This window comes from Barbus barbus, assembly GCF_936440315.1.
Source record: "Barbus barbus genome assembly, chromosome: 22".
In the NCBI taxonomy this organism is placed as follows: domain Eukaryota; kingdom Metazoa; phylum Chordata; class Actinopteri; order Cypriniformes; family Cyprinidae; genus Barbus; species Barbus barbus.
The window spans coordinates 29,434,868-29,506,956 of record NC_136750.1 but is presented as its reverse complement, the minus strand read 5'-3'; the positions used below and the strand labels follow the sequence as shown (position 1 = coordinate 29,506,956).

General features: G+C 38.1%; 4 protein-coding genes across 5 annotated transcripts in view; 2 read left to right on the top strand and 2 right to left on the bottom strand.

Annotated features, from left to right (window-relative positions):
* The window catches only part of LOC306888712 (protogenin A-like), a gene marked incomplete at both ends in the record, with an annotated part of 43,617 nt that extends 16,449 nt beyond the window's left edge, over positions 1–27,168 (bottom strand). Inside the window, 10 exons of the mRNA XM_079447123.1 lie at positions 566–754; positions 2,521–2,826; positions 3,572–3,736; positions 5,852–6,099; positions 7,746–7,905; positions 8,951–9,247; positions 9,351–9,484; positions 12,205–12,349; positions 25,602–25,901; positions 27,102–27,168. Coding sequence (XP_079303249.1) covers positions 566–754; positions 2,521–2,826; positions 3,572–3,736; positions 5,852–6,099; positions 7,746–7,905; positions 8,951–9,247; positions 9,351–9,484; positions 12,205–12,349; positions 25,602–25,901; positions 27,102–27,168 — 2,011 coding nt within the window. The remainder of the gene's footprint in view (positions 1–565; positions 755–2,520; positions 2,827–3,571; positions 3,737–5,851; positions 6,100–7,745; positions 7,906–8,950; positions 9,248–9,350; positions 9,485–12,204; positions 12,350–25,601; positions 25,902–27,101) is intronic.
* Positions 27,169–31,221: 4,053 nt separating this feature from the next.
* LOC306888626 (E3 ubiquitin-protein ligase NEDD4-like) lies at positions 31,222–66,117 on the bottom strand. 2 transcript variants are annotated; one of them, XM_079447061.1, is made up of 29 exons: positions 65,860–66,117; positions 65,018–65,091; positions 61,528–61,606; positions 61,404–61,442; positions 58,448–58,501; positions 45,616–45,666; positions 45,104–45,165; positions 44,728–44,830; positions 42,744–42,907; positions 41,112–41,232; positions 40,871–41,023; positions 39,982–40,053; positions 39,537–39,656; positions 38,995–39,204; positions 38,770–38,844; positions 38,571–38,625; positions 38,075–38,133; positions 37,672–37,737; positions 36,650–36,879; positions 35,632–35,753; positions 35,394–35,464; positions 34,426–34,521; positions 34,255–34,328; positions 34,065–34,125; positions 33,930–33,989; positions 33,758–33,865; positions 32,602–32,698; positions 32,410–32,482; positions 31,222–32,322 (listed from the first exon to the last, which is right to left on the bottom strand). In XM_079447061.1, exons 1-29 carry the CDS (start codon positions 65,908–65,910, stop codon positions 32,220–32,222), a joined length of 2,703 nt encoding a protein of 900 aa, XP_079303187.1. In that variant the 5' UTR covers positions 65,911–66,117; the 3' UTR covers positions 31,222–32,219. The 2 variants fall into 2 exon arrangements, with proteins under 2 accessions (XP_079303187.1, XP_079303186.1); XM_079447060.1 differs by lacking the exons at positions 58,448–58,501; positions 61,404–61,442; positions 61,528–61,606; positions 65,018–65,091; positions 65,860–66,117 and adding an exon at positions 52,300–54,062.
* Positions 66,118–66,839: 722 nt separating this feature from the next.
* Positions 66,840–69,580, top strand: LOC306888282 (short-chain dehydrogenase/reductase family 42E member 1). The gene is made up of 3 exons (XM_079446480.1): positions 66,840–66,879; positions 67,115–67,207; positions 68,178–69,580. Exons 1-3 carry the CDS (start codon positions 66,842–66,844, stop codon positions 69,274–69,276), a joined length of 1,230 nt encoding a protein of 409 aa, XP_079302606.1. The 5' UTR covers positions 66,840–66,841; the 3' UTR covers positions 69,277–69,580.
* A 1,666-nt stretch (positions 69,581–71,246) lies between these two features.
* wtip (WT1 interacting protein) overlaps positions 71,247–72,089 on the top strand; it is a 35,889-nt gene continuing 35,046 nt past the window's right edge. The window contains exon 1 of the mRNA XM_079446230.1: positions 71,247–72,089. This exon is cut by the window's right edge and continues 508 nt beyond it. Within this exon, the coding sequence (XP_079302356.1) occupies positions 71,340–72,089 (750 nt within the window). The 5' untranslated portion in view covers positions 71,247–71,339.

Below are 72,089 nucleotides of genomic sequence, written 5' to 3'. Positions count from 1 at the left end.
ATAATCAATTGCATGAATGTGCCAAAGCAATCACAGCTTGTTCAAAAGAATGAGAAACTGCTTTTATGATGTGCACAAGTGACTCGATGATGTGGAGGTTGAACAAGTAGTTTTGAGAATTTCATTTCTGATCTGAGAAATGCACCAAAGCAACTGAGAAAAACTGTAATAGTGAGAATTTGTTCCTATAATAAAGTGCTACCAAACCTTCACATTTTTAAACTTTTTCCACATCTTTCTAAGAAACCTGAATTGAAATTGTACAAATGTCTTTGAATTTCAGTTCATTTTTTTCTACTTTCTTATATTTAAATTCAAATTGCAATTCTGCATCCTCAAGTCAAATGAAATTCAGAAACTGATTTATTAAATTCTGAACGGTGCACAATTCTGCTCTATTCAGTGTTGAACACTGGACTGAAAGTTGCATGTACAGTGTTTAGACAAGCTAACGTCCCTCTCTAACCGATCAAGACTCCCAAACTGCCACAACAAAAAAAAAACAGGAAAATTAAAAATCTGTGCACAGCTGCTGGATTTCATAAGGTGTTTTGAAATCACTCACCTAGGCCTCCAATGGTGTGCTGGCGGTGGTGAGGGGGAATCTGGGTCGGCAGTCCTTCTGGTTCACTCTCTTCATGGTAGGAAAGTTTGTAGCCCTGCAGTCCAGTGGCGCTGCCCGCTGGGAGATGCCAACGCAAAACCACAGTCGTGCAGTTCAGAGACTCCAGTTGCAGCTCTGGTGCCAGGGGCACTGTGGGAAAACAATACACAGCCAATCAGAAATGCATCTTTGCATTATCAGCCAATCATAGATCTCATGCATGATCAAGTAAAGTTATGCTAAGAGGATGCATGTTGAGTTGAGAAAGTCATTAAAACCGCTTTCTCTTCTCAGACTACAAAACGCTGTAATTTCAGACTGCATGGTTTAAATCTGATGGGAAGAACAAAACATCACAAATTTCAAAGCACAGACCCCAGAAGCCCTGTAACCTCAGGAGAACAAATCTTCAAGATTTATCGGCCACAACTGCTGCTATGAATCTCCCTCATCCAGACGAGACGGGACCTCACAGGAACGCCACCGGGGTTAAATCAATCCCACATTAATTAAACACACTCCCGCAGAGTTTCCTGTGGTTCTGCTGTATCTTTGTAAGCGATAAATTTAACCACAGTAATCTAACAGAGTGGGTTCCTGTAGATCACAGGTGACAGAGTTTGATATGTGAGCTGAGGCTTACGGTGGGACTCTGAACAATGGAGGATCTGTAGAGGCCTGCGGCTCTTGCTTTATAACCCATGACTAAAACCTTTCCAATGTGGATGAGAAGAAGGGTCAGAGGTCATGCAGGAACAAATGCAATGCCTTAACAAGATTATCAGACCAGAGCAATGAGAAAGAGAGCAGGATTCACACTAATCTTTTCAAAGCATGTCTGTTGAAGGTTTTACAGTATTTACACACAGCAGAAGATTCACATGTAAACAGACCAAACAATCAACACTAACTTGGCTTACAACCTATAGTACATTACTGGATGGACGGACGGACAGACGGAACAATCACTAGAACGATCGATAGAATGATCGATAGATAGATAGACAAGACAGATTGATGGACAAACAGACAGACAGACGGATAGACAGATAGATAGAACGATAAATATAACTATAGATGGATAGACAGATACAGACAGACGGATAGACAGACGGATAGATACAACGATAGATAGAACGATAGATAGATACAATGATAGATAGATAGAACGATAGATAGAACGCTAGAACGCTAGATAGATAGAACGATAGATAGATAGAACGATAGATAGAACGCTAGAACGATAGATAGATAGAACAATAGATAGAATGCTAGAACGATAGATAGATAGAACGATAGATAGATAGAACGATAGATAGATAGAATGATAGATAGAATGCTAGATAGATAGAACGCTAGATAGAACGCTAGAACGACAGATAGATAGAACAATAGATAGAACGCTAGAACGATAGATAGATAGAACGATAGATAGATAGAACAATAGATAGAACGCTAGAACAGTAGATAGATAGAACGATAGATAAATAGATAGAACGATAGATAGAACGCTAGAACAATAGATAGATAGAACGATAGATAGAACGCTAGAACGATAGAACGATAGATAGAACGCTAGATAGATAGAACGATAGATAGAACGCTAGATAGAATGCTAGAACGATAGATAGAACACTAGAACGATAGATAGATAGAACGATAGATAGATAGAACAATAGATAGAACGCTAGAACACTAGATAGATAGAACGATAGATAGAACGCTAGAACAATAGATAGATAGAACGATAGATAGAACGCTAGAACGCTAGAACGATAGATAGAACGCTAGAACGCTAGATAGATAGAACGATAGATAGAACGCTAGATAGAATGCTAGAACGATAGATAGAACGCTAGATAGAATGCTAGAACGATAGATAGATAGAACGCTGGATGGATGGATGGATGTTCCACCTTTAGTGCTGGAAGCCTTCGGTGTCCTGTGGGATGTCCAGGCTGATGGCTCTCCCCATCCCACGCTGGTGGCTGCAGCGATGCGGAGCAGATACGTGGTGTCGGGCTGAAGCCCCTCCAGGAGGTGATGGGTTTTGTGTCCTGAGAGCTCCAGCTGTGTCACTGCCCCATCTGTGCTGGTCCTGTATGAGAGGCGGTACGCAGACACACGACCACGACTCAGTTTGTGAGACAGAGGCTGCCATGACACCTGGATATCAGAGGGACTGCGGCTGGTGAGGCTCAACTCAGGAGCACGCGAGGGAACTGAACAAGAGAGAGAGAGAGAGATGAGAAATAACATTTACTTCATGACATACAGTACTTACGAACATCACGGACCCATTAGAAAACCCACAAAGCAGCCATAACAGACCTCATTGGATTAAAAAATCCTACTCCAATCCATCAGTTAACATCTTGAGAAGACAAAAGCTGCGTTTTTAGTAAGAAACAAATCCATCGTTAAAGCATTTTAACTTCAAGCCATTGCTTCTGGCCAAAATCCATAATTCATAATAACACTTCCTCCATTGAAAAAGTGGTCTGGTCTGAATCAGGAGAGAAATCTGCACAGATCAAGCACCGTTTACAAGCCTAAACAGTCCAAAACAGCTCTAAACAAATGTGTGGCTGGATTTTGATGTGAGGGACAACAGGAGATGAACTTTTTCACTGGAGGAAGCGTTATTATGGATTATGGATTTGTATTTTAGCCAGAAGCAACTGTTTGAAGTTAAAAACATCTTAATGATGGATTTGTTTCTTTTGTCTTCTCCAGTTGTTAATTGATGGACTGGAGTGGTGTGGATTATTGTGATGTTTTTATCAGCTGTTTGGACTCTCATTCTGACGGCACCCATTCACTGCAGAGCATCCATTGATGAGCAAGTGATGCAATGCTACATTTCTCCAAATCTGTTCCCAGGAAGAAACTTTTAAATTTGAAATGAACTATTCCTTTAATAGATCACAAAAAGGCTTGTACGTCTGATCCTCATCCTCTACTCACCGTCCTCGAGTGTGCGCTGTATGACGTGGTCAGACATACGACTGGCACCCATGGGCATGTACGCTACGATGTAAAAGGTGTAGTTTCGCCCGGCCTCCAGGTCATCAATGATGTAGCGGGTGGTATCATTACCGATAACAATCTGGTACTCTTCGTTATTTAGACCTGTTGGGAAACGTCAAGACTTAATGTTTCACAATGCTGGAAACCACGGCTAATTCAGCTACATTCCCACGATTGCAATGCCAAGGTCATGGGTTCAATTCCTAGAGAAAGTATGAACTGATAAAATGCATATTTTGAATGCAATATAAGTCACTTTGAATAAAAGGATCTGCCAACTGCATAGGTGTTTTATGCATTAAATGCATACTAACAATGCACGGATACTAAATGAAAAAAATATTATGTAGAATTTACTTTGAAACCATTTTTACACAGAAATTGCTAGTATATTTCACACAATTAAAAAGAAATGCAATTACCATATTGAATTAAACAAGAAATGTTAAGACTAAAATGACTAAAATGGCATTTTCTTTAAAACTTACTCTAATAATCTTGTAATTTTTTTTTAACAGTACAGAGGAAAATTGTATCGTCCGAAATGCATGCTCCTTACCCTTCATAATCAAAATGCATGAAGTCTTAAACTACTAGTCTGTGTGGCTATTCAAAACCAGTGCCAGAATAAAAAGAAGCTTGTCAACTCAATCAACATGGCCATGCCTTCTTTTAATTAACCACATTATCAATGTAACTAAAGGCAAATTCCACCTGCTGGTTTTCCCACAAGTCCACTGCACCTGATAACACTTTAATTAGGCCACATTAAGATGCTCAAATAAAAGAATCACTCTACAGCATTGAGTCCCCAACTGAATTTCTGACCCAATAAACAAGATACTCAACAGTCAACAGAAAAGGCCTTGTTCCGGCGATGAATGGCCACGCTGAAGACTTTGACTCTGACGCAGAGACAAACCCCCCAAAGCCTCTTCAGAGTTAGATTAAGACACTCCAACACTCGGGATAATTAGCCCCCTTTTGCAGCCCTTTCAATCACTTCCGATGCTTTTTGCCCTTCAGAGTAGATGCAGTATGTATTCTTTCTCTACAGCTATTCTTCTCCAACTAAATGGCCAGGAATTCTGGAAGTCCAAGTGTAACTGGCAAAATCCCTAATAAAGATTTCACACTTGTCAGAACAGTTCCTGTTGGACGTCTCATTGTTTTCTCTTCCTTATCTTCTCACAAGCAGGCAGGTGTTTTATTTGGACGTCTTTCTCAGAAGCGGAAAGAATGCCACTGTTTTAAAATTGCGGTAACTAAACAAATTATTCTTGACATTTTTGTCCAGAAGTGGCTTTTTTTTGACAACAGAAACTGCTCAAAGAGTACTCAACTATCAACTAACTGTCATGGACAGAGCGAGAGCCTTTCCCACACAAAGTCATGAATATTTCTAAATTAAAGGAATAGTTCACCCAAGAATGACAATTTGCTGAAAATTTGCCATCCAAGATGTAGATGAGTTTGTTTCTTCATCAGATTTGCAGAAATGTAGCATTGCATCAGTGTCTCAGCAATGGATCCTCTGCAGTGAATGGGTGCCGTCAGAACGAGAGTCCAAACAGCTGATAAAAACATCACAATAATCCACAAGTAATCCACACCACTCCAGTCCATTAATTAAAGTCTTGATAAGACAAAAGTTGCATGTTTGTAAGAAATAAATCCATCATTAAGACGTTTTAACTTTAAATCTGTGCTTCTGGCTAAAATACAAGTCCGTATAGTCCATCTCCTGTTGTCTATCATATCAAAATTCATCCATATATTTGTTTAGAGTTGTTTTGGCTTGTAAACTGTGCAGATTTCTCTCCTGATTCAGACCAGACCACTTTTTCACTGGAGGAAGCATTATTATGAATACTGGACTCAATGGATAATGGAATAATGGAAGCAACGTTTTCAAGTTAAAATGTCTCAGTGATGGACTTGTTTCATACAAACACCGTTTTTGGCTTTTCAAGACATTAATTGATGGACTGGAGTGTTGTGGATGTTTTTATCAGCTGTTTGGACTCTCATTCTGACGGCACCCATTCACTGCAGAGGATCCACTAGTGAGCAAGTGATGCAATGCTACATTTCTCCAAATCTGATGAAGAAACAAACCCATCTACATCTTGCATTGCCTGAGGGTGAGTACATTTTTATTTTTTGGTGAACTATTCCTTTAATTGGGCTCTTTTGCATTGCATCTGAGATGCTCACCTTCTGCCTTCATGTAGTGCACAGAGTAGGCGATGACTTTGTCCGAGTTGTACATGGGTCTCTCCCAGGCCAGTAGGATGGCTGAGCTGGACACGGTGTCCGCGCGGACGTTTCTGGGGGCACTCGGCCGGTTGTCCGACATCACTACAATCAGACGAGCCATGGCCAGAACCGAACCCTGCTCATTCTCCGCCTGACACTGGTATATGCCGTCATCTTCCGGAATGATCTGGTTAATCACCAGTTTACTGTGAAAACAAACAACAAGAGTTTTTCATCATGAAAAAAAAAAACTTTGTTCACATCCTGTTTGCCTCAAGACACTGATATACTAACATATCTCACAAAATCTAGTAATATTGCATGTTCAAAAAGTATGAAATATGCAATTGTAAAGTATGAAAAAAAAACGATATTTGCATGAAGATGATGAATATTTTTGAACTGGTAATTTCTTTGCATTATTTTCATAAAACGTTCTCATCTAGTAATATATTTAAATATATATATATTTTAAAAATATTTTGATAAACATCGTTATATTATATTACTAAGAATTGAATAAGACCCACCATGGAGAATAACGAAAACTACTAAAAACAAAACTCAAACATCAGAAAGCATTATATTATATTATATTATATTATATTGTTTTATGTTATATGCGACCCTGCACCACAGTCAGTCATAAGGGTCAATTTTTCTTTTTTTTTTAGATTGAGATTTATACATGATATGAAAGCGGAATAAATAATCTTTCCATTGATGTATGGTTTGTTATGATAGGACAATATTTGGCTGAGATACAACTATTAGAAAATCTGGAATCTGAGGGAGCAAAAAAATCTAAATATTGAGAAAATCTCCTTTAAAGTTGTTCAAATGAAGTTCTTAGCAATGCACATTACTGATCAAAAATGAAGTTTTGATATATTTATGGTAGGAAATGTACAAAATATCTTCATGGAACATGATCTTTACTTAATGTCCTAATAATTTTGACCCATACAATGTATTGTTGGCTATTGCTACAAATATACCCCAGAGATTTATGACTGCTTTTGTGGTCCAGGGTCAGATTTTATATTATTTTATATTATTTTTTTATTAGAATATTATTATTAGGGGTGGTTACAATTTTAGCATTATCTTCACAAAAATTAAGGACATTTTACTACCTCATTATTATTAGTGAATTTGGGGGAAAATGTGACTCCTTTATTTAAAAATATATATATTATTTTTATATGATATAACTTTAAAAAATATGTTTTGTAACTTCAATATTTTGTTTTGTAACTTGAATATTTGTAGATGCAGGAACTGCAGAAATAAACCTAGACACACACATATATATAACATGCATGTTTAACGTGTGTATGTTGTGGTGGAAACAAGCACGTCAATAGCACTAGTCCCGCTCACAGCCCCCTCCCCTTTTGCCTTTAGGACCCCATAACAAACCCAGACAGGAAAACAAATTAGAGGAAAATCAAAGAGAAAATCAGCTCAAACACCATTAGCAGAGCACTGAATAATTAACCCTCTCTTGTTCCACAGAAGAACCAGCTGATGAATATTTCAGCAGGACAGAGTTTCCAGCAAACAAATGAGCCAATTCAAACCTAGAGCAATGTCAGCATAGAGATCAAAATATAAACTTTAACTCAAATTAAAGACAAACATAAATAAATGCAATGGGTTCTGGCTTTAGAGCAGCAGTGTCTACAGCTACAGCCTACAGCTTTAAAAGTGAAGAGCTTTAGATTAAGACGGCTGTTTTGAGGTGCAATAAACAATTGCATCTATAACGAAAAAATCTTCCAAGAGACACATTTATTGTTTTAGCCCATGCATGTTCTCGAATGCACTGATTCACTGATGTTTGATTTACCTGTTATACATCTTGACGCGTCCATTTGAGTGAACGGGTTCACCGTTCTTCAGCCATGTGATCTGAGGCGCTGGAAACCCCTCTGCCGCACATACGAAGCGGGCGGTGCCAGCCCTCGGTCGGGTCACGCTTTCCGGCAACTCCACGAGAGAGGGCGGCGCTGCATGAAAATAAACGCACAGATGCATTTATTAAATGCATGTATTTGTGCAATCTATAATGAATGTTTATATTTATTTATTTTATTTTTAGCAACAGCCAAAAATGCATTGTTTAGGTCAAAATTATTGATTTTTCATTTATGCCATAAATCATTAGGACATTAAGTAAATGTTCCATGAAGATATTTTGTAAATTTCCTACTGTAAATATATGAAAACTTAATTTTTGATTAGTAATATGCATTGCTAAGAACTTCATTTGAACAACTTTAAAGGTGATTTTCTCAATATTTAGATTTTTTTGCACCCTCAGATTCCAGATTTTCAAATAGTTGTATCTCAGCCAGATATTGTCCTATGTCAGCTTTCAGATGATGTATAAATCTCAATTTCTAAAAATGGACCCTTATGACTGGCTTTGTGGTCCAGGGTCACAATTAAGGAATAAATTGATTGGAACACAATATCTCGATATGGTATATACGGTAGTTATACATGTCTTGTATTAGCAATACTTCAAATTTTGAAAATACAACTTTGTACCAATCTCCATCACGTTTTCATTAATTTTACAAAACCATTTTTTTAAATAATAATAATAATAGCTTAAGGCTTGAATAGCTCTGCTCACACTAGAATATGGAAATAACTTTTACTGTATCATCTAATCACACTGCAAAAAAGTTTTGTCTTGTTTTCCAGAGCAAATGTCTGAAGATTCTTAAACATTTACATGCGATGTAAAAAGATTAGAAGTCTCTTATTCTGAAGAAATTCATCAGAATGAAGTTAGTTTATGATTAAAACCAGAACAAATATGTGCATCAATTTAATGCAAACAGGAAAGTACACAGACTTTTTTTGGTTTTAACTCACTTCATTTTGTTCAGATATAATTTTTTTCAGTGCATGCAACATTAAATGCCATGAATTTGAATTTAAGACTCCCTGCTCTGATTTAACAACTTTTTAAGGCCTTAAATTGTGGAAAGGTGAAATAAGACTTTTTAAGACCCGCAGAAACCCGGTGTTCACTTAGTTTACCTAGCACAGTTATATTAGCGGCTGCAATCGTGTAGTTTCTGGTTCCCGGCGTAGTTGCACGGCAAAAGTAGATCCCAGCGTGCTGGGGTTTCACGTCGGATATGAGCAGGTTTCCATTGCCAAGAACCTTTGTTTTGTGAACGTCAATGGATTTATGGTCGGCACGGCTCCATGAGATCAGCGGACGAGGATTTCCAGTGGCCATGCACTCTAGCAGAGCCGTGCTGTGAACCGCCACGGTCAGATTCTGCGGACCGGCGACGATACGAGGCCTTTGAGGAACTCTGGGAGATGGAGCTGTTGAGAAGTATGAAGAGAGCAAATGAAAATGACACGTATACATACTGTAGCATGCATAAATACTACTCTTGTGATCTAGACGTTTAGGTCTTTATGTAACCTGCGGTCACGGCCAGCTCGGCCTCGGAGCTCCTGCGGTGGCTGGCGATATTAGTCGCCACACAGCGGTAACTCCCAGCATCAGCCTGTTCCACTCCCTGAATCTGTAAAACGCCGCTGGGCAGCACTGTGATTCTGGATTGAGACATGCAAACATTTACAGAACGTGACAATATACACACTTATACAATATATATAACATGCAATATATAACAATATGCACTACAGTTCAAAAGTTTCAAGCCAGTTGCATCTTTTTTTTGAAAGAAGTTAATACTTTTATTCAGCAAGGATGTGTTAAATTGAGAAAAAGTGATGGTAAAGACTAAAATTGTGAGAAAATCATTGTTAGATTTCTATTTCAAATACATGCTGATCTTTTAACTTTTTATTCATCAAAAAATTCTGAAAAAAGTATCACGTTTAAAAAAAAAATTCAGCAGCACAACTGTTTTCAACATTAATAAAAAAAATCAGCATATCAGAATGATTTCTGAAGGATCACGTGACACTGAAGAACAGTGTTGGGGAAAGTTACTTTTAAAAGTAATGCATTACAGTATTGCGTTACTTAGTTACTTTTTATGGAAAGTAATGCATTATGTTACTTTCGCGTTACTTTTTAAATATGAGCAGGGCTTGATTGTTTGTTTTTCATATAAAAAGTTCTATTTATAGCAAATGTAAAAGCCCTTTCACACCAAAGAGTGTCATGAATAAACCTCCGGCTGAAGGGAAAGTAAATTCACGTCTGTACAGTAGAACTCAGGAGAAGAGGGTTAACACTCTTCAGCAATAAAACAAAACAATGAAGCACAATTATTAGTTTATCTAAAGTCATTTTTAGATAAATGGTTGAACTGGATCATCAAAGGTCAGCAGCATCGGTTAATAATAATGGGATTAGATACATGTGTTATTTAACATATTTAATTAATGCAGGTTCGCGTCATATTCTGAGTTTGCATTTCACTGTTTGAACCCATTTTGATGAATACTAAATCTGTTTATTTAATAATTTTTTTTGCGAGTGAGATGAATTAATGCACATTCACATTTAGTCTAGAACTACAGTAGCATCTTGTTCACACACCTCTATACTTCTGATTTCTCTCAACATGGGGACAGGAGAACTGTCAGTCAATAAATGGGAAAACACTTACTTTTTTGAAAAAGTTACTCAGATATTTTCTTGTAAAATAAAAAGTAATGCATTACTAGTTACTTGAAAAAAAGTAATCTGATTACGTAACTTGCGTTACTTGTAATGCGTTACTCCCAACACTGCTGAAGACTGGAGGAATGATGCTGAGAATTCAGCTTTGACCACAGCAATCAATTATATTTGAAAGTATATTAAAATAGCAAACCATTATTTTAAATTGTAATAATATTTCACAATATCATTATTATAATTATTTTTATAATATTATATTTTTAATCAAATAAATGCAGACTTATATATATATATATATATATATATATATATATATATATACACTCACCTAAAGGATTATTAGGAACACCTGTTCAATTTCTCATTAATGCAATTATCTAATCAACCAATCACATGGCAGTTGCTTCAATGCATTTAGGGGTGTGGTCCTGGTCAAGACAATCTCCTGAACTCCAACCTGAATGTCAGAATGGGAAAGAAAGGTGATTTAAGCAATTTTGAGCGTGGCATGGTTGTTGGTGCCAGACGGGCCGGTCTGAGTATTTCACAATCTGCTCAGTTACTGGGATTTTCACACACAACCATTTCTAGGGTTTACAAAGAATGGTGTGAAAAGGGAAAAACATCCAGTATGCGGCAGTCCTGTGGGCCAAAATGCCTTGTTGATGCTAGAGGTCAGAGGAGAATGGGCCGACTGATTCAAGCTGATAGAAGAGCAACTTTGACTGAAATAACCACTCGTTACAACCGAGGTATGCAGCAAAGCATTTGTGAAGCCACAACACGCACAACCTTGAGGCGGATGGGCTACAACAGCAGAAGACCCCACCGGGTACCACTCATCTCCACTACAAATAGGAAAAAGAGGCTACAATTTGCACGAGCTCACCAAAATTGGACGGTTGAAGACTGGAAAAATGTTGCCTGGTCTGATGAGTCTCGATTTCTGTTGAGACATTCAGATGGTAGAGTGAGAATTTGGTGTAAACAGAATGAGAACATGGATCCATCATGCCTTGTTACCACTGTGCAGGCTGGTGGTGGTGGTGTAATGGTGTGGGGGATGTTTTCTTGGCACACTTTAGGCCCCTTAGTGCCAATTGGGCATCGTTTAAATGCCACGGCCTACCTGAGCATTGTTTCTGACCATGTCCATCCCTTTATGACCACCATGTACCCATCCTCTGATGGCTACTTCCAGCAGGATAATGCACCATGTCACAAAGCTCGAATCATTTCAAATTGGTTTCTTGAACATGGCAATGAGTTCACTGTACTAAAATGGCCCCCACAGTCACCAGATCTCAACCCAATAGAGCATCTTTGGGATGTGGTGGAACGGGAGCTTCGTGCCCTGGATGTGCATCCCACAAATCTCCATCAACTGCAAGATGCTATCCTATCAATATGGGCCAACATTTCTAAAGAATGCTTTCAGCACCTTGTTGAATCAATGCCACGTAGAATTAAAGCAGTTCTGAAGGCGAAAGGGGGTCAAACACAGTATTAGTATGGTGTTCCTAATAATCCTTTAGGTGAGTGTATACCACTATTATTTTATAGAAGTAATCACACTAAACCTGTACATTACTAATGTATTTTATACTTAAACGTCTTAACAACTATAGTGTTGAAGGAGCAGTGATGCCACTCTCTCGAGTTGGTGGGCGGAGCTTACCTTTCAGTGGCCAGTGGTAAAGTGACTCTGTTAAACTCCCAGGTGATGATTGGTGGGGGCGTGGCTGTGATCTTACAGGTGAATCGTGCGACGGATCCCTCCATAACCGTGATTGACATTGGCTGCTGAGAGAAGGTGGATAAACCTGCAGAAAGACAACTAAATAGTTACCATCTACGAGAGTCAACATCTTCAGACTCCAAGAATATCAGTAGTGACTTATTGAGCTGCGAATGGATAATGTGTTGTTTTAATGGCAAATTTGGACATGCCATTGAGGTATGAGAGAGATAAAAACATTAGAATAAAACAGACAAAAGAAGAAGGAGCGAGGCTTGGTTGTAAGATGATCCAGCACATGTCAGCAGAGATGAACAAGTCAAACTGAACCAAAAGCTTTAGGTAAACACTAGCAGCAAACACCTCACGCTAGCATAACACACACCTTTTGGTAACACTTCTGTGTGTGTGTTACTCTCTAAACTAAACACAACCCTTCATGTGTTTCTCTCTAACGAAAAACATTTGTGTTCAATTAGAAAGTGTTCATGCCAAGAGATATTTAAGGGTAGGGTTGTTTATAAAAAATAAAAATAAAAATCACAAGTAATCACGATTATTGCTCATTGACTTTGGAATCATAATGCATTTACTACTTTTTAAATAAATAAACAAAAAATTAAAAAAAAAATTTATATTCCTTTAACAGTGGATTTTCTTTAACTTTAATTATAATTAAACTGAAAAAAAACTAAAAATTAAATGTAAAATAAAATAAATATTAAATATTAAATATAAATTAAATACAAAATATAACACCTAAAAATATAACAATGGCATTCTCATTTTGTTAGTTTTTATTAGTTTAATTAATTATGTTTTATTATTTCGTTTTTATTTAATTTTTGTTAAAGTTTTAGTAATATATATATATTTTTTTCTTATATGTCTATGTAGTTTTTAATATTTTTATTTCAGTTTTAGTTTTAGTTATTTTGATACATCAAATTAAACTAAATGAAAATAAAAAATATTTCCTTGGGAACCAGCTGAATTTTTATTTCAGTTATTTTAGTTTGAGTAACTTTTTTATTTTAATGGTTTTAGTTTTAGTTAACCATAATAATCTTGGCTGCATTCCTTTAAGAGACTCTTCTGGCTTTCTGAGTGATGATAATCAGTAAAAGCAAACACAGCTCCCCATAAACAGCCTGTTTTAGGATCGAAAGACATTAATGTTTGTTTAACGTGCCTCTTTAGTGAGGCCTTCACATCAGTGTCAGGCTTCTCAGGCTAACAGCCATAAAACCCCCCAAAACCATTCAGATCAGCCCCCTCAAACCCTGAAGAAGCCTCCGGTCAATAATTAGTTAACAGGAATCAATGGAAGCTCTGCTATACATACAGACCTCAAATCTCATGTTAGGATGGAGATAATAACAAAATCAGCCTCGGGCCTGAATGTTGCAGTAAGACACAAGAAAAATCAAATGTAATCACTGACAGGAAGTCATCATCACAGATTAAAAAGCTTCATACATAATTCTATCAGTAATAAAGCTCCTATTCTGTAAAAGCAGGTGAGTTGATTGATACTTCTAGAATGTCAATTAAACTACACTATGGACAAAGTTCTGGTGACCTTTGACCCAGAGAGGTGTTATTGGATGCAGTGTGTGCTTGTGTGTTAATACTGGTTAAATTCCAATTCCAATAACAAATAACTACAATCAGCACCTACAAATGCATATTGTTTTTTTATGCACTATAGTAAACCTTTAAAGCACTTTAAAGTAGGAGCAGTGTATGAACACCACAGTATATGTATATGATAATCATATCCAGTGCCATGATATCAACGCAGGTAACAAATTCCACATGCACACACGCAGAAAAAAATCTAGCATGTGAATGCATGAGACATGGGATAAAATACAATGCATACCTTGCAATTTTAGTAATTTGTATTAAAATGTCTGTAAATGCAATTATTGTGGCACACACTAGAAGTCTCTATGAATCACAAGCTGCATGTGGAGAATGATGTTTTAAAATGTATGTAAAGTACACCCTCTGGACAAAAGTATGACCCTCAGAGGGTCCTGACAGAGATTTGACTGACTGAGGAAGCACTTAAGATGTTTCCAAGCGCTGAACTCTGTTTTCTGAGCATCGAATCGGTTCTGAATGGATGATTCTCCAAAGCAGTGGCACGTTCATCTTGAGAAATTTGAGAATTGAGAACTTGAGAATTTCTCACTCTAAAAACTGGAGAACTAAACACCTAAAAACGATCATTTCCAAACCTGTATGAATGACTTTCTTCTGTAGAAGATATTTTGAAAATGGTTTCATTTGCAAAGCAAATCAGCAGGGTCAAAACAACATGGGGCCTATCATTACGTAACTAAAACTATTAAAAACTGTTTTGTTAATTGAAATAAAGCTGAAATTAAAAAAAATATATATATAGATATAATAACATGTTAGGTGAGGTGAGGTGCCTAACTAAATGACTAACGGGAAATAAATAAACACTAAAACTAAAATAAACCAATTTAACCTAAATAGCAATGCATGTATATATTTGTAAACATAAATTAAATAAATTTACAAAAGTTATCAAAATGACTAAAAATTAAATCAAAATTATCCATTGAATACTGAAAATATAAATTAAAAAGCTAATTCAAAACATTAATAAAAACTGTAATAGTATAGAGTGATAAATGCATGAATTATAAAAGAAAAAAGAAAAAAACACACTGAGGGAAATCTTCAAGGTATTTTCTTTTGTGTTGGGCAGAAGAAAAGTCATCCAGGTTTGGAAATGCTGATTTCTGGGTGAACTATCCCTTTAGTGTGCAAGTCAAAAGCCTTCAGTGTGCTGTGATTATTAGGAGATGTGATCTGCACTGCACTACAGCACGACATTTCATAAAATACATAAAATACTCTTTCATAAGAAATCTAGTTTCTAGTATTTTTGGGATAAAACAGCAGTTCTCTGAAAAAAGTCAGAACTGCAAGATATAAGCTCACAATTCTGAGGAAAAAAAGTCTGAATTATCAGATAAATGTTTCAATCGTCTTATTTATTATTTAATTATTTATTCTGTGCCAGAAATGGACTTTTATTAAAAATCTTTTAGTTTATTAAAACTACAGCTTGATGTAGTCTGTGTTTGGCTGTGCAGCTGCTAAGTCAGCACTATAAGAGGATCTGTAAGTCTGTCCCTTCCACTGACCTGACCTCTGACCTCAACAAATCCAGAGCGGGAGTATCCTTGCTCAGGCATCCCGGCCCACCAAACATGAACCAGAAACCAAGCCCTAGCACAACAGAGCAACTCTAGAAGTGGACACTTCCGTTTGGGAGCGATCTGTTTCAGTGAGTTCCTCAGGAGACGCTTTCAGAACAGCACAGGTCTGTGGATCGGCACAGACACCGGTCAGCGGGCAGGTCACAGAGGGGCAATGGTTACCACGGCAACATCAGGACCCTGATGTGCAACTTTAGAGCCTCCATCTCCATTCCAGTCCTAAAAACACTGTCAACTTTTCACTGAGAGAGAAACATTATTACAAGTCTTTCTGAATCAAACTTACGTGATAGATAGATTAGACATAAGATAGACAAGACAAGACAAGACAAGACAAGACAAGACAAGACAAGACAAGACAAGACAAGACAAGACAAGACAAGACAAGACAAGACAAGACAAGACAAGACAAGATAAGATAAGATAAGATAAGATAAGATAAGATAGATAGATAGATAGATAGATAGATAGATAGATAGATAGATAGATAGATAGATAGATAGATAGATAGATAGATAGATAGATAGATAGATAGATAGATAGACGTCATGCAATTTATATATTATTTTATGCAATTGTTTTATGTAGCTAGGATGAATGTAGAGAATAGGTATGAAAAAAACAATTACATGAATTCTGACTGTTCACATCTGATTTCTATGCAGTTTATTTCCACATATGAATGTGATATGGGCTGTTCTTGATTGTGACCCAAAAACCAGACCTGTGGCACACGTGATGGAGAAAACAGTCAGGTTTTGTCCATATTTATTTGCATCGTTTTTGTTCTGATTATATTCTTCTAAACACTACATTAACTGCCTTCAACAGACTGATATAAAAATAATACTTGTGCAGACAGGCATGAAACTTTCACCCTCTCTCTGTTTGTCTGTCTGTCTGTTTCAGTGTGATTGTCAGTGATGGTAAAGCAATACAAGTGTGTAAGTGTTTTCTGAAAGCGGATCATTACCAAGAGCCCTTAAAGATCTTTTAGTACAGGTAAGAGATGCCACCACCATACTGACATTTCAGCCTTCAACACACACACACACACACACACATACTAAAACTACAGTGTTTCTATCAGAGTAAAACATCACCTATCACTCACAAAGTAAAAACTGAAAGCTGTTCATTAAGCATCTCAGCTTGTTCTCTAGAGACCACTGAAGAGATTCTGACACACTCACATGCAACTTTGACAAGTTAAAATGTTGTATTATAGGATGCAGTTTATCCATCTTTAATGCAAAAGTAATCTGAGATGTTTTAAGGTTTTATAAGCAGATGCATTATGCACAAGCGCCGTGAACAAACACAGTCCCGCTGTGTCGTGACCTGACCTCACGTCTCGCTCACTTCTTCTTTAGAGAAATGACAGCAGAGGCAAAGAATGCTTCGTCTGTGAACAGAAGGGAAGAATGCAAAGCCCAAAAGCTGAGGATCAGTCAGGGTCCGTCCAGCAGGCGAGTTACAGCCCCGTACCTGCAGGACCCCCGCCAGCTAATCAGAACCCAGAATCGGCCCCTCACCGGCCAATCAGAGGCCAGGCTCAGGACCTCTCCCTGTGGCCTTTGGCCTCTCAGCCGTATGGGGGCAGGGAGGCCGGAGCATATCCCGAGACCCTTATCTTCCCCCTGAGCTCTGAAAACAGCACGGCTATTGTGTCTAATCTGATCCGCTGAAGAGAAACAGGTCAAACGGTCACCCCGAGAGCATTATCTGTGATCAAATAAATGTAGCGAAGCTCTCATGCTGCCTGCTTACACAGCATTTTTAGGGGCAATTATGATGCGACAGAAACATTAATGCATGCATTTTGGCAAATTCTCAAGCAGCATGCATGCAATCCTACAATATCCACTGATATCACCGTCCTCCTGAATTAAATCCAATACTTGTTTCTTACTAATTTTGGGTGCTGATTCCAAAAATAGTGGCTGTTTTGCTGATGCATGTTACACTTTCTCTGAAAATACGATGCATTTTGTAGCATTTTTGCTTTTACAACCATTTGTGTGGTGAAGAAGTCTTGTATTAACACTTAATCAGCAGAAACACTAATACAAACACATGACTCCTGTCTGAATCTGAGCCATATTACAACTATTTGTTTTTAAATATAACCATTTTTTTTATTATTTGAATGATTCAAAACGAATGCCTAATCTTATTTATGCCTATTCCTGATTTTTTTCCATTCCTTTGCAGACTTGAAGTTAAATGATATATTTTGAAAACTTCTATTTGACATTAAACTTTTGTCATTTTGATAAGTGCATTAGGTTACACTTTATGTTAATTATACATTTAGGTACTGAGTAATATTAATTAACTGCATGTAGACCTACTCACAATATGGTTAGGGTTAGGATTTGCCTTAAAGGTGCCGTAGAATGCATTGATACAATATTTTAAATTGTTATCTGATATCTACATAGAAGGTATGTGGCTTAGGTAAGGGCAAAAAACTCCAGAAATGGTTTTACATGTCCATTTACCACCCTAGGATTTGTCTCTACAATGAAATGGTCTGTTATTGGCTTATTTGGAAGGGTCATGAATAATAATGAGCTCTGCTCTGTTTGGCTCTCAGTAGCTCTCAGGAAGGAAACACAGGGAGGAAAATATAGTTCAATACTTTCTCTCGCAGTTATTTCGTCGGGTAATTATACTGTATATACAATGCAGGCATCAGGGAGCCGCTATTAATACACGGGGCATTGAAACTGCTTTTGAGTGATCGGTCGATCACGTTATAGTTTTACTTTCATTTTCGAGATTCGTGATCGCATGAACTCTGTTTATACTATGGAGCGGCAGTACTTACCACATATTTTACACGATCAGATGCTTGTCAGTGGTGCTCAGGATCTGTAAATCATCCTCAGTCATCTCTCCTTACTCTGTTTATGTGGTAAGTGAAATCTTATGTACTGTAATGTAACAGGCTACCGCTAGCAGCTATCCGTGTCCCTTTAGTGGCTCGTGTTATTTTATTAGAACGCGTTATTTGCTTTCCGTACCTTTCTGAATACAGACACCAACACATCCCTGCATTTCACAGCCCCTGCACAGCCTGGAACATAACATTTATTTCCATGATCTGCCATTTTCACTGTTTTCCGCGCTTGTTTATTTACAATACCTGCAGAACTTCTGGCGGATTTATGCACATTTTGGGGATGTAACTATTAGTGATCCCGACTGTAACGTCACAGTCGGTGTTATGTTCTGATTCGCCTGTTTTTCAGTGGTCTTTTTTATTCACGAGATTAACATAAGGAGGAGGAAACAATGGTGTTTGAGGCTCAAGGTATGTCATTTCCATGCACAAAACTCTTATTATTTAACTATGCCAAGGTAAATACAGTTTTCCATTCTATGGCACCTTTAAGGTTACTTGCATGTAATTATGCATAATTTATTGTTAACAGTAAGTACACATAACATGTGTAACAAGCACACCTTAAAATAAAGTGCTACCGTGCATTAAATCTGATGCATGCATGTCATTTGAAAAATCTTCATTCTTATTCTGTGAAAAGAAAGAAAAAAACTGTACGCTGTATGGAACATTTTTATTTATATTTTTTTAACTTAGCATCATTAAAATAGGTCAAATTAGGCCTACTAGATACTGTGCACGTTAATTACTGCAGTATACCGTATTTCCAAATATGTGTAGTGGGCTTTAAGGCAGATCACTAGAGTTTATAGCACAGCCTCGGGACTCGATTGAGTCAGCTCTGGTGGTCAGGACTCATAAATCTAAAGGAGCCGTGTTTATATATCCAAAGAGATGAGCTGATGTACGCTGGCATGTTTTTGTCTGTTATTAGCAGGAATATTTCACTCCTCACCACTGTTTCCCTGCACACAACCTGCTGGGCTATTTAAAGCAACCTTTGACCTTTCCGACCGCCACTTGGAACCATGGAAACCTTTCACATGCCACACTGTGCACGAAAGCCATTTTGTCCCTCTGAAATTCCTCAAACATCTCATCTCAAACACTCCAGGTTTGACTCATTATCGGCCAGATGTATCGCCTAGCAAAGAATACGAGTTTTTGAAGAATACATGTTATTTTCATCATCAACCGCTCAGAGCAATTACTTTAAAACAGGGGTCAGCAAGTAAGTTCGGCATCGGGCCAAAAAAAACATTTGCCACTAGATGGCGGGCCAGAACATAGTCACGCTCCGAGCATTTAATAATCCCTCCGTCCCAGCTCCGCTCCGGCTTCACCATTTCCCGCTCCCGCTCACTGATACCAGAAACACCGCTCGGCCTTTGCTCCTCGTCTGAAGTATTTCAGTATGTTTGAAATATCAGTTCTGTTCATAACGTATACTAAAAAATAAAATAAATAAAATAACAAGAGTTTCAAAGTGGCTTATTGGAACACTAGTGTGCAAACTTTTTTCCTACCACGAGCTAATAACATGGTTGTCAGCTTTAAAAGGTATGATTGCTGCTTTTTTCAGTGCAAATTCAGTTATTTTACCTACGGATCGATGCGTTTCTTACAGATTTCTGCTCATTCGAAATCGGATACAGAAGTAGCACTGAAAGATTGAGAGAGCGATTGTGTGTGAGTAAGTGTTGTAGCTACTTGTTTAAATCATGCTTTCAACTGAAAATATTCAGTATCTAAAAGGAACAAACAAATTCCTTGAGAACTATCAGCCTTCATTCTTTCTGATTTGAGTGATCCTTCTCATGTTTCTTTATGTTTAACTAGTATGTAGCACCGTGGTCCTGCGAGACACGACATTTCGTTCCACTATATGTCCACACATGTAGCAGAATGACAATAAAGCTCAACTTGAACTTGAACTTGATGGTGTTGTGTTCTTAATGACAGCTTTCCTAAAAAATATATATCCTATTCCTAAAATAAGAAATATTCCAATATATCGCCTTGCTTACAGTATCGCAATATATCGTATCGCAACCCCTGTATCGTGATACGTATCGTATCGCCAGATTCTTACCAATACACAGCCCTAATATAAATAAAGGAAATATTTTTAGTTTAGTTGTAGGGTTTGGGTCAATTGCATTCATCTAATCAGTTTTTATATAAGACAATAGTTGAAGGTATGTCCTGCTTTAGATAGTTAAGTAAACATGTGATAGTGACTGATATATGAGTAGAGGTGAGAAGGGCAAAAGGTCTAAACATGTGGAACCATCAATCTTACACTCAAACACACACACACACACACACACACATCTGCCCACACGTGGTGTCAAAAAACATAAGCACGATGAAAAGAAAGCGTGTCACCTCCATCACCGCACAACGGTGCTAAAATCACACTCAACCTCTGGACTCTCACTTCTCATCCAAAACAACACAAACTAAGCAGCAATCAAACTTTCCTAAATCCCTGCATACTGCTCTCTCATTTGCATAATTGCCCTTCCATTGGTGCAAAGCGCCAGCTGTCCTGACCAGCTCGATCTGGTCAAACAAATGCCCTGCGAAGAAATCTGCTTCTTTGGCCGGGGCAGTTGGGGGCAGATGGGACAAAAGAAGACGGGGAGAAAAAAGCTTTTCACGAATTCAGCAAACTAGCAGAGCAGAAAGCAATCGCATGGAGGCCACCAGCTCGACTCGCTGCAATAAAACCAGCCATTCAGGAGCAGAGGACTTTCAGTTTATGTGAGCGTGTGTTTGTGTAGGTAAGGCTGGAAGATCATGCATTTAATAGTTATTGTTAACAACTTAATCAGCATAATGAATTATTTTATATATACTTTTTTTTTTTTTTTACTATTTACTGCATTTAAAAAATCCTGAAAGTAATCCAAAAATATGCATTAAATAATTTAAAGTTGTGCATTAAATTACTTAATTTGCATGCAAATAAGCATTAAATTAATCAAATAATTTTGATAGTTTCCCAACACGCCCCTTAAAACAACCAGGTCTGTGTCACAAACTCAGGAATGTTTCTCATTTTAATGCATCAAAATCCTGAAAGTTGTCCAAAATAATGCATTAAATAATTAAAGTTGTATGCAAATTATGTATATAATAATCAACATTAAATATTAAAATCTTTATGCAACTTTATGCAAGTTAATATATACATGCTTAAGATGAAAAGTTTTAAATATGATAATATTCTTTAGTATTTAGTATAATTGTGTATAATCAGATAAATCAATGCAAATACATCATCCATATTCATTATATTGTCCAGTTTTGCATGTTTTGAACTCAAATCTATGTGTCTGTTTTCTTATAGGAGTCGATATCCCCCACAATTCCCTTCAAGCACCTTTGTTGTCCGTCTTGACGGTATTTCCCAGGTACCTGTAAATGTTACGAGCTCTTAGAGAGTCTGTAGAAAGACTCTAAATGCCCCTTTAAAAGCAGCCTGTAAAACACTCGCTGTCTTTACTCCATAACACACACAACTACTCCACTGCCATGATGCTGTCTCTGTAAATCCCACACTATAGTCGTGCTCGTGGGCTCTCGGGGTGAAGCAGAGGGCAGGAGAGTGTCATATTTTGCGGTGTTTCTTCCCCCTTCGGCTTCCTCACTGTCCTGTTACACAATACAAGACTCATTAGCAGATTTACAACAACAGTGAGCACCGCTACAGCTCTCAAACACCTGCAATCATTCAGACATCACCACCAAAAACCCCTGAAAACACCCACAGGTCGTCCAGAGGCCATACACATGCATGTGTCTAAACAACAAAAACAGAACGCTTTTACTCAGATGTCTCTCTTTAAAAGCTCAGTAAACTTTAAGGAAATTTCATTAAGGTAAGAACTTTGTCTCGTCTCAACTTCGCTTCACCTAAAGTTATTAAAAACAGCCCCAAATGACTAACTAGATGTCATTCAGTAGGAGTATAGTGGAAAAAACAGAGTGGAGCAACTCAGATCATTTAATCTTTGAAGAATTTAATGAGAAATATTTGAATTCATATCAAAAAGATTGAAATATTAAAAAAAATAATAATAATAATAATATATTTTATATACATATATATATATATATATATTAATATTAAAATGAAAAAAATAATACTAAAAGTATACACACACACACACACACACAAACATATTATATATATATATATAATTAGGGAGTCATTTTCTCTGGAAGCAATTCTCCATTTGTTCTCCTTGCAATCTATGAGAAACAACTGAGATATAAAGATGAATTTGTGACTTACTTTCCTGTGGAAAAAGTTTGCTTGTTCTTTGGGCTTTGATTTGAATTTTGATCATGTTGGCGACTGAAACGAATCTCAAATCAAGACCTAAAAACACCATAAATGTGTTTTGTCATTTTTATAATTTTCCCCCTAATATGTCTATATAGTTTTTAGTGTTGTCAAATGATTAATCGAGATTAATCGCAACCAAAATAAAAGTTTTTGTTTAAATAATATTTGTATATGTGCTGTGTATATATTTATTATGCATATATAAATACACACACATGCATGTATATATTTCAGAAAAATATGTTATGTTTATATATTAAATATATTTATTTATATTATAAATTATATGAATATAAAATATAGACAAGTAAATACATGTGAATATTTTCAAAATATATACTGTATGTGTGTGTATTTATTTATATATACATAGTAAATATACACAGATATATTATGCAAACAAAAACTTTTATTTTGTATGCGATTAATCATTTGACAGCACTAATCTATATATATATTTATTAATTGTATTAATTTGATATTTAGTTTTTAAATATGTAGTGTAAAAATATAATTATATTTTTAATTAATTTGTATTAAATACATTTTTCATATTTAGTTTTACATATTCTGTTAACTTAAACAAAAATGAGAAATGATGCCTTGGCAACTAGCTGAGCTAAAATATGTTTTTTTGTGTAATTTATTTTATTTCAGTTATTATTAATTTTATTTCAAGTGCTGAAAATGTTATATGGTTTTAGTTTTAGTTAACTACAACAACCCAGCCTTGTGAAAACTCCTCTTGAACAGTCTAAGTGCTCAAGTTTCGCTCTGAACCAGAGAATGCAGCGAGAGCAGCAGAAACACATGCTTTTTGTCCCGAAGCAGCACAGCACGACACACGGCCTCAGGAGAGGAGAGGACCTTTAAAAGCCTCTGTCACACACACACACACACAGGAGAGCAGGAACAATGGCTGTGGTCAGGAGGTGCTGATATAAAGGCAGAGCGCTGTGAATAGGGGTCATGTGCTCTTTAACACTGGGGCACTAGTGTCCTCCGCAAACTGAGCTTTTCAAACCTGCCGGCCTTCATTTGCACACCAATGGACACATTCTCACACACCCGCGAGCCCTCGAGCGCAGGACTGACCCCTGCCCCGCACCGGACACACACAAACACACTCATCTATCCTCCAGCTATCTGTGTCACATCTACAACCAACAATCTGAGCACATTATAGCCAATAACCCATATGATGATTGATGTTTTTTTATTAGAATAATCTCACACTGATTACTTTCTGATCAAATATTTGACATGCTTTACTTAAAACATATTTAACTGTAGAAAAAATGAGTGTTTAATGCTTTTGTTCACAGTTCACAAAAAATAAGCCTTATATATATATATATATCTGCTTAATCAAACCAAAAATATTGTAAGTTTCTAACTTCATTCAAAAGTTTTTTTTTTAGGCAAATACTTTTTTTTTTTATTTTTTAGCAAGGATGCATTAAATTTACTAAACATGACAGCTAAGACATTTGTAATGTTAGAAATCTGATTTCAAATAAATGCTGTTCTTTGGGACTTTCTTTTCATCTGTGAATCCTGAAAATCTGTCTTTCTTTCTCTCAAAAGCATGTCATCTTGACCTTTATGTCGACGCTCATTAGTGCTGATGTAATGATTCTGAGCACCGGTTTCTGTGCTGTAAATCTGCTGTCAGTCTCTGTCGGCACAGTAAATAATGAGCCTCATCCATCACTCCGCACTTCCTCTGTGTGTCGTGAATGTGTCAGGAATTCTTTAGAGCCAGATTCCAGCGTTCAGAAAATGCAGAACACATACATACTGTACTCTTGAAAATAAAGGTCCAGTAAGAGCTGATGCCATAGTACAAATCAATCTTACAAATGGCTCTTGATAAGAAAAGAGTTTGTTGCTGAACTATAACGTGACCTCTGTTGTTAGTTTAGGTTGATAGAGCTGTAGTCGATTTAAAGAAATAGTTCACCCAAAAATAAAGATTAGCTGAAAACGTACTCACCCTCAGATCATCCAAGATATAGATGAGTTTGTTTCTTCAGCAGATTTGGAGAAATGTAGCATTGCATCAGTGTCTCAGCAATGGATGCTCTGCAGTGAATGGGTGCCGTCAGAATGAACGTACTTGTAATCCACAAGTAATCCACACCACTCCAGTCCATCAGTTAATATCTTGAGAAGACAAAAGCTGAAACAAATCCATCAAGACTTTTTAAATTCATGTTGCTTCCGATTAAAATACGAGCTCATAATCCATAATAACGCTTCCTCCAGTGTCTAATCTGAATCAGGAGAGAAATATGCACACATTAAGCACTGTTTACAAGCCAGAACAGTCCAAAAACCATTCTAACTGCTTGATCTGTGCATATTTCTCTCCTGATTCAGACCAGACAACCTTTTCTATGGAGAAAGTGTTATTATGGATTATGAGCTCGTATTTTAATCGGAAGCAACAGTTTGAAGTTAAAAACATCTTAATGATGGATTTGTTGCTTACAAACATGCAGCTTTTGTCTTCTCCAGATGTTTCCTGATGGACTGGAGTGCTGTGGATTATTGTGATGTTTTTATCAGCTGTTTGGACTCTCATTCTGACGGCACCCATTCACTGCAGAGCATCCATTGCTGAGACACTGATGCAATGCTACATTTCTCCAAATCTGATGAAGAAACAAACTCATCTACATCTTGGATGGCCTGGGGGTGAGCACATTTTCAGCAAATGTTCATTTTTGGGTGAACTACTCCCCTCAAAAGACATTTGAGCAACAGTGACACATATCGGCGCAAATCCACCAATGCAACTTACTTGCGATAGTCAAGCGGGCTCTCTGGCTGAGAATAGATCCATATTTGTTCTGGGCAAGGCACTGGTAGAACCCTTCATCTGATTTGTCTTTACGACTTTCCACCTCTGAGATGAACAGAGAGCCGTTGGTGAGCAGGTAAACGCGCTCCGACTCAGTAAGCGTCGCTCTGTTCTTCAGCCACCGGATGCCGATGGGAGCCTCGCCGTGGGCCTGACAGTCCAAAATCACAGCGTCCCTCCTCAATACAGTCACATCATGGGGCTCCTTTATAAAAAACAGCTCACTAAAACTCGTCACACCTGCAGAGACAGACAGAAGAAAGAGTCAAACTGTTGCCATTGAGTGAGACTCTGAGAGGAGTTGCTGTAATCATATTTGACCTGATGGATTACTCGCTGTAATCCTCTTTTACATGGCTCATAAAGTCAGAAGAGACTCGATCCTTGTCTAAAGAAGACTTGTAATTCATTCCCAGCATGAAATTCACACGACATTAAGCAGCTCACAGTGACTAGAGCTGCTATGAGAGCAGAAAAAAAAAAATATCGAAACAAAAAACTTTTTATAAGGATCTTAGATGGAAAAAAAAATAAAAAAGAGCATTTCAAGATTGTGATGTTATGCATTTATGATTTGGGAACATTTTAGTATATTTATGAGATGCATCACTCTTCATAAATTATAAAGTAGCTTGAAATTTTATTTTTGTGCATAAAGAGAAATAAAGAAAAATATCAAAAAATGGTGACACTGACTATAATAACTTTGGTGTCACTAACTTTCACAATATAAAATGTTTCAAGTATTATAAAATGTTTAGCATAGCAGTCATATTGTATTCAGTCAGATATGACAATGCATAAATATAAGTTTCATGATGTAACTATGACTAATACTAATCTGTTATGCATTATATCACTCAGGAAGGCTTGTTAATATCATAAAGTGACACTCAAATAGCTTTCTTTTTCTTAGATATATTTCAGATATTATATGATTAACTTATATATGTAGTTCCTAAACATTCATATGCATGCTTTATGATCTCATCAAGTATTTGATTATGCATGAGGCAGTTTGTTATGCTTAATATAATATAATAATGTATGTGAATGATGCAAGAAATTTAATAACAATTTATCAGGAATGTGTAATAAGCCAATGTGATCAGAAGAATCATTTTTATCTCTTGAAACACGTAACATTTGCATGATTGCCGATGCTGCTTTGAAGTTTGCTGCATTGTGTTCCGCGCGTGAGTGAATCAATGCAATGTATCAATCAGAGGGTTTCTGTAGCTGTTTAACGCTCTGACCATTCATTCAGTTCTATTAAATAACTTATCAATAAATGGACATTTAATCATGTTTCATATGCAAGGTTTAAGTTTCAGTGCATGAAATCCCTCATCCAGGACATTTAAGTCACGAAACATCTCGACATTTAAGTTCACACATAACTAATTTCTGTTCCTGCAAATATGAAAGAAACGCTCTTACCTGAGATTGATAGAAATACTGCAAGAAACAGCAGATGCTGGTATAAATCCGTTTTTAAAGACGCCATTTACTCTGCTAGTCCGAGCATGCCTGAGCCCGTGGCTTGCGGACTCGAGCTCCACACACTTTCTGACTGAACGGAGCGCGTGATGCTGCTGACCGCAACGAGCGCACTACTTCCTGCGGAAGAACACTGGTCCCAGAGCGCGCTGCGTGACGCGGCTCATCAGTGAGTGAGGAGATTCCTCCGCCTGCGGAACGCTCCACGTGCAGCGTGACGTCCCAGGGATTCTCGCTCCTGAAAACAGATGTTCAGAGATTGATATTCATGAGCAGATATAAACACGAGCGGATTTACCTCTTTTTATTATTATTATTTTATTTTTTTATTTTTTTCATTAGTTTGAAGTTTTCAAAATCATCAATTATTTACACCTTGAAATAACATAAAACAATATAAGACATTATGAACTGCTTGTGCTGATCATGTGATCTTTATTTCTGTTTTGCATGCAGTGTTTACAAGTTATATATATATATATGTGTGTGTGTGTGTGTGTGTACATATATATACAGTATCTCACAGAAGTGAGTACACCCCTCACATTTTTGTAAATATTGTATTATATCTTTTCATGTGACAACACTGAAGAAATTACATTTTGCTACAATGTAAAGTAGTGAGTGTACATTTGTACAATTTGGACATTTTCACTTAGGGGTGTACTCACTTTTGTGGCCAGCAGTTTAGACATTAATGGCTGTGTGTTGAGTTGTTTTGAGGGGACAGCAAATTTACACTGTGTGTGTGTGTGTTGGTCTGCTGTCTTATTTCAGTCTTATTTCTCCCTCTCTCTCTCAGTTTCTGGCAGCTGATAGAACAGACCCAGATCTGCTCAGTATCGATGGGTTGAGTTGGACAGCTGCAGACTGAAGGAACAGTATTGATCTGCTCTCTGCTCACTCCTCCTCCTCTGACCCGCTCCTGCTCTCCCTCCGGACCCTCTGACCCGCCGGACAATAGTTCTGCTCGGACTGCAGGTCAGGAAGAACAGTACATCTGTTTAGTGAATATCAAGAGAAAAGAGCCTGAGTTTAGCTTCCCAAAATCAGAAAACACACTTCAACTCTGCCATTTCTAAAACTAGTTAGTTAATTTTTCATTAGTTAATTTTAAAAGGTCCTGAGTTGACATGAATTTCTAACAGAAATATTTAAAATGTGAAAAAAAGTGAAAAATTGCTTTTTAAATCTAGTCTTGTTTATAAATTTATAGCATGTCACACTGCATAAAACTTCCCAAAAGTCAACAATACAGGAATATATCATGTAATTGTATTATAAATTGACACTTATATCTCAAAATAATTATGCATATACTGTAAATTACAATTATGATACAATGATTAATAAGATTAATCTATATATATATATATATATATGTGCTTAATCACATCCAAAATAGAAGTTTTTTCTTACATAATATATGTATATGTACTGTGTATGTTTATATACTGTGTGTACTGTATATACATATATATATATATACACACACATAAGTATAATTAGAAACAATAAAATATAAAATAATGATCAGTAATTATAATAAAATAATAATAAATAATTATTAATAATTGTCACAATAAAATTTAAGAAATCTTGCAATGAACAGTGTGACTTTGAATAAATCCTACTGTAGTTTAATAAACCTCAAACAGTTGTTATCCATCTCTGGTTTGCTGTCACCGTGATTCACATCTGAGTCGTGAGGATGAACAGAGTTATCTGTATCTGGGGAAAAACATGTCATTTATCCCATTTCATTTTGGAAACAGCAACTGCTAATATGCTAATGCATGAGATTTGATCAATAAGGGATCAAATCAATATGAGATTCTCACAACAGAGCGAAAGAAGATCCGGCATGTATTTTAGGACCCTTCTCACTGGACACTTTCCCACATCATCCCGCCCCTCGGGAGAAAGCCACACCCCTTTGACCCCAGAGGTTGAGTGAAATGGTGTGTGACCCTTCAGCTGACCTCTGCAGGACTGTGAACATAAAGGGGGATGGGAGAGAAAAGAGAAGAGAAAAGGGGGAAATAACAGCATTCACACACAAGAAACATCCTCTAGTCTACTACATCACTCAACACTCTCACTCTGCTCAGCTCTGAGGCTTTTACTACTTTAACATTATATATTTTAATGTATTTAACTCTATTATTTCATGCAGAGTAAAGGTTTAGTTCCAAAAAGTATATGTAGGCTATATCTAATTTGTTAAATCAACAAAGTATTATTTATGCCACAACACAGCCCATGTTGTAATATTGCGCCCCCTTTTGGCAGAAATCAGCAGCGACGCATCCGATTTCCATAACTTTACAATAATTATCATAAGAACAGGGAGCTGTTTCTAAAACAAGTTTACCAAATAAGCCAGAGCGGTGTTCCAGAAAGCAGGTTGTGTGACATCACCGGGTGTGTTTAAGGGTAAGTGAGCGGATAACCTCAACTTTCGGTTCCAAAAACAGAGGTAACTTTCAAGGTATGTAACCATAGCAACTTGCTCTCTGAAGATAACCTGCTCCGGAGTACGTTGTGTTTCAAGGTTAGCTTCAGAGCTATCAGCGCATTTGTGCGTGACTTACAATATATATGAATGAATGATGCATTTATATAGCGCTTTATTGTGTATTGCTGTACACCCAAAGCGCTTTACAATCATGTGGGGGGGTCTCTCCTCAACCACCACCAGTGTGCAGCATCCACTTGGATGATGCGACGGCAGCCACAGTACAACGGCACCAGTGCGCTCACCACACACCAGCTACAGGTGGAGAGGAGAGAGAGTCATAGAGCCAATCAAGTGGATGGGGATTATTAGGAGGCATGATAGACAAGGGCCAGTAGAGGGAATTTGGCCAGGACACCGGGGTTACACCCCTACTCTTTACGAGAAGTGCCATGGGATTTTTAATGACCACAGAGAGTCAGGACCTCGGTTTAACGTCTCATCCGAAAGACGGTGCTTTTTGACGGTATAGTGACGGGGACATATACCGACGGGGACGGTATAGTGACGGTATAGTGAGCACCCCCTGCTGGCCTCACCAACACCTCTTCCAACAGCAACCTAGTTTTCACCGGAGGTCTCCCATCCAGGTACTGACCAGCTCAACCCTGCTTAGCTTCAGTGGGCAACCGGTCTTGGGCTGCAGGGTGATATGGCTGTGGCTGTCAATACAACTATATATAGTTGTATGATATGTAAATTATATAATTATATAAGTAAAATATAAGGTAATCTATTATAATATGGTTATTATATTTATTGTATTGGCATAATAGTTATCAACCTAAATTATAAAACACTTTTATGACAAGGTAATGCTTATTTTATTATATACGTTTGTTATATTTTATTATCATCTCACACATCATGGATCTGCATTTTCTATAATGTATATCTGATATGATTTATTATATAACTAGCATCAAACAAACAATACAATTCTTATTTTCAAGGATTAAAGATTAAACGTAAAAAAAGAAAAATGATTGCACAATAACCCATTAGGTGGCGATATGCACTGAGTGTGCAAATCATAGACATAATAAATATTTTATTATGGTGCAAATGGCCTTTGAACAGAAGAAAGAAGCAGTACGGCACACTTTATGTTAGCTCCGTTGCAATAGTGACTCGTGTTAACCAGGAACATACTCTGAACTCGTTTTTGAAACCAACATACCTCGAGTAAGCAAGGTTTGGGTTGATCAACCGAGTTCAGGGTTTAGCAGATGATAAGTTAACCCTGCTTTCTGGAACATCCCCCAGGTTTATTTCAGTTAGTCTGACTTATTGTCAGTTTATTTGGTTCAAAATAAGTCAGACTAACTGAAATAAACCTGGCTTATTTGGTAAACTTGTTTTATGAAACAGGCCCCCTGGTTTTCTATTTATTTATTGGCTTTTTCTACATTTATCTTTGCTGACTAGCAAGCATTTCCTGTAAAACTCACTTTGAAACAATATGTATTATGACAACTGCTTTACTAATAACTCTTAAAGACTGTAACTAAAGACCACACAACCTTAATGAAGACATCACATGGGAAGAGTCATTTTCATTTTATTAATTTTCCAAAAATATGCAGCCATAAATATCGGCGTGACAATTAAAATCAGCACAATTTACAAGACACTTTTGCTCATAAATCTTTGATAGAAAATCCTTTCTGAAACTCTCTCGTCAGTGCCAAAAACATTTGTAGAAATGCAGTGGATGTTCATATAATAGTCTAATTATACAACAGTAAAAGTTGCTCATCAGCACACAGAATCGAATAGGTTTATAGTACAAATGATGGCAAAGTTATTTAACAGTCCGATACGTTTCTTGCGAGACAAAATGTGCTTACTTTAAGCAATATTTAAGCTGTAAACATTTAGTAAATGATATAAAGCGATGATTTGTCACAATACAGCTTGACTGAGGTGATCTATACATAGTAAGACTTGAACCATTTGTGTTTAGAAAAGTGCTTCAACCTTCAAAAGCAGTACAAAAAATGATTTTAATAATCATATGGTTTTAAAAAGTGGGCTATCTGTAAACAAAAAAACATGTAAACAAAGTCAAAGTGAGAAAAAGTCATGATTAAGAGCAATAGAGCGTTTGATCTGTACAAACAATGATGCCAGGATACATTTGAATTTTTAAAAATAAAAAAAAAAGGACATTATTTGTACAGACTGCCAAAAAAATATAATGGTCTCACAAATCTCATCAGCCAAATAATGCACATCCATAACGCGTGACTTAAAAGCTTATATTAGAAATACACGATTCCTTAATTATGCTCAAATGCATAGATATGATCAAATCTATAGATGTTTAGAAGCATACAGCTGTATGCAGGAGTACATTACAAAACGTTATTCTGTAAACATCTGAAAAGTACAGATTTGAGATTTTATAACGGTGTGTTGGCCGGATTGTCCTCGTTTCCCGTAGAGCCGCTCGCACACGTGTGCCACCCGCTTTCAACACCTGATGGTCGGTCCGGATGCTGTTGCCATGGTTACGCTGTTGCCGTGGCAGCCGGAGTCTAATCCACCCCATCAAAGCCCTGAGCGTTTTCAATCGCCATGTGCATCTTCTCACGGAGCTCCTCGAACGACTCGTAGGGAGGGAGATCCAGCCGGTTGAAACTGATAGAGACACACAGTGCAAGTCATGAGCGAGACAGGAGAGACAGACAGACAGGTGCAGAGTAGACACACAGACAGATCTCTCACCAGGTGTGCGCTCTGGGCAGTTTGTCCCTTGAGCCCCACTGTTCAATAGTGAACAACTGCGGCCCGTTGGATCCTGAGAAATCACAGAAACACAGAATGTCAGTTTATCAAACAAACTGAAAAGCCATTAAATGACGAAAAGAGCACGAATGTTAATATTAATGAGCGCCGTGCGATGGGGGCGGGGCTTACCGTAGAGCTCAGCGAAGCCGTTCATCGGTACACGGGACGTTCCCGTCACAAACTGCAGCAAACGGATTCGCTTTTCTGCATCCATCAGCAACACCGCCTGAAGTACCATCAACAAATTCAAATCAAAGTTGTGCTATAATACTGCAGTTACAGTGCTTTTACCATGGTTAAGGGGGTTTTAGGTACTTATGTACAACAACAACAACCTAATAATGGTAAAAATCACCTACGTACATCATAAGTAGGGCTGCTCAATTATAACCAAAGCCAGAATCACAATTATTTTGTTCAATACTGAAATCATGGTTATTTTGTGATTATTCACAAGTATTATATCACGTTTACTCAGACATTGAAAACATCATGTATTTATTCAAGTTTTTTTAAATGTCTTTTTGACAGTGGATATGCCTGAACATCAGATATAACTTGACTGGAAAAAACAGAGCAACAGGAAAAAAATAAATTATAATAATAATTTACATAGAATTTATATATATTTACATAAATAATATTAAAAATAAATAAATAAATATAAATGAGATTAAAATAAATACCTCTGGATATGGATATGTATATATATATATATATATATATATAAAATAAAATAAAAAAAACACACACACACAAGAGCATCTGCAAAACTTAGTGCGGCACAATAAACTGCTTTATCTCGACTGTTTTTATGATCATTCAGAATCGTTATTAAAATAAAAATTTGCCCAAAACAATCCTTGATCATGGTAAAAATCACTGTAACGTGATTTTTTTAGTGGCTTAGTACTACCTATAATTAGGGACACTCAATTAAGGCCAGAATCACGATTATTTTGTTTAATGCTGTGATCAAAATTATTGCATAAATAAATTAAATTAGATTTTTACAAAAAAATTTAATTAGAGAAAATGTGTTGTTTTAGTGTATTTCTACAACTTTAAAAAAAGAGCACTGCTGTAATAGAAAGGGACACGCCGAATTTCTAGCAAAAAAGACAAAACTGAATACAGCCCAATAACAGTATTGTCAATTTTCCTGTTTTTATAATCGCTTAAAGCCAAAATTACAACTAAAATTAAAATTAGGTTTGAACAAAAGCAGATATAATTTGATTTTTAATAATAATAATAAAAAAACATGTCAGGAATCAAATCTGACCTTCCAGAACCAGATGATGACGGGGTGATTTGGGTTGTAGCCATTTTTATATTTGGTGTTTTCTCTCCAGTCGTTGACGTCCACGTCTCCTAAGCCACACATCAGCAGCTGAGGAACACAGAGAAGTCAGCAGTGAATAAAGTTACACACAGCGTAGAGCAGATGGTCTCACCTCCAGCTCGTTTTCATCAAAGATCTTGATCAGGTCCTGAGGAATCAGCTCATAGAAACCCTGCAGATAAAACACAAGTCAGTGAAACTCTCAGCGGGCAGCATTGACCCGAACCGACTGAACCAGAGTCTGTACCTCCTTGAAGGCCGTCATCTGTCTCTGGATCCGATCTACAAACCTCCACTGCATCACCAGACTGCAAAGAAACACCAGAGGAGATGGTATTATATCTTAAAGCCTGTCTCGTGTGAAAAGTGTCTCTGATATTCATGTGTCAGATGTGCTGTGGTTTGTCTGTGTGCCACTAGAAGGCGGTAAAACATACTGAATGTACTCCTTTTTGTTGTTGTCATTGACCACAATATCAGCACCTCCTGGTTTCAGCTCACGCTGGTGCGTCTGTGGAAGAGATCACAAAGCGTCCTTACACAAAGCGTCCTGGAATGTAAAGCAAAAGTTGCATGGTGCGTATAGAGAGTAAAGCAGAACAGGTCACCTGTCCAAAGAGCTCCTCGTCGATGGCGAACCTGAGGTCCAGATCTGTGGGGTCGTTCTCCAAGATCCATCGCAGGGAGTTGAAGTACTCGTTGTCCTGAAATAATGGAACCAAAAACAACAGGCTGACAAGTGTTTGATACCTAATGAGGACTAAACTACAGCTCCATGGGACATTAAGCACATCATTAGTGTTAACAGCACTCAAACTGTGTTAAAATATAACTCACACTTCTTACTCATTACCCAGAAGCAATGACTTTTTTTGAATGAAATACTACTATGCTGTACACATGCCATCTAATATTTTTATTGGTTTTTTTCAACTTTCTTAAAGAAACTTTTTAAAAGTGGTTTCCTTGAAGTTGAAATAACAGAACTGATAAACAAATTAAAAACTATATGAAAAAAATGTAAATATAAACAAGATATTTATATATAAACAAATAAAATAAATGATAAAGATGACATATATACACACACACAGTATATGTATATATATGACATGTGCAATAAATTAAATCAAAATAAACACGAGTAACTATATCAATGTAGTGCACTTCTACAACCTACTGAACAAAGCAAACCAATGTAAAGCACTGTTTTTTTTTTATTGCCACCTCGGTAAATTACATATTTAATTCAATGAGTGTACAGTTATTTATCATAATATAAACAGGGCATTTCATTTTGAGTTGGATTAGATTAGAATCTAATTTTATGTAAAAATGTCCATTTGAGGCACATACAGTATCTCACACTGTACACTGAAATATTTGATAAATGCAGTAGATCATCCAAGTATTATATGCAAAAAAAATATATATATTTATTCACTCTCCGCAGTATACATAGAAGTATTCATCTATTTTGTAGGTAGTGTGGTAGTATGCTATTTCTCGCTCTGAAAAAGCACTAAAGTGACATTTAGCGCTGATGCTGATTGGCTGAGGTGTGCCTGTCACTCACCACTGACTCCATATCCTGTAACGTGATTGGCTTCTGCAGCATCATCTTGTAGAAGGGCCGGATGAAGAATGCTGTGCAGACAAAATCATTTAAGAGTAAACTATGACAGAATTATCACTGTAGTTACATTTAGACATGTGTTGCCTTTAGTAAATCAGTCTGATTGTGTGCAGTGTGTCTATAGATGAAGTCAAACACTGTGAAGTTGTGAGTATATTGGTCTTGACAGGTTACTCACCATCCAACAGCTTCCCGTGATAAACGGCCATTCCAGCTACCCGGCCGATGAACTTAAAATAGGACAGATGGTCCTCGTTACACAGACCCGAGTTGGCGTTGATCTGTAGGGTGTAGTTATCCCTGCAATATTCATATAGCGTTTTTTAAAATCTAAAGATTTTAGCACGTTCTTACTAGGGCTGTCAAAATGGCTGAAAAACTAAATTCAAATTTTGTACTTAAATATGATCAATATTTGAATTTATATGGCGTAATTTCAGTTAGTGGGGAAAAAAAGCTTTTGTCTTCTCTCTTGAGGCCACAAGAGGGCGCATCGAGCAAAATATTACTAATGCAATAAAAGCAATTCTTCAAAGCAATAAAATAACACGACTACCTTTGAAAAAAAAGAGCATAATGTTTATAAACCACATATAATTAATTGCTTAAACAATTAGAAACAAAACAGCATGTATCGTTTAATACAAAGGACCGAAAACCAATCACAAAAAGTACTTTTTTCATTTAAAAACATGAGATGCAGTGGGATAGGGGAAAAAACGTCATGAAGTTTTGAGAAATGTTTTATAAAAGTTGAATTTACATGGCTTTCTAAACATGCGGCTCTCTTGTGCGAGACGCGAGTGCAACCAAGTGATAGATGTCCCAATAGAAAATGCGATAAATATGCGTTCTGTGTGAACGGCTTGGTTCCAGTTTAGCCGTAAACATGATCTTCTCCACATTGATGTTCTCTTATTATGCAATATTTTGATATTTCTAGTGGGTTCAACTGGATAGGCTAAAAAAAAGCACGACACTCACATCGTCATGGCATCTTGTGTGGCACTGATAAGGCTGCCTGATGCACAAATAAAATTAATTTTGTATTCAAATGTGGATTTATATTTTAAAATCGACAAATATTCAAAATTCTAATTTATTTTTGACAGCCCTAGTTCTTAGCCAGCACAACACACACGAGCGTATTTAAAAACACGATTTGACTGAAGGAAATATAAAGCTGCATCACTCACGTGGCAGAATACTCAAACAGCCCATAATACGGGTTGAACATTTCCTTGGAGATGAGGAAGAACCATTCCCTGGCCACGCCCCCATAGTCCAGCCCCTTCTCCCCCTCAAACTCCACCCAGAGGCGGGCCTTTAGCAGGTCTGAGCGTTTGACGGACAGAATGCGCCGGTACGAGTCCTCCAGAACAGCGTTACGTCTCACATTCAGCTCAAAGCGGTTCGGGATGTCAGCCTGGAGGCCCAAGAAAAAAATGATTTTGATTTCAGAGCTATTTATCCATCAGGATTTGACCGGATCATACACATTAGATAATGAAATTATTATTAGTTAATGCATTTTCCCAGCCCACACAGAGGAAAAGCGGATTCAGAGGCAAGAATAGTTTTACTTTTTTTTTTTTCCATGAAATATTATGAAAACCAAATATAAATAAGACCACTTTTGATTTCATGCTGCCTTTGAAGTCATGAAAACAAGTCTATATGGCACTAATGAATAAAGGTGAATATAACTGATAAACATTCAACAAACATTCACAATTCAACTAATTCAGTTGATTTATACCATCTTAAAAATACATTCAGTGTGATAACTGTGTGGTTTAGGAAAGAAATAAAAAGTCTGACTGTTAAATTTGTATTAGTATTATTATTATTATTATTATTAATAATAATAACATTAATAATAAAAATTCAATAATAAAAATGGTTTATAATATTAAAAAAAAAATTCCATTTTATTTAGTAATAATAATAATAATAATAATAATAATCAGAATAATAATCAGAATAATTTAGTAGAAGTAGTAATAATAATTAATACACACATGCATACATTTGGCCAAACTGTGTGGCCATACAAACAAGCACAGCAAACCAGCTAAATAAATACATTTCTTATCATTATATCTGTAGTGACTTGAACAAACTGGGTTAAAAATTCTGCTCTTCGATAAACCCCAAAGATGTTGAGATCTGAATGGGACAGGAAAAAACCAAAAGCTGGAGAAGGAGAGTGACGTACTGGTTTCTTGAGTTTCTTGCGGAAGTATTCATACTTCTGTTTATAATCTCTGGAGTAAGGCACGGCCTGAAATAAAGCAGAACACAATCATTTCACCAATAATCCATGAGCTCTTATCTGCTCAGATGTGGAGCGCTCCTGACCCGACAGAGATCATTCAACTCATCCTGGACAAATATAACCTCCCCTCCGCTTGTGACACACACAAACCCCTTACAGGAAACCAATCGGAAGAAAAGTACAGGGTTTCAGGCCCAGAATACTTTCAGAAACAAGATATGGCAAAGATCATTGTGTGTTTCAGCAGTTTCTCTCAATATGATCCATTAATGGCTGTTTCTGCCGGCTCGGTCTTCGATGCCTGACCATACAGGACCTTTAACAGAAACAGAAAACCACTTACTGGACCAGTGATGGCTGAACTCTGTAGTCTTGGATCCTCCCACTGTGTGACTTTTGTGTCTAAAACAAACAAACAAAACAAACAATTAAATTTGGTATTTAAAAAAAAAAAAAAAAAAAAAAAAAAAAATTATATATATATATATATATATATATATATATATGTGTATATAAAAGCTATATGAAAAAAAAAGGTTATAAAGTTTTTGAAAAATACTGAAATAAAATAAAAATGCAAATAAACAATAATAATAACAATTTGTAACATAAGTGACAAATAATACATTTTTAGAAATATTTAAAATGTAAATAATGAATAAACAAATAACAATTAGTAATTAAAAGTTATTAAAAATACAAATAAAAAAAAGTTTCTAAACATAATATAAAATATTTCCAAAAATATTATATTAAATAATAATAAAAAGAAATTACATATATTGTACAGATTCCTAGAAGTTTTTTTAGATTGGCATGTTTATGAATGTGCCGCTTACTGTGATTGATGTAGAAGATTCTGCCGTCACTATGAACTCGCTCCTCCCAACCAGGCTACAGGAGACAACACACACACACACACACACACACACACACACACACACCTTTTCACCCCCTTTTTCCTGAACAGCATGTCATTTAAATCATGACCTCATCCTCTGATTATGACATCAGCGATGATGACATCACCCGTCTTACCGGCAGTGGGCCGAGGTCAGTGGGGTCGAGGGAGACTCTCCTCATGTGCACGGGAACCTTCAGCCGGGGGTCATCCTGTGACGGAAAACAGGATGGCAAACACAGGAAGTACATTTCAGTGTAAACAATGGTACAATCAAACCATGCACAGGAAAAGCAAAACAAACACTTATTATAGTCATATACCATGGCATTACCATGATGCAGCATCATGTCTTGTCTTACCCATGTGGTGGTCTTAGTGTTGTGGTCTATGAAGAAGGGCCGTCCGTTCGGAGCGCTGCGCACCTCCCAGCCGGCCGGCATCAGGCCTGTGTGCTCCGGCGATGGAGCGAGTGCGTGCTGCGGGGACACATCCGGGGAGAGCAGCGGCGGAGCGTAGACTGTGGGATTCACGGCTGCTGCTGCTGCGGGCTCAGAGGGCGGCTGTATGAGCTGAAATACACAGGTCAAAGGTCAGGGGACTGAGGGATGAGCTGGAGAAATTAGGACTGCATGATGGTTTAATGTCTGAAAATGTTTTAAAGAAAAGTTTACGAAATCCACAAAAAGTTGGACTGTAAAAAAAAATTATTTTGATGATGATGATGATGATTATTATTATTATTATACGATTTTTCTTGTATAATATTTTTTTTTACAGTGAAATATTACAATAGTAACATTTCTTATTTCATTTAATAATTTTTTTTAGTAATAGTAATAATAACAGTTATTGTTAGTAAAAAAGAAGATTCAAGATTTTTTATTCGTCATTACATTCGTACCTGAATGAGCGGTCGTGTCCAGGTTGTCATCCTGCTGTTGTGATTAACGTAATAAAGTCTCCCTTTACTGTCCTGCTTCTCCTCCCATCCCGGGGGCAGCCCGGCAGACGTGGGTAATAACTACAGGGAACAACAGAAAACGGCAAAGTGAGTAACGAAACAAAAATGCAGAGAGGGGTGAAACGAGGAGAGCAAAAAACGGAAACAATCCATTACAGATCGTCCGTTTGGTTCATAAATAGCCATCAGTCAGCTGCAGCTGAGGTGATGTATTGCGAGGTTCAGGGCATGCTGGGAAATCTGGGGCAGCTAAGTTTACACATCATGTGCTGAGAGACTGAGAAAAACACTTCATATTCTGCTGAAACTAGGGCGCACGGCGAGCGCTCGGTCTGGACTCAGACGGACGGATACAGTATATGTATGAATGCTTAAATGCTCTCACCACGGGGTGAACAGGATGCTCTTCCACCGTTAGGGTCTGCCCACTTCCTCTGCGGCTGCCGTGACCCTGCGGCTGATGAAAACACATGACACACTCGGTTAGACTGTTTACTGTAACACCAGCTTTAAATGTTACAATGTAACAAGCTGCAACATATTCATGTTCCATTTCACAAAACGGAATGTTTTGGTTCTGGATGCTGATTGGTCGATACAGTGCTCTGCTAAAATTCACAAAACTGTGTATATCACTGCGCAGAACTCATAGAGGTCAACTATCAATGTTAATTTAAATATCAGTCATACTAGTGGAAGGACAAACTTTGGCAATAAGCCACTTGAGGTTATGCCAAATTATGAATATAGTCATTGTGTCACTTGGAGCATTATGACTCATATGAATCAGTCTCCTGCACCTGCCACAAAAACATCAAGACACATTGTGATTTTTGTATTTATGGTTTAATGTGAGGAATAGTTACTATATATTGTCACAGATAAAATTGGGATCTTGCATAAATGTCTGCAAGAATTTAGAAAACGTGAGTTACTGTAGAAGATCATCAGAGTGACTTAGTTTGGGGTTGGTAAGATTTTTCAATGTTTTTGAAAGAAAAAGTCCAAGGCTGCATTTATTTGACCAAAAATACATTAAAATGTGACATATTACAATTTAAAAAGTATAAAATTTAAAAAAAAAAAAGTTCTCTCTATGTGAATGTATGTTTAAAATGTAATTTGTTTCTGTGATCAAATCTGAATTTTCAGCATCATTACTTCATTCTTCAGTGTCACAAAAGGTATTAATTTCTGTATTTTACTCATTTATCAAAGACTTCATTACTCTGATTCATGAGTGTGTATGTGTGTGTGTGTGTGTGTGGACTGACCGTGAGGGATGTGCGTCTGTCGTTTCCGGCCTGCAGTCTGTTGAACTCCTCACAGAATCCCGTGAACTCCATCGGGGAGTGGGGGGGCGGCGGAGAGCGCTCGCTGTGGCTGTTATAAAGCGTGGACTCATCTGCCGTTATGATCTCCCAGCTCTGCAAAACACACACAGATGTGAAAGGGTGTCGTTTGTCTGGGAGTTTCGAAGAAATCATAGAAGTATGTGTGTGTGTGTGTGTGTACCTCAGGTGACTCTCTGCGCTCGTGGTTCTCGTCATGTTCAGATATTTGTCTGCGTGTGAGGAACGCCCGCTGGGACTCGCTGTGTGTATCCTGTCTCTGTTCATTGTCTCTTTGACTGTCCCTGTAAATCAGGACAAAACACACACACTTCAGTGCTCAAAATGACCCAGAACGTCTCAAATGAAGCAGGTGAGGGCACCGCTGACCAGCAGAAAGCAGAGGAAGGAAACAAGCGGCCTGTCTTAGCTATAACAGGATGATTGACTTCAGTAGAGTTTTGTGTAGGGAGTAATGACCTGCTGATTGTTTCCTTAAAATATATAGAAAACAAATACATGATATCACAAAAACCTGTATTTAGAGGCTCTAAATGATTTGTTTATACCCTGGTTATGAAAACTCCTGACCATTTTTTTATATTTTTTTTTAAATAACCTTTATAATATAATACAGAGTGAAAGAAAAAAATAAAAATAAATTAAATTAAATTAATAATTAATAAAATACAAACAAATAAAGATAAAATCAAATCAATCTAAAAAAAAAAAAAAAAAGATAAATAAAACTGTATTTAGAGGCTCTAGTCTAAATTATTCATAACCTGGTTATGAAAACTCCTTACCTTTTTTTTCTTTTCTTTTTTTAAATATGATTTTTTTTTTTTTACATATACAGTATACATAGTGAAAGGGAAAAAAGATGTTTATTATGTTTGTAAACATTTCGCGTCGGCATTAGGCCTATTTCTGAATGAAATAATAAAATGCGACTTATACGTGACTTTTCTCTCTCTGTCTCTAAAAAATGCAATTTTTTATACGCACAGCATATTTTAACCATGCAGCAAACCTTTTTAAATATTTTGGTAAATTACTGAAAAAAAGAACATCCCTGACATGAAGGGGAAAAGAAAAGAAAAGAAAGAAAATCGGCAAAATATCGGCAAAAAAAACAAAACAAAACAAAACAAATCAGCACCATATATCGGCCATCGGCTGCCCTGATTTCTAAATATCGGCATCGGCCAGAGAAAAACCCATATCGGTCGACCTCTGACATAAACTATAAAAAATACAACAAATGTACAGAACAAAAAAAAAACAAGAGAAAAATTTAATTAAAATAAAACTAAATAAAAAAAAAAAATGTATAAAATACAAGATAAATATAAAAAACAAAATAAAAATAAATAATCAAATAAAACTAAATAAAATACTGGTAAAGCCTTAATGGCTTTTTGTTTCTCAGTGAAAGTGCAAAATATTTATTTGATGTATAGTAAATTGTAATTCAGATTGTCAGACATGACTCTAGCAACATTCTGAATATGAATGATTGTTTATAATTTAGTGCCATGCCAGTTACCACGGCTACATTCATGGCAAAAACTAAACCAAAAAAACAAGTGAAAAATAGAATGAAAGAATTAATGAATAAATGAAAGAAAGAATAAATAAACAAATAAATAAAATAACAAATAAAAAACAAAGTTTTTTAAAAGTTTGTCTTTGATTTTAAAATAAAATGTAAAAAAAAAAAAATCATATATGTACATGGCGTATTGGTCTTGCGTATGTTGCTGGTTTTGTGTATGCATGTTTCTAATGTTTGTTTAATGTGGGTGATCATTACTGGATGGTGGGTCTGTGCCATTGGGTGGTCCTGCTCTCATGGTTGACATAGTAGGTTCGTCCCAGGTTGTCCTGCCTCTCCTCCCAGCCAGGGGGCAGCGCAGGCAGCTGGTGAGGATGGTGAGGACTGCTTAATTCATGAGGCTCCAAAAACTCCCAACCAGGCTACAAGACAGAAATCAGTATTAAAACACAGGGCTGCATGCAATTCTATGAAAAAAATCATGTCTGATTATTTAATCTAATGGTACTTTGCATGAAAAGTTGGTAACAAATTGACTTTATGGTTCACACATTTCACATAACAACCCCTCTGAAGCAGCCCGGACCGGAGTGACCAGGACAGTGCATTCAGGAACGATTAAGCTCTATTTAATCTAATGTTGGCAGCACTTCTGAGCGAGTTCTGGATGTCTGAAATCACGCCTGTATCTCTCGTATAATGAGAACCCTGAAGGTGACACCAGCATCAACACGGCACTCGTACAATCAGAGCGGCTGGACAAGTACACAGTGGCTCTGCTGGTTCTATATTAAAGTTCTTGTGTATAAATATAACACCTGTGTTTATGCACAAAACAAATGTCATGGAAACTAGATGAATTTAAATAAGTTTAAGGTTTTAAGTTGAAGTTTGAAGAATTTCAGTTAATTATTTTATTTCAGTAAAAAATTTTTTATGATTTTAGTTTTAGTAACTATAATAACCCTGGCTCAAACGAAACAAAACAACATAAGTTTAAGTTTGAAATATATATATCATTTCAGTTTCAATTTGTTTTAGTGCTGTCAAAATTAGCGCGTTAACGCAGGCAATACATTTTTTTCAGATTAACGCGTTAAAATTATTTAACTCCGTTAACGCAGGGGCGGAGCCAAGGGTTGGCCACCCCACTCATAACTGCTGTTTCGGTCTGTTTTTTCTTGACAAGAAGTGCATTTATTCAGTCGCAGAACGTCTTTACGATCACATCAATCCGGAGATGTTTCAGACGCACGCTCCAGCTTCACTTCAGCGTCAAGCAAGCACTGTAGCCTGTATCAATTCATATCAAAGCGCAAAATAAACTACGTGCATGCAATGTCACGGTCAGTTAAGGCATGAACTTACCAAAAAGGCGATTAAAACTACATGCCTTAAAACTGCGTGCATTTAATATGTTATATATGAGTTACATTAAGAACATGTCTCTGAAATGGTTTTCAAAACTGTCTCCCTCATCTAACACACTCGATTCAACTCGTCAGCTCATTAGAAGAGACTGAAATGGGTCAGACCTGAAAAGGGTCAGAAAAGGTGATGAGAGTTGAGAGAAAATACAATGCGTGTCAGATCCACGTCACGTTCAGCAGCAGCTCTTAAAAAAATAGCAGCCAAAACAACCTAATAACCAGCTGCTGTGATGTCTGTTCATCAAGAATAAAAGAAAAATAAGGAAATCAATAACTTTTATTTAGCTGTAAGTATTTATCTGTATTTAGTGTTTGATAACTTTATTCAATTTCTGCTGAGGGGCACAGGTAGCCTAGCTAAATATAACATTAATTATAATGGGTTTATGTGAAGATTGTTTACTTAAATTAAAAGTTATTTTTAAAGTTTTTTAGGGAAATCAGTATTACTTTGTATCAGTGATACTGGCCTTCAGACATAAAAAAAGATGCTATTAAACAAATATTAAAAATATGTTGTTTGTACATTAATTTGAAGACTAAAACTACATCAGTAAAGATACTTCTCACAAACAAATCAAACCAGATAAGCCACAATGAAACGGATGAAAATCATCAATTGTGCTTTATACGTACAACCGCGTTATATTGTGAATGTAGTCATAGTCGAACACAATGAGCAACGTCCTTCAGCTATTATATAATGCACCATACTGCAACTCGTTCTAGTTCTTTTAGAGAACATTCTTTGATTCTAGAATTAAAATGTTGTGTTTGTCACCAAAGCTTGTGTTTGTGTGCATTATTCTTACATCCAGATTCTCGTTCTGTTCGGCCGGGTCGTCCTCAGTGTCACTGTTTTTGGGCAGGTATGTCATCTTCAGTCGCAGATGACCTTTCACCCTCGACTTGTGACTGTATTGAAAGAGTTAAACACATCAACAAAAAACCTACATCAAATTACCAGAAAAAACATCATTTTAAACAAAACTCCACTGAAGTGTATCAGAAGTGTTGATATGTACATGTTTGAAATGAAAACAGTTCAGAGTTAAGTGATGTCATAGCAGGTCAAAGGGCCTTTCACAACAACAACAGAATGAAGTCAGTGAGCGTTAGGTTAAAAACCATCATGTTTGGGGAATAAAGCATGCAGGCTTGAAAACTGCAGTAAAATCTCTGGCTAACCTTCTTGGATGCAACAGGAAATCCTTGAAAGTGTACGGCCTTTCATTGTTGGGATTTTCTGTCTGTGGGCATAAAAAAAAAGATAAAAATATTAGTAGCAGTCTAAATAAATAAAAGCATGAATTTTGCTCAAATTTCAAATAAAACATTGTTCATTACAAATAACCCGTGCAGGAAATAGTCTACGAAGTGTCAAATGTCATGGATATTTTTAAGTCTTAATGTTTATGATCACTCAGCCAAGCAACACACACACACACACACACACTCATGTGTGTGTGTATATATATATATAGACAGACTTTAATGTTCGCAGTGACTAATATTGAGGTGTAACTGAGCAGCTCCAAAACCAGAATGCCATGTTAAAACGGGAGCTTCTCTGAAGAGATGAGGTGGACCTTCTAAAAATTACACCTACATTTAACCTACATTATTGACAATACAAGTCAGCAGCTTCAACAAAACACACATTGAGTTCAACACTAAATAAAATGCTGACAAATACTCACGGGGATCTGGTGCAGAGGAAGGTCCACTTGTCCGAGGAAGTCGTCCCTCGTCTGCAGATAATCAAGAAAACACAGAACACACCTGTCAGAGATTCTGTCACAGAAACAACTAGATATAAAGCATACAAAATGAACAAAATACAGTCTTACTGAGCTTGTCTGTGATCAGTCTCAATCAGAGATGCAACAATACTAAACGTCTCAGCCGATACGATAGCAGATTATTCAGAATGATATCTGCTGATACCGATACTTTAGTTTTCTTAAGAAAAAAACCACTAAACTATACAGGAGCCCTCTCATTTGATACATAATACTACAGGTTAAAATAACAACAAACCTATTATACTCAATGCTTTTTAATTTTCAGACATATTAATAAAAAACAACTCAATTGCACATATGATAGTTTTCATAAAAACTTGTCTTTATGATAGATTTATTCAAACATACATATAACTAACAGAAAAAAAGCTCCCTCTAGTGTTTTATGGCTAACTGACTGACTGTGAATACTAGATCATTTTCCTGAAGTAAATGCATTAAGTGACATACTGTTCACAAGCAGTTTTATTTGACAACTTTCTTTCAGTTAAAATGCTGATAGAGAGATTACATGAGACATGATATATTTCAGTAAGTTGTACTGTATCTTTCAACATCTTCTGATGTTTATTTAGGTTTACTACCCACTATTTCTCTATAAGCTGAGGCTTAGTTACTTATCAGACTTAAAGCACAAAGCTCTTTGCGATTATTGGATGAAAGGTGCGTTAAAAATAACGTTAGGTGAAGGGAAAACCATGGATTTGGCAACCTGATATATCCGATATTGCCGATATATCGGTGCATCACTAGTCTCATTGTGTTTATCTGCTCACAGCATTAATGATTCAGAATCTATTACTATTACATCTTTTGACTGATAAGTGTGTAAACATAGCAACCACCCAGAACACCCTAGCAACCACAATAACCTCTTTAAACCACCCAAAACACTAAATAAAACACCCAGAACACCATATGAATACACAGAGAAATCCTTTTACTTAATCCATATCGAAACAAACCATCATAACACACACACACAGGCCATTGCTTAACCCTGCTGAGGTTTAGTTAACCAGACCAAGAACAGCAGCTCATAGTGAGGTTATATTCTCCACTCTTCCTCCATCACACCTCTCATCTCTTTCATTTTGTACTCTTTCATTTTTAACGTCCATTCACTCTATCCCTTGTCTGAATTCGTATCTGTGCGCTGTTCATCTACTCGAAGTGAATTCTAACACTTGAAACAGACATAAAGATCAGTATGTTAAAGGGGTATAACGGTTCAAGTTTCTCACAGCTCGGTATGTATTGCGGTTTTGGGTTCATCGAGGTTTCAGTACAGATCGGTATTGGCTGGGGGGTATTCTTAATGGGGTATTTAGAAATTTCCAGCAAAGTTTGTTGACAAATACTTAAACAGTTTGCCTTAACTTAAAAAAAAAAAGCATAGTTGAATGTTTTACATTGTGTGCCAAAAATCCAGAGCAAAATCCCAAATTATAGAAAATACACAAAATAAGTGTCAGCCTGTCAGAGGTGGAATGTTCTGCAAGGAACACATTCAATCTTCTGAACATATTAACATGTTGCTGTCATTTTTGTTTTCTGTAATTGTTAGGGACTCATTATTATAATCTTTATTACATTTAATGCTCATGAATGAATCAACAGATCCAAAAACGTAATATATTTATTTAGTTCCATAGCAACAAGACATAATGGCTAAATTTAAAAGAATTACACTAAATGTTTATATATTTTAGTCTATTCATTACAGGCAGGGTAGGAGATTTGGTTCAAAAACATGTTCTGCTGGTTGAAAGTCTCTTCACATCGCGATAGCATTCACAAAGTTAAGTTGTCTAAATGTATTTATATCATCTGTGGATGACGTAGAACCATAAAATGTTCATCCAATCATATTCCTCGCTCCGAGGACTGCGATAGGCTGTCCTACATGCCTGTCAACGCATGTATTTGCATTCCTCCGCGCACCCAGTTCACACAGACATGATACGTCATCAGCGTGTTCCATTACGCTATTGCAAACCGAGCGAGAATGAAAGGTGTTATTATTGCAATATTATGCACTTTGTACTGTAACGTTTTCCCACTGGTGAATGAGACATGAGGTAATTTAACAGTGCTGACGCCGTCTCTCATCGTGTCGCTGGGTTAGCCTCTGCTCTGCCTGTGCACGGTCATGTGTTTTGGAGGAGGCGTGGCTTTGGAGACTGATTATGCAGGGAAGGTGGGATCTTATGCTTGCAAAGTTAACTTGATATTGCTAACCTCTCCGAAATCACCTACCCTGCCTTTAACACTGCTGCCGAGATAAACGACTATCTTCTTCTGCGTTTTGTTCCTGTAGCTGACAGCGCCATCTAGCGGATTGGCTGTGGGGTTGCGGAATGGCATACGGACACAAACACGAGACAGCAAAGCCTGTGTTGTGCATTTAGCTGAAGTTGTCACTGACTTACTATTTTGGTGGGGGGTTGGGTGGTGTATCGCCTTTTTTGCATTTGATTTGAATATTGTTACACCCCTAGTGTGTTATGAAGACGCTGACCTTATCTGAGGCTGTCCAGTGCGTTCATTGTTTACAGAGATATAAATACACGTGTTATATATATATATAAACAAGACTTTATAAAGGTAGACTTCCCCGTGGTCTATCCCTCAGACTGCCAGCGAGCTGCAAAAATAGAGAGAAGGTAAAAGTAGGCCGAGAGAGAAAGCGAAAACAAAGGGAGCGCGAGAGAGAGTTTGTTTTTGGAACAAAATCATTCCCATCCTAAACCTTTTCCAGCTGCCGCTATTCATTTCAACGGCTGGCTTTCATACTGAGCTTAGAAGCATTTTAAATACATTTTATATTTTATATACACACTGTCATTAAGCTAACCGAAACAATATGACAAGTTAAATACACGTCACCTAAATGAGGCGTAAAAGCCTTCGGTGTTTAAAACGCTGTCAGATGTTTCGTTTTATGGTAGTGAGGGCAGAATGAAATAACGACTGACCTTACGCTAAAACGTGTCCGTCTACATACAGTATATGACTTTCTAGCAAATGACTTGCTCGCTATCAAAGGGTCATTCAGGTTTTTTTACAGCACTTATAAAGTCATTATGATGACTAAAACACATATCTTCCCTGGTTCTTAAGGCCAGCCTCACATATTCCTGTTTGTTCTGTATTCAGGTCAAACCACAAAGCGGTTCTGCCACTCCGCCGGGCCCCAGATGAGACGACAGACTTGCCCTTTGTGCCCCCGTGTCAATGAAATGAAACCGCATTGGGAGAAAGCTCTGTTAGTGTCATCTTAGTTATTACTGAGCTAGATATGAGGCAAGGTACTGCATGATTGCCGTGTTTTATTAAGATATGGTGCAATTGAAAATTAAATAGCTTTTTTAATTATTAAATAGTTTTATTAAATGGCAATGAAAGTGTATTTTGCATATATATATATATATATATATATATATATATATATATATATATATATATATATATATATATATATATATGTCCTCATTATTATTATTATTAATTTTATTTTTATGTATTTATTAATTAAATTCATTATTTATTTTTTTGGGCTCAGCATGAGGGATATTTCAAATACATAATTTCCCATATATATGAAATGCAAAATAATGAAATGCTAAATAATTGAACAATGAAACCAATAATATTAATAATATAATAATATTAAGAAAGAAAGAATATCTAACATATCTTTAAAAATCCTAGACAAAATTTCAGAAATTTTTTTCACTGAGGTGAAAGTTGTTAGGACTTGGAAGATGTAAAAAATATGACATGCAGTAATACTATTGCTGTATATTATAGTATAGCATTGTATAGTATAGAATTGCCAGAATGCTGGCATATATGCAAGAGTATAGTATAGGCAGAAAGTATGCAACTTTATCCATGGTGAAACAAGGCAAAATGTTAGCGAGGCAAAAATGGAAAACTTGTGTCAAACTATCTGTATACGATCAGCCCCATCTGCCCCGGTAATGAGAAGGAAAACCGTAACTGATGCCAAACGTTTGAAGAAACTTAATGAAGGAGGCTCAAAGTGAACTATTTTCTACTACAAGAGGAGCGTGACAGAGGATTAACGTTACTTTAGCTTTGAAGTGAATGTGCCGATCCCCGATCTACATAAATGTGGCTACGTTTACCCGAATCATTCGTGATCCAGCTTTATCTACAGAAGTAGTGAGTATAAGGGTTTTTAATGAATCTTTGCAAATCGCCTTTCTTAATAATGTGCTAGTTAGCCAGTTTCGCGGCTGAAGTTTAGTATGCTCCATAGATATATATACCTAGATTCCACATTATTGACTGTTTCTATTGGCCGAGATACGTAAGCCATACACCATTTTTGGAACGGTCAGCGAATCTTTGAGCGCATTGACTGCGTGCGTCTACAACACCAAGTTATACGCTTGTACATCTTTGAATATTCATTAATTATTATGGTGAATGCGAGATGGCCGATGCGTCAATGTATCTGGAGCGGTCGAATAGGGAATCTATACATATCTATGGTCTGCTCGTCACTCCACAGAAGAGCGGGGTGGAGTCAGCAGAGCTCACGAGCATTTAATTCCAAATTAAGACTGAATATTGTTTTAAACAACCGAGGGCCTCGGACTCAAACGACGTTTGCTATGAGCTGCATTTCTTATGTGTAGATACCATCTGACTGCTGAATCAAAAGCAGCTCATAACATAATCACACTGAATCAAATTACATTGAGAGGTTCCCAGATCCCCTGGCTAAGCACCAGCTCCATTTCCGTGGAAAAGTGATACCAGGTAGAGTCGTGAACCATCATTATGTAATGCAAGATCCACAATAACTTTACTTTTAGTGGGGCAGTTGTGGCCTAATGGATAGAGAGAGTTGGACTTGTAACCTGAGTCTCAGGTCCAGCAGGGATTGTAGGTGGGGGAATGAATAACCAACACTCTCTCCACCCTCAATACCACGACTGAGGTGAGACCCTTGAGCAAGGCACCGAACCCCCAACGGCTCCCCAGGCGCCGCAGCATTGGCTGCCCACTGCTCCGGGTGTATGTTCACTACTGTGTGTACACCTTTTACCTGACATACTCTCTAAACATCTGAATGAGCTATGAGAAGACCAATATGTTCATGTATTTGAGATGCACAAACCACCAACATGCTGAAATTAGAGCCTTGAATTTAGATTAGATTAAATAAGAGTGCAGCAGCAGTAAAGGTAACGGCGCTGTTAATTGCTTGTGCGACCTGTTTCTAACACACTGTAAAATCAGAGACCATGAGAGTGAGTGCAAATGAAATAAGTGCAGTGAGCGAGACACCTGATGCTCTGAAAACATACCGAGGCTAAGCGAGCACCCGCTGGGCAGCGAACATGTTATCCTTTACTGCAAAGGAACCACATGGTTTGGTCCCCGTCTCCCTAACACTCATCCTCTCCCCCATAAGCTGACTTTTGGCCCAACAGCTGACAGACAGCCATGTGCAGCCCCTGCATATCATGTTGAATCCTGAGAGCTGGCCAGCGTGGTACTCGGCCAGACTAACTGGAGTCAAGCAGAGTATTTTCGAAGCTGTGTATTTATAGACCTAGGGCTGGGGAGAGGCTTAGGGACTGCTGTCTATAATTATTGTTAACAAATTAATAAAATCTGTAAAAGTCTCTAAAATGCGCGGTTCATGCAACTGGTTTAGCCACAATGCATTTTTAAAAGTGCATGTCTATTAGCCAACCTGTCTAAATGGAAAAAATCCTAAACACATACAGAGTTAACAAATTAATAAAAACTGGAAAAGCCCCTAAAATGTGACATGCATGCATACAAGCACATAGTTTAAATACAGTTAATTTTACAAAGTGTTTGTGAATAAGCCAACCTATCTGAACGGAAATTATCCCATAGGTACATTCATAAAGTGATCACTGAAACTGATAATAAATGAATAAAAACTGAAAACGTCTGTAACATGTAATATGCATGCATGCAACTGCTTTAGTAACAATGCATTTTTAAAGTGCTTGTGCGTAAGCCAACCTGCCTAAAGGGATTTGTACATTGCAAATACATACTTGCTGAATGTTTGCTCACAACGATACACATAATTAATGATAACTAACAAATACAAAGGGGCTGAAATTAGCTCCAGCAGGCTAGCTGATGAAGAGAGAAGTTTAAATAGATTTATACTGTTCCACAAATATAAATAATGAACTGCAAATTATTTTTTTACTTTGCAATTCTGTGTTGAATTTATGTATATCTTCTTTTTTTTATTGAAAAGGAAAGCTTTTAAATAGTTTTGAAAAGTTTCTTAATAGATATGGTACATATTGCTCAATCTTCATTTCAAAGACGTACAAACACCAACTAATCCACGACAAGAAATCTATCACTGCAAATCATCTCTTCATTGGAAACAAATCATGTCTTCACAAATCTACTCAATTTGAATGCAATTTTAACACTATTTACACTCATTGCCTTTAACTTTGCATGTTTAAAAGTGCAAGATAAAACTGAGTTAGAGAATAAGTGCACTCTGATTTTTCACTTGCTAATAGATGAAAGGCTTACGGTAGTATTTCTCTCTGTGCAGGTTGGAACATGATCTGTTTCACCGTTTATGCTATTGTGCTGCAGGGTGTTTGATTTTCTTGCACTTGTGCCATGAGATACGTGGATGTGTACGTGCGGAGGGCCGTTTTTGGAGTGCACGTCTGCAGCATTTGAAACGTGACAAGAAATCTCAGCGTTCGCACAGGGTACCTCCAAAGAAAAACTCCTGTGAAGGATGTGATGTGACCCTTTTCTTGAGGACTTATCCGAAGTCGGAAAAGTGTCGTGTCTTCTTTCAGTAAACGACGGCCTTCCGCTTGGCAGCATGCAGGCTGAGGTGCTCCGGAAAAGCCTGGCTTTCTGGGGTTTCGGGACATTGTCGGTTTGTGGGCCCTCGAGAGGTTTGGAACAGTCGATGTTAACCTTTGTTTTGGCCGAACATCCTTTCCCTGGGGGAAGCGGTCGCTGGTTTGCAAAGTGCAATAAAACGCTGGAGTGTCTTTCCGTTCGCTCTTGTCCTGGCGGTTGCTCCGGAGGCACACTGAAATGCACGATGGGTTTGGCGTCCCTGTGTTCCGCTGACGTACTGGTTTTGGAGAGCCGCAGACCATTAACTGCAGTGGCGACGGATCCCTTGGATGTTTCATCGTGTGACGCATCAACACTGGACAGCTGCATCTGATGAGATGTCTGAAAGGAACTTCGCGCAGATGGAGGCAGCGGAGGAATCATGGGAGACGCTACCGGACTGACGGGGGACGCGGGCGGCGTGGTGCATGGGCTCTGTGGAAAAATCACTAAGGACGAGCAACGCCGCAATGGTGCCCTCGCCTTCCGCCGAGAGATCGGCTTGCGATCTGGGACGTCCGCTTCGAATATGCTGCTGCTGCTGCAGTAGCCGGCATCGCTCGTGGTGCTGCTGCTGCAGGAACTTCCATCGCCGTTTCCGCTCTCGCAGCTGGCGAGCTCTCCGTCTCCTCCGCAAGGCTGCAAGGAAATCTGCAGCATGCTTTTCCTGATCCCGTTCACCTTGGGGATAAATACGGTGGAGTGCTGCTGTAAATTACCGTACTCTGGTGACAAGGGTGGCAAAGCCAGAGCCAGCTGTCCTGGAGTCACCTTCTTGTGGAGGGAACTATGCACCAGGCCCTCGCTAGAACTACGGCCGGTATTCGTAAACCCGCTTTCCTCGGAGCGACCGGTGCAAGTCTCTGACAGCGGGTCGGTGTTGCTTCTCCGCGAGGCAAAATGCAGTCGCAGTTGTCGAGCCATGAAGTCAAGCTTCCCGGGGATCCGGTGGGACGCTGGACATGGCAAAGCCAAAACAAGCAAGTAAAAAATGAGCAGCAATAAGCAACTGCTCCTGGTCCCGTTCTGCGATTCCAACCATTAGCGGTTGCGCATTGCAAAAATAGCAGCAGTGACAAGCGGCATTCCTCCTCTGAAGCTAACAACCATGACAGGTCAAACGCAACATGAAGAACAGCTCGATTTCTCTGAAGGATAATGGTGAACTCAGAGAGCTTTACTGAAGCAACTGCTTCAGAAACTCTGCAAAGGGCTCTACTGTGCCAGACCTCTGGAGTGCCTCAGCTGTGCCTTCTGTAGTTTTGCAAGCGCCGATTCAAGCACGGGTGCCCTCCCTCCCCCAGCTGCCGGTCACCCCAGTGCAAAAAACAACAATCTGCATGCATGCCAGGATGGAGGTGGAACAGGCTCACCCTGTTCTAGCCAACCTCAACTCTGCCACGTCCTTCTTCAGCAGTGGCAGCCCAGTGTCTAAAGTTTCTAGTAAAGCTGCACCCCTGCTAATATTTTTACCCCACCAGGATAGAGTTACAGAAAGTAAAGAGGAACGGGGTTTGGCATAATTAAGCTTTCTCAACAGCATCCACATACAGTATGTTGGAGATACGTGGGGAACAGGGTGTAACAAGCTGCTGAAATCGCCAAGCTTGTAAACTGAGCGTTTGGCTTATTTCTGCACTTCCAACCATGCACGGCTGGAACACATGATAGCTTCATCTACAAAAAAGTAGCAGAAGGAATCGAGCCTATTTGTGCCAAAAAAAGTGCCTCCAAATCAAATACTGAGCTTGTTGTGCCAGCTCTCATATGGACATGTGCCACATCACGTGTCATCTGACACCCACTGTTGCAGCCATTTAAGACCTGCTTCTGTCAGAGAGAAATGCCATCTCATCAATCAGGGGCAGTTGCACGAGGGGTAACTGCAGTTGCCACAGTGCACAGGACCAGTACAGGAAATCATCCTGCTCACAGCATGAACGTAAATTAAATATAAATGAGTCCGAGTCCAGGCATTTTGAGCACTTGGAAATGAACAAAATTGTAGGATTTTGTAATTCTAAAAAAGAATAGGGGTCATGCATTTTAAATTGAAATGCAACATAAGTGAGACTGAATAAAGGATTTTTGCATTTTGTGCACTTGGAAATAAAGTTCTAGGATTTTGGAATTCTACAATAAAGAATTGGGGTAATTGCATGCATTTAAAATTGCAGTAAGTGATAACGAATCAGGGATTTTTGCATTTTGTGCACTTGGAAATAAGGTTTTAGGGCTGGGCGATATGGCTGAAAACTGTATCACGATATCAGTGTTTCATATCGGTCGATATCGATAATTATTGATATTTTTTTTAAGGTGGTACATCAAGTTCGTGGTATTACCAGTCTTGGCGGGGACGACGGTCTTGCATAATTTGTAGACGACATTTGGTCTGACTACGGTCAGACTTATAATATCCAAAAACTGCCATACTGGGAGCTGACTTTCTCTTTTATTTACAATTTCCTCGCTCGCTGCGGCACTCATTTTCTGCTTATGAAGAGGAATCCAGCAGACCAGCCAATAGGGTCTGGCTGCAGACGTGCACTCTCAGCCGCGCGTGCGCACTTTTTTTTTTTTTTTTTGCGCGTGCGCACTTAGACACGAGACAACGATATGGCGCAACCAAACATGATACTGTTACATGATTGGCTGTTAGCGTGTCACTCCCTACGTTGCTAGGTTACCAGAGAGCGAGTGCCTTTGTTAATGCAACCAAAATTGCTTCGCAGCCTTTGTTTTCTTCCGACGAAGAATAAAAAATATCGAACGTTTTATCGAACACATTTTTTATTGATATCGTTCACGTGTCTATCGCGATACATATCGTTATCGTTTTATCGCCCAGCCCTAGGTTTTAGGATTTAAAAATGTAGGATTTTGAAACAAAGAATGGGGTAACTGCATGTCAAATAAAAATGAAACAGCAGTCAGACTGATCACAGAAGAAACATTATCTACTGTCACAAGCCTAGAAATGTTTTGCACAAAAAGAGATCTAAAATGATTTGTCATCCTTTTCTGTAAGCTACCACATTCCTCAGGAGATAGAAATATCATGCATGCTTGGCTCATACCAGCAAACACATTCTAGCAATATCATACCTATCTGTCAAATGCAGGAAGACAACTGCGGTTTATTATCTTATCAAGAGTAACTGTTTTCACATGAACACTGGGTCTTTTATGCAAGTGTTTGTTTAACCTTCCTCATTATTCAGGGAGGACGCCATCAGCGTGTGACGGAGAGAACCCCCCTAACACCAGTCACGCCTCATTCACTTTTATGTGTTTTAAAGCAGTTAATTTTCACATTTAACAGCACCCAAAGGTAAATTTTAGTTCCCAGACTTGAGTTTTATGGTGGCTACTTGCAAAAAGGCATCCTTGTTCATTCATTACACACTGACGCTCAGGTAGCTGCTGATTTTACAAACCTGAACCCAACACCAGCAAGCCAAATAGATTTGATACTGCTGAACTTTATAAGGTTTCATTACCATCTAACACGTCTTCCATTATAAAGCTAAATAAGCAGTCCTGTCTAAAACTAATGCTACTGGTTAAGCCAATACACAGTGCCCTCCATAAGTATTGGAGCAGTAAAGACAAAATTGCTCTGTTGGCTGTGGAGTCAAGACATTTACAAATATGATTAAAAGATGAATATGACACAAAACTACAGAATGTCACATTTTATTATTAGCCGTTTCCACACATGCATGTTTTACCAAATAAAAAGAACAGCACTTTTAGAGTTCATCCCACTCATTGATGTGAGCATAAGTATTGGGACAGTTGAACATAAGGCAGATATAAAAGATTAAAAGCTATCATTTAGTTGCAGATCCCTTGCACACAATCACAGCAGTGAGTCTGTGACCCATAGACATCACCAGACTCTTGGTCTCATCTTTGAAATGCTTTTCCCAGCCTTTAATGCAGACAATTCCAATTGTTGCTTGTTTTGGGGAGTTTCTGCCTTTACTCTCCTCTTCAGCTGCTGAAATTCATGTTCAATCAGATTTAAATCTGGAGATTGACTTGGGCAATCTAAGACTTTCCATTTCTTTGCTCTTATAAATTCCTTGACTGAACTGGCAGGGTGTTTTGGGTCATTGTCCTGATGCAATATGAAGCACTTCCCAAAGAATCTGGTGGCATTTTCTTGAATATTGGTAGGCAAGATGGTTTTGTACCCTTCCAAATTCATTCTGCTCCTGTCATCATACATTAAGTCATCAGTAAAGTTGAGAGGATCTGTTCCAGAGGCAGCCATGCATGCCCATGCCATGACACCACCTCCACCATGCTTTACAGATGAGGCTGTATGCTTGGGATCATTGCAGTTCCCTTTTTTTCTCCACATTTGTGTTTTCCCATCACTTAGATAAAGGTTCATCTTTGTCTCATCGGTCCATAAACACAGTTCCAAAACTCTTCTGGCTCAACTTTGTGCTTTTTTGCAAACTCTAATCTTGTCTTTCTATTTTTGGTGCTGGTCAGAGGTTTGCATCTTGCTGTGTAGCATCTGTAATTCTGTGTCAAAGTCTCCTGAGGACAGCAGATTGTCAGAGCATCACCCCAGCTTTCTGGAAGTTGTTGGTGATTTTACAGACACGTCTTTTAGGGTTCATTTTCACAGCTTTTATGATTTGTCTGTCATCAACTACTGTTGTTTTCTCAGCCGATCAGGTCGTTGTTGGTTGCTGGTGTCGCTGGTGGTTTCCAAACTCTTGATTTCTCCATGCCCTTTGTTTTTGCTAGAGCTCTAACTGACTTCCTTTTTTCTTTTAGCATCCAAATTGCTTGCTTTTCTCTCAAAGTCAGCTCCCTCATCTTCATCCTGGTTTGTGTGTCATCATCGAATGCAAGATTCAGAATACAGAAGTAATGGATATAACTGATACGACACATTCCCTGCTTTTAATATCTGAAGAATTAATGCAACAGGACACAGCTGATCACTTACAAAGACCTGAGAGGCAACTGCTCCAATACTTATGATCCCATCAGATAGAGGGATGAAACTCTAAAAGTGCTGAACTTCTTAGCTGGTAAAACATCTATGTGTTGAATGACCCAATAATAAAATGTGACATTCTGTAGTTTTGTCTCATATTCATCTTTTAATCATATTTGTAAATGTCTTGACTCCACAGCCAACAGAGCAATTTTGTCTTTACTGTTTCAATACTTTTAGAGGGCACTGTAACCATATCAGGCAATGCAATGCAAAAAAAAAAAAAGTAGATTACAAGGCTGTTTGGTGCCACTAATGGTGTGGAAATTATACATAACACATTTTTTCACTCATTTTTTTTTCACCAATTTTGCAACTTCAGTAGCAGACCGGACAAAGAATATATGAATGATAATTTCACAACCAAAAAATATTTTAATTTAAGCTTCATCTACACTAAAATTCAAAAGTTTGGCCTCAGATTTTTGTAAAATATAAATATACACACAAAAATATGATATGAAAATATTAAGTAGACCAACTGTTTTCAACATTTACAATAAGAAATGTTTGTTGAGCAGTAAATCAGTATATTAGAATGATTTCTGAAGGATCATGTGACACAGAAGACTGGAGTAATGATGCTAAAAATTCAGCTTTGATCACCACAATAAATTACAATTGTCAATATATTACAGTAGGAAACAGTTTTTGAAATGGTAATAATGTTTCACAATATTACTGTTTTTACAGCATTTTTTCCTTGGTGTATAAAAAAATCTTACCAACCCCAAACTTTATTACAAACATCTCTAACTTTTTGACATCACAGTAATTCATTAATTTACATACCAAACGATTTTCATCAAAAACCTCCATCAGCAGACGATGTCTCCTAGGATGCACCTGTGGGAGAAAACAAAAGAAAAAGAAAATAAGTGGAGTATTACAGTGAATTTATTGTCACATATCTAAAATAAATGATATCTTGTTACAAGACAGATGGTCTGTTCATCCTCAATTTACAGCCCTTGACTTTAGGCCTGTAAATGGCCCGTGACTCAGACAGTGTATCACTTAGCATTTCATGAAGTCCCCGTGCTGGTATTTGGGCCAGTGGGCAGTATCTTAAATAGGCCAGAACCTTTTATGTCACTGCCTCGATCTGGTTATGATTCATGCACTAAATATCAGGTACAGTAGACTTTTTTTTGCATGGAAATATAGGATATTTTACACAGAGTATGGTCCAAAAGTATGAAACCACATTGCAAATCAAGGATTTTGTGAACCTGGAAATAGAAAATTTAGATATTTTTATAAAACAAAATACAGGTATGAAGTATTAAGACTTTTGTAAAACGAATAAGAAATGCTTGAGATTCTGCCTATTTCTAGGTCAACTTTCAAAAACTTAGCATGACATTGATTAGTGACTCACTGAAAGTCAAAATGCTTTTTGGAACATCTCATATCATGCTTAATATGAGCAACACTCATTTTCAATCTTCAGTATGCTTGATATAAAGAATATATATCTTCATAACATCTTGAAATAGTTTCACAGTCCTGTTTCCAGGGAACCTTACATGCATCTCTCTGTCCTTTCTGAGAAAATGAGCGATGTCTACAGAAGAGAGATACGCACACCGCATCAGTAAATGCGTCACAGCTCATCACAATCGAGCAGGGAGAGCGGACAGAATGTAAGAGGTACCCCTCATCTCTACCCCTGACCTCTGACCCCAGAACATGTGACTGCACCTCTCTCTTTACATGCTGCCAAAACAGACTCTTATTTAATAAAAAAAAAAAAAGATCAAAATTATACTTTTTCACCTATTAGAAAAAAAGTAAGGCATGCACAGTTTTCTAGCAGTTCATTTGAATTTATAAATATAAAATGAACTATTTCTGAATTATCTGGATCACGACAAATCAACATTGAACTGAAATAAAACTACTGTCTTCTATGAAGCTACTTATAGCTGAATTTGTTTAATAATTGATTAACTTCATGCTGAGCTGAATCAAAACTGAACTGAAATGAGCTGAATAGACACTACTGTCTTTTTAGAGCTGCTTTACATCAGAATTTGCTTAATATATGATGAATTTTCATCACTGATTCAGTTTTTTTTTTTTTTACTGTGAAGCTGCTTTAAAAAATCTATATTATATAAGAGCTATACAATAAAGGTGATTTGATTTGAACAAGCAAAGCTGCTCTAATGTGAGGACATAAAATTATAAAAACATTTGTCATGTTGCTTTCCATGCTGATGTGATTCCCTGTTTTTATATCTCTATCAGACCTCAGGCTAAATGTGGGTCATGACTGAATTCAGCTGACTTCGTTCACAATTAAGCGATAGACTCCTGGGAGAGTTTAAGTGAGGTTTCGAGCTGTATGCAGCTTCAGAAGAATCATCTGAATAAACCTTTTTATGGGGCTCAAAATAAAACCATCGCACTGAGTTTCCGTTCTGGTCATTTGACATCTAGCAGGACAGGCTCCTGCTGAATGCCACTTTTCCCCTATAAAGAAATGTGATGGTAAGAGCTAGCAGAGCTAGACTTTAATTCTCAGGTTAGTATAAACACTGTCGAGAGAGCCGAGACAAACACTCAGCAGGAATGTCACAGGATATAAGCTCCTTTATATACACAGCTCTCCTGCTCAGTGATGTACTTCACTAAAAAAAATAGATTTTTACATTATCTAAAGAGGATTTAAGTGGTTTACAACCAAGGGCGTTGCTATGCGGATACGGTTTCTAAGGTATTCTTAATATTTGTAAGCATTGCACATACTTGACTGAAGCGTTATCACTCGTTTTGTCTTTTGTTTTGGCTGTTCACATTATAGTCCATTAATATAAAATGCAAAAATGGTTTTATAAAACCCTTGAACTTTTAAACAGGCTCCCAATGCTGCAATATGAGCAGCCTGTATTGTATAATGTTTTCTATTATTACCAAACACAATGACAGCATCTGTTTAGTATTAGTTCAGAAAAACACATGGAATCACTAACAATATCTAAATGTGATGATGATGGACAAAGAGTAGCAGTAAGTAGGAAATGACTAAAAACGGCACGTGTGTATATGAGATCTTAATGGTACAGAACAAAACGTTTTATAGGTGAATCTCATTAAGAAATGTCTGGATTACATTACACCCAAAAAACTGAAAGAGAAGAAAATGTACTTTTCACTATAAAAACAAAGCTTCTGTTAAGGCTCATTAAAATCGCTGAATTATTTTTATGATATTTAAGCTAATTTTCTGTTTTTTTCTTTGTAGACATTTGTTTTTGTACTTAAAATCAGCATAAATTAAAAGTACTATAAATACTCAATAATGTAATAATGCTTGTATTCCTCATTTGTAAATCACTTTGTATAAAAGCATCTTGCTAAATGAATAAATGTATTTAAATACTTATTGCATTACAGTATTGAAAGGGATTTTTCTGCCAGCCAAACCCCTTTGACCTCAAATATTTAAGTCTCCCTGAAATTTTTCAATAATTTAACAATAGATTGCATGTTCACGGTTCCATGTTAACAATCTTTTTTTAGTAATTTATTTAATATTATTTTAAAACAATGTATTTATTTTAATGTTACATTTGCACAATTTAATTAATTATTAGCATTTCATTAACTTACAAAACCCAGTTAGGGACATTCTGTCCTGGGCTACTGATATAATTTTTTCTCCCTTCATTTTGGGGTGACATTTTTTGAAAGTTCAGCCAGGTAACAAAAACATGATCTCTGTAAAAACCCATTCACTTACTCTGAAGAAGAATTCCTCATTCCACTTCGGATCCAATGTCTAAAAGAAAGACAGAAACATAGAGAAATGTTGTTAAACATCTGACAGAATGATGAATGGTGTAGTCGAGAGTTTGTACACACACCTTTTTAATGGTTTTAGTCTGCAGACTGGTGATTTCTCCATTGACAGGGTCATAGAGAGAGATTCTCGTGTATGGATCACTGCGGATGAAAGGAAAACAAACAAATATTACACAAGCATTCATGGAAAAAAGATTCCCCATCTTTGAGTCATACAGGAAGTGTTACTAAATATTTTAGTAATGCAGTCAGGTTTTCCATTGTTAACTGAGGGACGTGATCAACAATAAATGTTATGATTAACAGTCATGTGATTATGGATCTATCGGTTATGGACGCCGCTTTCAAATCTGGCGACTGTGACGTTTACAGCTTATCCAGGTCCAATCTGAAGAGGGGAATTCAATCAGCTAAATACAATTACAAACTGCGCATTGAGGACGGATTTAAAAACAACGACCCTCGGCCAGGCATCCATGCCCTCACAGACTATAAACTAGCAAACAGTACACCCCCAAACAGCAGTGCCACCCTCCCTGACGAACTGAACTACTTTTATGCTCGCTTTGATCGTGGAAACACAGAACCACCCATCAAAGCTGAGCTCACACCTGACGACCTGCCGCTGACACTTTCCACCAGTGACGTGTGTGCCACCTTGCGTAAGGTGAACTCATACAAAGCTGCCGGCCCTGATGGCATCCCTGGCCGAGTGCTTAGGGCCTATGCAGAACAGCTGGCTGAGGTCTTCACCAACATTTTCAACCTCTCTTTGGCCCAAGCCATTGTTCCCAACTGCTTCAAAACAGCCACCATTGTATCTGTACCAAAACATGCTGGTGCAGTGGCCCTCAATGACTTCTGACCAGTTGCTCTTACTCCCATTATTGCAAAGTGTTTTGAGAGGCTGGTTCTTTCCCACCTGCCCCCAACACTGGACCCATACCAGTTCGCCTACAAATCCAACAGGTCTACTGAGGATGCCATCTCCTCAGCTCTCCACTCCGCCCTGACGCACCTGGACAGAACTAACACACATGTCAGGATGCTATTCATTGACTTCAGCTCCGCCTTCAATACAGTGATCCCATCCACACTGATCTCCAAGCTCATTGATCTTGGCATCAGCCCCTCCCTCTGTAACTGGACCCTGGACTTTCTCACCAATAGACCACAGTCTGTTAGTATCAGTACCCACACCTCCTCCGTCCTCACTCTAAACACTGGGGTACCACAGGGCTGTGTGCTGAGCCCAATCCTCTACTCCCTTTTCACCCACGACTGCATACCTGTACATGGCTCTAACTCCATAATCAAGTTTGCAGATGACACCACGGTGGTAGGCCTGATCAGCGGCAATGATGAGACAGCCTACAGGGATGAGGTCCAGCATCTAGCAACGTGGTGTGCCAACAACAACCTTGCACTCAACACCCAGAAGACCAAAGAGCTGATTGTAGACCACCGGCGGACTAAGAAGGACCACACACACACTCCCATCTACATTGATGGGACCGAAGTGGAGCGTGTGGCGAGCTTCAAGTTCTTTGGTGTCCATCTCTCTGAGGATCTCTCCTGGACCCTCAATACTGATCAAAAAGGCACGACAGCGCCTTTACTTCCTTAGGAATCTAAGGGAAGCTCACCTGTCCCCCCACATCCTGCTGAACTTTTACAGTTGCACTATTGAGAGCATACTCACAAACTGCATCACGGTGTGGTATAGTTCTGCACTGTTTCGGACCAGAAGCCCTCCAGCGGGTGGTGAAAACTGCCCAATACACCACTGGTGTCGGGCTACCCTCCATCAAAGACATTTACCACAAACGCTGCCTAAGGAGAGTGAGAAGTATCATCAAAGACTCCTCTCACCCCAGTCACAAACTGTTCACTCCTCTCCCATCTGGGAGACGTTATAGGAGTCTTCGCTGTCGCACCAACAGATTCAGGAACAGTTTCTTTCCCTCAGCTGTCAGCCTACTGAACTGCAATCTCAGGCGCTGAACACTACATCCAAGATGGACCACCTAATGGGAAAAAACAACTGCACTGTTCAATAACCTGTCTGCACTCCTCACTCACAACGTTCGTATTGTTTCCTCTGTTATTTTGCACATTTCTGATATTTTGCACATTCCCTTGCACATTTCTACCTCCGGATGCCGTTAAGGTCATTGGCCATATATAAACATGTGCTACTTACATACCTCTCTTATAATGCACCTTCTGTTTATACTTCCTTGCAACCTAAGTTGTATGTACAGTCATTTGCACTGAGCTAGTCTCTCCCCCTTCACCTCATAACTTGCACTATATGTCATAAAACAATGTATATACACATTTTTTATATTTATTTATATACTTTGTTATTTGCACTTCTGGTTAGATGCTAACTGCATTTCATTGGCTCTGTACTTGTACTCTGCACAGTGACTATAAAGTTGAATCTAATCTAATCTAATCTCTTTATAACCCATAACAGGTATTCATCCCTATCCTGCAAATCCATTCAGATTAATTAGCTTGAAGTCACATCACCAACTTAACCTACATGCATCAGAAGGAAGCAACACGCTCTTTTATTTTGATGAATATCTGGCCTTTTTTCGAGCACGTTTTGAAGTGAAGGAGAGATGATATCATACATACAGCACAGATATCAATTGCATACCTAGAACTGTGTTATTTAGGTCAAAGTGAGCACGGTTGATCTGTCCGTACCCTCAAGGACGGCCGGGACATCTGCTAACACTGCCATCTACTGTACCGCCCTGACCAGCACCCTTCAATGTGAACCGGGCAGCAACCGGGACATTACAGTTCACTGCAAGCTATGCATAATATGAATTCTTAACATGTGGCTGCTTGTAAATACCTTTGGCAACGCAATTACAAAGCAAACCTAGATCTACTAAATGACTGTGAAGCTAAAAAAAACTATTATATTTTTACAACATGTTCAGGAACAGATAAAAGCCTGCAAGAGTGTCAGATTGTCTAACCGGAAGCTCCATTATGCAGCATACAAACGATTTCATGTTTTCATAACAAACTGATGGCATGTGAACGTTATCCTGGGGGAGCGGGCACACAAAGCAAACCACTCAAACACTTAATGTCCTTAAAATGTGCTGTACACTACCTGACTTTATACTGATCCACCCAAAATGTAACACTGAGTGAGTGTTGCATGAAATAACGGGAAACACCTTGTGTACTATACAAGAAGTGAGCTGAGCTTTTAAAGAAAAAACATCCTCTCATTCAAGCAAAGGATTAGCCGTCAACTGATATGGGCTTTTTAACAGCTGATATCTAAAAAGCAATATAAGGCTGATTTGCATATACTATAATGGCAAATGATACACAAGATTGCTAATAATAAACAAGAACATTTAACCCAATATTTATGTTTTGAAAAGCCAGTCTGTGGATTAGGAACGAGGCAGCATTATCATCAAATGCAGGCAGTCTCAAATGCTCAAGTCCATTATTTCGGTCATCATTGATGTGATAGTGTCACTTTGATGGTATAATATCTGATATACTGACCTGGCACCCAAGATGTCTTTCTTGGCCAAACCAATTCCAGCAATGACTTTCAGCCTTAAGATTCTGGATTCATCCTGAAGGAAAGCAAAAACATTCAATAAGCAACACAAACATCAAGAATTAAACTCCCTGGAGATGCAAGAATGATTGAAAGCTGATTAAAATGGCTTGATGGGTTTCCTTCTGAAACAGGAAGTTCCTGCAGGGCGCTTTAACCCATAAGTGGGAGGGATATTCTTAGATTGCATTTGATTGGCCAAAATGTGCATTAATTCAGGATAACGCAATCAATATTTCTGGTTTATTTTCCAGGAGGAAATTTTTAATTGGCCAAAATAGACATCATCTCGCATTAATACACATTTTGACCAATCAATCTGCTTTGAAGTTTATTCAGTGAGCTTTTAAGAGTAAGTGAAGCCATATAGATAACAAAACTCTTACTAGATAAAGAAAGAGTGTCTAACATGATAGCAACACCCGAGAAAGAGCTCCAAACAATAAATATAATGAAATGATATATGCCACGTGATCAAAAAACACATATAATAAACATGTGACGTCTGTCGTCCTCACAAGATACAGAAAATGTTGCGCAATATTTCAATTGATCTTAAAAAAATAAAATTGATCTTTATCGCCAAAACCAAACACATCTTCTCTTATTCGCAAGCAAACATAGCTTTGGGTCAGTTATGTGCTATAATTAAACACACAGCCCGTGATTACAGTTATCATAACACAAAGTGGAGCAGAACTTCGACTGAGCTGTAGACTGTTGTTTATGCATTATAGCAATATTTCTATGACTGATATGACACATCACATGATAATTCATTTACCTCATCCGTCTGGAGTCCTCGAACCTCCGGGAGCAGCGCGGCCATGTTCATGTTCCGTGCCAGGATGCCGTCGATATGAACGACCGAAAGATACAGATGAATCCCAGCTGCTGTCAGACAGTAGGTCACGCTTAAACGGAAGTCGCTTCCCCGGTATATGAGACGAGCGGAGCGGCGTTAGCTTGTCAAATACATCGTGGAAACTACGCCGATGGACATCCTTCACCTCGACACGCCCCCACGACGTCACTCACGCCCACTACGCTCTCGACCACGCCCCTTGTCTATAATCGTTATGATCGACATGATCATTTGCTGATATGAGCTCTTCTCTTTAAATCTACATTTTAAGTCCGTTCGTTTTTGTAAATTACTCGAATTGAATGTTTATTATGATTATTATCATTAATGGCTCCTGCAATACTGTAGCCAATATAGAAACATAAAATATATCAACAACCATATTCAGTATATAAAGCACTGAAGCCATCAAAGCAACGAAAGTCATGATTTCTTCCCAAACATTTAAATGTTAAGTTTTGAAATTTTGTTGTTTGCATTTGTCATTTTTATTTTTTAAATGTTTATATATTTATAAAGTTTTAGTTTTGGATCTGTTTTTAGTTGTTTTAATGCTACAATTGATTGCTTCTGTTGTGCTCATTTGTAAGTCGCTTTGGATAAAAGTGTCTGCTAAATGACTAAATAATAAATCATATAAATCAGGTAACACTTTTGTAACGTATTTCGTTTCATTCTGAAATATATAATTTTAGATAAAAATAGACAAATTATTAAAGACCGCATGAATAGAATAGAATAGAATAGAATGAACTGTACTAGAACATGTGCTTTATCTATTACTAATGGACATCGGACAGAGTTCACCTTCAGCCAATCACAGCGAGGCATAGCTCACTCTTATCCAATGAAAACGTTCGGCTGTGTAGTCCCGCCCATTCACGCGTTTCCTAGGAAGTGCATGTCACTTTGTGATCGATTCAAAGCACGATTACAGAGGTATGTATTCAGATTTATATGTTAAACGTTTTAGAGTCATAGGATGCTTTCTGTACAGATGTGTTAGATCTTGGTGAGGTTGTGTGTGTTTTATATGTTGCACTGCTCGAGAGAGAATTCTGTTCTGCTCTGTTATGATTTTGTCTGCCAGCATATTTATTTCCAGAATATGCATGAACGTTAAACATCATTTGCATCATGAAGCATATATATCTATATCTATATCTTTTTGCAGATTCCACTCTCCCTTCTTCTTTAACACAATGGAAGTCAACAGAACAGGCAGAACCTTCCTCATAACCGGTGGAGGAGGTTATTTCGGATTCCGGTAAGATTTTTTTTTTTTTTTTTTTTTCACAGAACCCTATTATCAGTCATAGTATCTACACAAACCACTAGATGGCGCTATCATACTATATTAAAGAAAAGTAGATCCCAACTCTGTTCCTGGAGACCCTCTCAAAAGTACTTTACTTAACTCAAAAATATTTTGGATGTCCTTATCTGGCTCAACCATTTTTGGGTTTTTCAGTACTTTATGAACGAACTGATGAGTTCATCAGATCCGGCTATGGTTCTCAACTTTTTAAATGTCTGACTATGTATTAAATGCAATAACATTATAAATTGTTGCATGTTTTCATGTCAAGCCACATTTATTTATATAATGCTTTATGGAATGTTTCAAAGCAGCTTTACATTACAATATTCTGTTATTTTCCTGTTTATTAAAGTTATTAATACAATTTCAGCCATAAAAACTCTAAACTAGACAGTTTGCTGAAATTTGTACTCTCGCTCAGGCCATCCAAGATGTAGATGAGTTTGTTTCTTCATCAGATTTGGAAAAATGTAGCATTGCATCAGTGTCTCAGCAATGGATCCTCTGCAGTGAATGGGTGCCGTCAGAATGAGAGCTAATTAAAACATCACAATAATCCACACCACTCCAGTCCATCAGTTAACATCTGGAGAAGACAAAAGCTGAAACAAATCCATCATTAAGACGTTGTAACTTTAAACCATTGCTTCCAGCCAAAATATGAGCCCATAATCCACAATAACACTTCCTCCAGTGAAAAAGTCCATCTCCTGTTGTCTCTCACATGAAGTCATCTGGATTACTTGTGACGGCACCCATTCACTGCAGTGGATCCATTTGTAAGCAAATGATGGAATGCCTCATTTCTCCAAATCTGATAAAGAAACAAACTCATATACATCTTGGATGGACTGTGAGTGAGTAAATAATCTTTAAAGCTTGATCGCTCTCTTTGTAAATGTGATTTCTCTTTCAGTCTTGCCTGTGCTCTCCTCAAAACCTCCTCAAGCGTTGTGCTGTTTGACGTGAGGCCACCGAGCCAAGAGTTGCCGGAGGGTATTGTATTCATGCGGGCAGATATCCGTGACTACGCTCAGGTGGCAAAAGCGGTTCGGGGCGTGAACTGCGTGTTCCACATCGCCTCCTATGGGATGTCGGGACGGGAGCAGCTCGATCGAAAACTCATCGAAGAGGTGAACGTACAGGGAACGGAGAACATCCTCAGGGCTTGCGTGGCACACGGAGTTCCTCGTTTGGTCTACACGAGCACGTATAATGTAGTGTTTGGAGGTCAGGAGATTAAGGACGGTGATGAAAGTCTCCCTTACTTGCCCTTGCACCTGCACCCTGATCACTACTCCAGGACTAAGTCTATAGCCGAGATGCAGGTGTTAAAAGCGAACGGTTCACCTCTGAATAATAGCGCAGGTGTCCTACAGACTTGCTCCCTGCGTCCAGCTGGTATATACGGCCCTGGTGAGGAAAGGCACTTGCCTAGAATAGTTAGTTACATTGACAATGGCATCTTTAGGTTTGTGTACGGGGATCCTGATAGTCTGGTAGAGTTTGTTCATGTGGATAATCTAGTGTCCGCACACATGTTAGCTGCTGAGGCGTTAACTGAAAAGCATCAGCATCGTGCTGCCGGTCAGCCCTATTTCATTTCTGATGGAAGGCCTGTGAACAACTTTGAGTTTTTCAGGCCTTTGGTGGAGGGTCTGGGATACTCGTTCCCCACGCTTCGCCTGCCCATATCGCTCATTTACCTCTTTGCGTTTCTGACCGAGATGCTTCACCACGTCGTGGGGAGGATTTATAACTTCCAACCCCTGCTGACCCGTACTGAGGTCTACAAGACGGGCGTCACACACTATTTCAGTATGCGTAAGGCACGAGAAGAGCTGGGATATGAGCCTAAACTGTATGACCTGGAAGATGTTGTGCAATGGTTTCGAGGCAGAGGTCATGGGAAGAAGCGCAGCCAGTCATCAATTAAGAAACTAATTTTAGACGTTGTTTTGGTGGTCGCATTTGCAGCAGTGGCGCTCTCCTGCCTTCCGGTTGTGGGACAGTGAAATGTGTGATGGATTTCATTTCAGTTCTGTGCCTTATGTGAGGTTTATACTAACTTTTGTTAATTTTTAAAACATGTATATTCATAGTAACGTACATGAGGGATGTATTGTAGTGAAATGCTGTAAAGAGACAAATAAGATAAACCCTGATAAATGTTTTATTTTAGTTCCACTTTTGGAAGGGCAGTGTCCTTAGAGAGTTCGGGGTAAACATTTTTGTGGATTTTAAACAATATTAACCATTTTAAAATGCTTCTTTAAAATAATAAAATTATGTATTTTTTGGTGAAAAAGAAAGACTGTATTTGCTGTGTGATATTGATTTTTTTTTTCAGTACAACTTATTATCAGTATAATAATTTAATGCAAAATGTAATTGAAAAAATGACAGGAGTTTCAAAATGTCTTTTGTGTGTGTCAGTTTGCTTTACTGACAGCAGCACTGAACAAAACTTGATGATCATGTTCTCCAGCATGATGTGAGATGATCCGAAGAGCATCTTGAGTTTCAGCGGAGGCAGGAAAATCTGACTGTCTGTACAAAGAGTCACAAGATCATCATTGTCACTTATTTACTTACACTTGATTAGTCACATAGAAATAGTGCACTGAATTTGTTATTCTTTTTATGCCATGCCTTTGCTTTAAACTGCATTCATGCATTTGTATAATTAATACACAGCATGCATTTTATTAATTGAACCCATGACCTTGGCATTGCTAGTGTCATGTTAGACTGAGCTATCCTGAAACACACCAAAATCCTGAATCTTTCTGTTTATTTTCAGCTGTTCATGAATATCTATCCCAGATTTTCAGGTAAGAGTGTGTGAATGTATGGTATATAAAAATACATATTTATGTTTTTTTTTTTTAAATTATGCATAAGAATTTCATTGTACAGACAAAATATCAAAACAAGTTCTCAAGTTCATCCGTTCCTCACCACATGAATTATCAAAATGTTTTACAAACACAGTCTTACAGCACTGTCTTCAGTTTCAACTATTGTTTTAGAAGTTAAAAAAAATGTTTCACTCGGAAACCCTGGGCTATACTTACAATAAATCTCTCTTGCTTTGATATTGTGCTATCTGATATTTTAAATGTGGCTCAAGTGTGGGCCACTGTATGGTGACGGAAATGTAAGTTAGTGACAATAGCCTTTGTCACTGATGCACAATGAGATGTTTGGGATCTGCCCTTCCCCCAGATTCAACAAACCTTCACTGGCCTGCTGTAAGTGCATGCTATACTGTTGTTTTTAGAGCATGACCTGGGAAACATAAGGCAGGTAGATTTTACAAACAGCACATAGAGAGTATTTATTTAATACTCATTTTACACTCCCAAGAATACAAACAGTTCAGTTGCATAAAGGATTGCTTGTTGTTTTAAGTTTTTTAGAGATGTTCAGTGTAGTTTTTAATTATTTTCTGTGGGCTGGTCTATGTGGTTAAATCTTTAATCTGTCCCGCTGGATGAAAGTGGACACACATAGACTCTCCAAAGGACTTTTTTTCAGGATTCTGCTCCCCCTTGCTGAGCTGCTCTCTATCATTGTTTCGCTCCGGCATTAACCACATTCCAGAGCGCCGCGGCGCAGCCCGTCTTCCTCCGCGCATTCCTCTCACACAAACGAGTCCCGAGTGAATCGTTTGATACACGCATACTCGTCCGTCTACGCGTTCAACATCTCTCCTGTTCATTGCGAAATTCTCGGGGGGGATTTTAGGAGAGTTGGAATTGCTGGAAACGAGTTCGCAGGAACAATCGCGGAAAATCAAAGCGAGAAAATTCCTCCGCGCAGCGCGCCATTGACTGTAAAGACCTTTCAACTTTACAAAAACCTGAAATTGACAAACGTTCTCTTGAGTGGAAACTTTGTCACGACGACCGTATCGCCACAAATCGACAGGCGGGGATCATGTATCGTGACGAAATGACGGCGAAGGACTAAGTAATCGCGAACAGGCAACGATGTTTCGCCTGAGGCGGCGTTTTTCCGCGTAAAATGCAGTTTGTGTTGTAGTTGGCTAGTGCTCCGCGCGCTCCGAGACGACATGGATGGATACGACGAGGATCCGGCGAGCAAACTGATGGAAAACCTCTCCATATTTGACGTTTATCAAGACGGGATGTACGGGGAACCGAACCCCGATATGGAGAAAACTAAACGAATGAATGGCAGCTCCTCCGCGCACAGGAACAAAGTCTACGGCGCGGCTCCCCTGCGCTCCGTCAACGGGAACCGACCCTCAGTGCCTCCGGATTTCTGTTCTCCGCAAAGGGACGCGGTTTATCCAGATCCCGACGCGTACTGCACCAAATCTGAAGTTGCCTTGCCGTGTTACAGCGGCGCGTCGGAGCGTCTCAGGAGATACACGCAAGCGGAGGTGCAGGCGCACCGGTATAGCGCTGGATGCGCCTACGACGCGCTCATTCTGGGGAAGCAGGTGAGGAGCAACAGCTTATGCATGGCCACGAACCCCCGGTCCAGTTTGGCTTCGTCTCACTCGTCGCAAGACCAGAGCAAACACACCAGCCCGAGGTCGAGCATCAGCAGCCCGCGGTCCAGCCTGGTGTCACCGGGACAGGAGAAGTACTGCGAGGGGAACGGCGTGATCAGCCCCCGCTCGAGTTACGCCAGCACGGCCAGCGACACCAGCAAACACTCCAGCCCCAGAACCAGCCTCAACAGCTACGACTGCGGGAGCAAACCGAGCAGTAACCGAACCAGCGGCATCAGCATGGGCTACGACCAGCGGCACATCAGCCCCAGATCGAGCACCACAAGCCCGCGCTCCAGCTAC

Coding starts and splice junctions, on each gene's coding strand:
- LOC306888282 (XM_079446480.1), top strand. CDS start 66,842: ATGTCACTTTGTGATCGATTCAAAGCACGATTACAGAG. Junction 66,880..67,114: donor TTCAAAGCACGATTACAGAG/GTATGTATTCAG, acceptor ATCTTTTTGCAG/ATTCCACTCTCCCTTCTTCT. Junction 67,208..68,177: donor GGAGGTTATTTCGGATTCCG/GTAAGATTTTTT, acceptor TTTCTCTTTCAG/TCTTGCCTGTGCTCTCCTCA.
- LOC306888626 (XM_079447060.1), bottom strand. CDS start 53,553: ATGGCTCGACAACTGCGACTGCATTTTGCCTCGCGGAGAAGCAACACC. Junction 45,667..52,299: donor GCACAGAGAGAAATACTACC/GTAAGCCTTTCA, acceptor GATTATCTGCAG/ACGAGGGACGACTTCCTCGG. Junction 32,323..32,409: donor CTGCCCAGAGCGCACACCTG/GTGAGAGATCTG, acceptor TGTCTCTATCAG/TTTCAACCGGCTGGATCTCC.